The sequence below is a fragment of the Camellia sinensis genome, chromosome 4 (assembly GCF_055761805.1).
Source record: "Camellia sinensis isolate YWXY chromosome 4, ASM5576180v1, whole genome shotgun sequence".
NCBI classification, from domain to species: Eukaryota; Viridiplantae; Streptophyta; class Magnoliopsida; order Ericales; family Theaceae; genus Camellia; species Camellia sinensis.
This window is the reverse complement of record NC_138964.1, coordinates 117,389,075-117,461,163: the sequence shown is the minus strand read 5'-3', so window position 1 is coordinate 117,461,163 and position 72,089 is coordinate 117,389,075. Positions and strand designations below refer to the sequence as shown.

Genomic DNA, 72,089 nt, shown 5'->3' with positions numbered 1-72,089 from the left:
AGAGAGAGAGACAATGAGAGAATAGTGATCCGCAAAAGCTGATCTTAAAGGCGCTTCAATGACGAAGTAGCAAGGAAATAAATTAGAGAAAATATCATTTGGCCTCCAAATTTTCATCTATTTTTTAATTTACTGTTAGATTTTGATTAATATTAATTTCATATTTAAATTTTTTAAATATTGATCAATTTAATTTCTGTGATTACATTTCATTTATAATTAGATGAAATGTGCTGATGTAAGAGGTAAATTAATTTTTAAAATGTAGTTTGGCGATAAAATAAAATTTTAAATAAATTTTAATATTACATCAGCACATTCCGTTTAATTGTAGATAAAATAGAATGGTATGAGCTAAATAGATCAAAATTAAAATATAAAATTGATATTAATCAAAATTAACTGTCATCAAAATTAAAAATCAAATTACAATATATAAAAAAATTTAAGAGGCAAAATAATAGTTCCTTAATAAGTTGATAGAAGGACCAAATCGTTCATCATGCTATTTTTTTTACAATGCTCCATTCTTTCCGTCATGTACACACTTTGTCAAAGTTTGTGATTGCATTAAGATATAGGCCTAATTGATGTAGTTATTGTAACCTATATTATAATAAATTATAGTTTTTTTTTTTTTTTTTTTTTTTTTTTGTAGATTATAGTTTTTTTTTTATAGGTAAAGTACAATGAAATTTATTTATAATATAAATTGTGCTATATAGTTTAAAAAATTACAAACTATTTTCTTGTTAAAACATTTTATTCAACAGAAATAACTAAATAAAATAAAATTTTAAACTGTTCTCCTATAAAATATTGAGTCTCCGTTTAGAATGTGTGTTGACTTTTTAACTATTTAGTTATGACTTTTTAGCCTTTTTAGTTCGTGACTTTTTGACTTTTTAGCTTTTTAGCTTTTGTAATTTGAAATTTTTTTACGTTTTTGACTTTTGTGAATAAAAAAATGAAATGATTATGATTTGAATGTGACATTTTGTCTTATTAATTTTTTAACCTATTTTGCCTTTTTGTCACTATTTTTGCCCAAACCATGTATGCCAAAAGCCTAAAATTACTTGAATTATTAATTAAAATAAATTTATAATATCATTAAAACTATTAATTAAACCAATAATTTATTAATAAAGGGAATCATTTGTTTTGAAATTAAAAATTTCAGGAGGGGAGATGTCATTTTCAAAATTACAAAGAGTAATTCATATTTTAAATAAAAGATATATTTGTAATTTTTTCTATTTATTTATTATTATTTTATTTTTTTTGGTCTTTATAAACATAAATTATAGATTGCAACACCACTTTTAAACGGAAATTCCATGCCTGTGGAAGTTTTAAAAAATAATTATAATTAACTGATAAATTTTAAAAATATTAATAATTAAAATTATAAAATTTTTTTGTAAATATGTAATAAGTTTTAAAAATTATCACTAAATGGTAATTTTCTTAACTTTTAATATACTTGCACCATTTGTTCGATTATAAGGGTTGATTTGGAAAGTAATTTTGTTTATTTTTTTAGTAAAATATAAGATGAAAAAAAGTTGAAATATTCTGGAATTATTACTAACAGACATGTTAAAAATAGAAAGAAAGACCAAAAAAAAATCTTTTAACTTTTTTGTATGATTTTTTGACATTTTTAATAGTTTTTAAATTTTTTAACTAATTTGGTCACATCTCAAATGTAGATTGAATTTGAAAAACAAAAATACTAAAAATGATCCTTGAAAAAGTAATTAAAAAAATATAAATAAAAAAAATTGTATTGAATTGTGTTAAAAAAATTCAGATTATAAATATTTTGATAATTTACACTTTTTATTTCCCGCTCTTAGAGATAATAGGACTTTATATATTTAAGGGTAAATTACAAATATACCTTTTGAGATTTACTTAAAATACGAATTATTCATTGTCATTTGAAAAATTACAAATACCTCATTGGTAGATTTTTTTTATTTAACAGAATTAATTAAAAAAATAAAATTCCTAACTGTTCTCCTATATAATAATAAAATTACTTGAATTATTGATTGAAATAAATTTATGATATCATTAAAAACTGTTAATTGAGTTCATAATTTATTAATAAAAGTAGTTATTTGTTATAAAATTAGAAACTTTAAAAGGGCAAAATGTAATTTTTAGAAACACAAAGAATAATTTATATTTTAAGGAAATCTCAAATGTCGTTTGGAAAAATGCTATTTTAAAATATGAGGCCAAAAAAATTAATCAACTGGTTTGGTTTGGAATTTCAGGATTTACTTTTCAGAAAATTGAATTTTTTTATTTTTCGTATATTTTTATTTTTACTGAATTTTTTTTAATATTCTAAGCAATTTTTTTAATTTTTAGATACACTTAAAAAGTACAATATTTGTGAAAAAATCTTTAGAAAATTTACTAAATACAAAAACTATAAAAAATAAAAACGAGACTTTAGTACATATTTCGTATTCTTGTGTATTTATTGATTTTTTTTTAAAAAATTACAAATATTTTATTTTTTAGATACATCTAAGTAAGGTGCATCTAAAAAAGTTTTAAAAAAAAATTTAAAATTTTAAAATTTTAAAAATATTCACTAAAAAAAACACGAAAAATAAAAAACTCAATTTCCAGAAAATTAAATCCAAAAAATTGAAATCAAACACGCTGATTATGTTTGGAATGACTTTTTGATTTTTTACGAAAAGATACGTAAAAAGTAAGAGAAAAAATTCTTTAACTTTTTTATATAAATTATTAGTTTTTTAATTTTTTAGTAACTTTTTAATTTTTAAGTTAAAATATTGAGTTGTCAAACGATGACTTATCCCATATTTAAATTGCTTGGTACTCGAAGGCCACGTTTGTTATTCGTCTATGAGAATGAAATTGGATTAATGCTGATATGGGCAAATCTTGTTTGGTAAGGACAAAAATACATGGAATTAGTGAGGTCATGTTTCCTTGTTGGAATGATTAGATTATGTGGGATTAATAATACTGTAAAATTAAATTATAAAATTATTAATGTGGCGGTATTAGATTAAAAATATAAGATAAATTGTATTTGTTAGTATACTAATGTGGTAATATTAATTTATTGGAATTAAATATATGAAATTACATAAAAACACTCAATATATAGAATGTAACTTTCACTTTGCTTGTTTTTGGTTTTCCAAAACACTTTTCAGAAAATTTTACTTTCTTATTTTTTGTGCTTTTTTTGTTTTTTACTGAATTTTTAAATATTTTAAGCAATTTTTTTAATTTTTAGACACATAAAAAGTATAATTTTTGTTAAAAAAATCTTTTAAGAATTCACTAAATACCAAAAATACTAAAATAATATGATAATTCAGTATATTTTTCATATTTTTATGCATATATTAATTTTTTAAAATATTTTTTTCACAATTTTTTTATTTTTTAGATACATCTACGTAAGGTGCATATAAAAGAGTAAAAAAAAAATGTTTAAACTTTTTAAAATATTCACTAAAAACAAAAATATACGAAATACAAAAAATTTAATTTTTAAAAAACTTAATCCAAAAAACTCAAACCAAACACACACTTTGTTATTTTTGTGAAGTATGGGGCACAATAGTTATTTTATCTCCAATCTATAGAATTGGATTAGCAGTAAGGAAATTCTATTTACACAACATTATTTGTCTCACTGCATACCATTTGGTTATCATTTACTCAATTCACACCATACACAAGTGAATATATTAATTTTGTCTCAATACACACCACAAAGTTTCATGTAGTACCAAATTACTATCATCTTCTCTGACAAACCCAACCCTAGCCCTAAATAGTGCCATAGTCGGCCACTACCTCTTCTAGTTATTGCTTCCTTTCATCGTTACTTTCTCCACCTCTTTCTTCTTCTAAGCAAATGGATAAGAAAAACCTAGATCTAGGTTTGCAATGCTAATAGAGAAAGTTATAGAGTAGCGATTGTGAAGGGGTTTCTATGAAACGTGGCAGCAATAGCGATCGAAGAGGGCAATGTGAGTTGCAAGAGAAGAAGAAGAAGAAGAATGGGTGAGAGAGAAAAAAAAAATATATATATATATATATATAAAGAGAGAGAGAGAGAGAGAGAGAGAGAAAGAGAGAAAGAGAGAGAGAGTGGAGAGAGCAATGGAAAGAAAAAAAGAAGAACAAGAAGAAGAAAATAAAGAACAAAAAGGAAAATAAGAAGCACATGGACTAGAGAGGAAGGAGAAAGCATCAGAGGTTTGGGAAAGGCAGTGGTAGAGGCGGAGGCGGAGGCGGAGTGAGTAGTAGGTTGTGATCGCTAGAAACGTTAGGGCTACAATTTTGTTCAAAAGTATAATTTAATTGAGGGATTATAATAAAAAAATAAAAGATAACGGATATTGAAAAAGAAGTCAGATGCCTTCTAATCTAAAATTTGGATTAGTGAGTACTATTTGGGCCTATGCGACTTAACATGGGCCCCGTCTCGGTTCTGTCTCGATTATTTGAATCGTTCATTTTGTTTGACACTTTGTATATTTCATTTACACAAAAACTTAAATCGATCAGATAATCATAACCTATTCAATTTAATGTGTATATCACCAAAAAATGGATGACAATTGTATTTTTAAAAATAAACCATATATTTTTTTGGTGACATACCTAATAAATTGAACAAGTTATAATTATCATATCAATTTAATTTTTTTGCAGATGAAATACACGAGGTGCTTGACAAAACAAACTGTTCAAACCATCGAAACTGGGCTTGTGTTAGGCATCACGGGCCCAAACAATGCCTAAGGGTATGCGTGGTGCAGTTCGGGTGATTTAAAAGTAAAATTATAAATCAAATGACAAATTGGTAGATTGACAAATAATTAAATTGCGGTTTGAGCAGTTTAGGACGAATTGATGGATTGCCTAATATTTTTAACTAAATATCAAGCATTTGCATAATATATAACACTAATTTACATAATATTTTTCATATATATAATACAAACTAATTTTACATAATATTTTTTATATATATAACTATTAATTTGTAATAAATTTTACTTCTTAAATGTCTCTTGCACTCACTTTTATTTTGATATTTTGTTAGAGACTAAAACTTATACATGTATTAATTATAGTGAAACGGAGTGGAATTGAACGGCTTCAAAAGTGAATTATAAATTTTAAAATTTAATCCGTAATTAACGAATATAGACAGACTAGTGCAGACCAGTACTATTTTAAGGAGTTAAACGATATTTTGTACAAATTCTGCAGCACCCTCGAAACTAAATTTTAGACTAAAAGAAGTCTGCCTCCATTAAAAGACATAGTGGTAAGTAAATTTACCCTAGCAACATCAGCTCCCATAGAAATGCTAATACTTAGGTATCCATAATCACATAACATTTTACACCCGTTCCCACACACACACACACGCACACGCACACACGCACACAAAAATATCTTACACAACCAAACATGTTTCTGACGGAGCTCGCATTTATGGGGCCGACATAAATGGTAATCCATTCTCATAGCTTGGGGAATAAACAAACATGTCTGAAAATCACCATTTTGTAGACAACCAAACCCCGATAAGAACAAAATTCTAGATTCCATATGATATAATTCCTTCTTAGATAGAAAAATAAAAATATATATATATATATGATTTTTTTTTCCCCAAAAATGTAATAAAAATGAAAATTTTGTTTGAGTATATTTTGGATCATGAATTTGTTAAAAAAAAATTGGAGGAAAACTAAAAGAAATAATAAAAAAATAAAAATTAAATTAAAGAAACTATGTCCTTTTTCTTCCAGTTTTCTTTATTTTGATATATTCAAATCTTCATTTGCCTAAAACTATAAAGTCAATTTTTTTTTTTTGACTTTTGTTTTTTTTGTTTTTTTGGAGATTCAACTTTGCGTCAAAAAATTTTAGTTTTAGGTCCATCTAGAGGACTCAAAAAAAAAATTGAGGTAATTTAGAAAAAAAAAAAAAAGTTAAATTTTATCAAAAAAGTTAAAAAGAAAATTTTAAGTTTTTAAAACTTTAAGATCGTTTTATCGAGACGGGTCTAAACATTAAATCAATTTGACATAATATTTTTAAAAAATTATTAAAGACAATAATAAACCAAAACAAGTAAAAAAAAAAAAAGAGATAACTTTTCTAACTTTAAAATAAATTTATAAAATAGCTTAAAAGTCAAAAAATAATTATAAAAAAATTAATTTTTCTCTTTATCTTTTTTACACATCTTTTATAAATATCCGAAAGATTAATAAAGAAACTTATTTCCAAAACAATCCACAATTGTCATTGTATTATTCAAAAAAAAAAAGGAGGAAGTTCTACAACTATTGGATAGGGGTCATGGATTAAAACAAATATAGTATTAAACAAGTTTTAAATTTGTAGTCAGAATAAAAATTTTGAAGAATTTAGGGTATATTTCGAATATCATAAAAATAGGAGAGGTTTCGACGAATATACATGAAGAGGATAAGGTTGTTTTTTCAAAATGTCCACCCAATCACGGATCCCCATGTCATTGCCATAACTTTCCACGTCCATACCGGGTGGACAACGCGTTCCTGTTTCGCGAACACGTCTATAAACTGTTTCTCAAGCTTAATCACCGTTAAAGAATATATCAACGGTGGTAGATCACAGTAGTTCTGTAGCTGGATAATCATAAAGCAAAGCGCGTGTCGCATTCGATAATATCCCCACGGGTAATAAAATCTTGCCGACACCCCCCGATTTATATCCCCCCTTCAATTATTATATAATCATATTACATATATCAATTAGTATATTTATTAAAATATTAATATTAATTATGATATTATTATTAATCTCACTTATTATATAAATTATAAATATTAAAAATATTTTAAATTATTCTATATTATCAATTAATACATATAATATTATACTTATTTAAAATATCACTATTTATCCTCGTTCTAGATTGCTTAATAGCAATCACTATTTTTCTTACTTTATAAATTTATGTAACACGTCCTTTCGTTAATCAATGTTTATTGACTTAACACACATCATTAATCAATGTTTATTGACTTGACAAACAATGATGATAATAGAAAAAATAAGGCATACCATACCAACTTTGTCCTTACAAGTTTTTTCTCTTCCCTTTACTTTTTGATTTTATTTTGATAATTTATGTAGTTTATATTTTAAAATTTATTTAATATATTATTTATGTAAAAAATTAAGTCAATCAGATAAAAAAATTATGTATTCAGATTAATTTTGTATGAATTATTTATTTTCTCAGCATTTATTTTTTTCATATAAAACTAATCTGAACATATGATTGCAGTTATCTGATCGACTTGATTTTTTTTTTTTCTTTTCGCCGAAACCACCTCTGCCATCTCTTGCCGTCCCTACTCCCTTCACCACCCTTTTCTCTACAACCCACTAGTGATCTCGTTGCTAACTCATCTCCTTACCTCATCTTCATTCTTTTCTTTCTCTTCCATTTTTTTTTCTTTATTCATCTACTTCCTAAACTTTGGATCTAAGGGTTTTCAAAATTTTCGAATTTGAAACCCTAGATCTAAAATTTAGGAAGGAGGAAAAAGAATAAAAAGAGTGAAGGGCGTTTGTGATAGGAAATGGGTGGGGTTGGAGCAATGTTCATGAATGGAGGGTTGGGCTGGAGATTCATAGCGAAATGGGGGTCATGATGACGAAGGATGAGGAGGAGTTAATTGTGTCAAAGAATGTAGAAGATGAGAAAGAGTTTCCAGTGACAATGGGAAGATATAGAAACATCAACAATGGGAAGAGGAAATGGTAGTGGAGGTAACGACGATAAAAGAAGGCAATGGTGACGGAGGTAACAACTGTAGGAGGAGGTGGTGACAGTGATAGAAAGAGTAAGTGGTGGTGATGGTAGCGAGAGGAGCATGTGGTGGTAGCAATAATGAGAGGAACATGTGGCAGTGGTTATTGTAAAGAATGGCTGGAACTGCTAGTTAGCGCTGAGGTGTATATAGCGATCCCGGTTGTCTCTTTACTGTTCTGTTGTATTCCGGACTCGGTTCCGTGCAGTTGGTAGTTGTATCTATCTTGTTGTCGTCCTTTAATTCCATTTGTTTGAGTTTTAGGATGTGTTGGGCATGTTTCGAACAGGTGGGTTGAACCTTGGTCTAAAATCTTGTTGCCAAGTTTTTGGTCGTTCCGCGAGCGGGCCTTGTTGCGCTCGAGTGGAGATTGCACACTCCCAGTTTTTCGTGTCCCTGTAAAACTTCTGCATGTGTGATTTTTACGCTCGAGCGGGTTTCTTTACGCTCGAGCGGTCGCGCTCGAGCGGGTACTCTGGCGCTCGAGCGGGTAGTACTTTTTGGTGTAAGTTTTGGGAGGGAGAAATCTACGCTCGAGCGGATGTACTTTATTCTTGTGTCTTGGCTCTCGAGTGGGCCTTCTTGCGCTCGAGCGTACCTAGTTTTTTGTTCTTGACGCTCGAGCGTTGTGTTATCCGCTTGAGCAGAAATGTCGTATATTAATTGGCAGCTGGGCATTTTAAAATCACTTTTTACATTCTCTCTCTCTCTCTTACTTTCTAAAAAGATATTTTGAGAGCTCCTCTCTCTAGAAACTCCCTTCTCTCTTAGGGTTTGATCTAGTTAGAGTGTCTTCCTATCCTCCGACCTTTGTAAAAAGTGTGTTGATCGTCGAGGGCTCCATTTTGATCTGTGGAACTTTGAGTTTGGAGCATTTTGGTTTTCTTTAACTTCCCCATTTGAGCTCTAACTTCGAGGTAGGGATATCCTACTCCTCTTTATGAGTTTTGTCTTTGAATTTTAGCATTTTGATATGTTGGGGGTTGTTGGGTAATTTTGAGAAAGTTTGGGCCTTTGTGTAATTTTACTAAAGATGGGGTTTTATTTATATTTAAACCTATATGCATGCTTGGCATAGAGAAATGATATAGATGATGAACTATGGATGAAAGTGGAACCTTGGGGTTGTTATGTTAATTATGGGAAGATGCCCTAATTAGTTGGATAAATTAATTTGTATAATTAATTTTGAGAAATGAGGAATTGAATTGAGAGTATTCAAATTGAAAAGATTATGGGATAAACGGGTGTAGTTGGATTCATTTAATCGCTCACCCAGATTGAATGTTGATAATATATCCATTTGGTGCATTTATTTCCTGTTTAGAAATAACTGCTTTGGGCTATCTGTGGAGGATAGTCTTGATTGTTGTAGACAATGCATGATGATTAGGCAAACTAAAACTAATCAATTAAGTATGCTGTTGAATATAGCGGTTAGAATAATACATCGACTGTATGTATTGATTGTTTGTGTATATGATCTATGTTTATATACATTGTGTGTGTGTAGGAGGAGATAGGGGATGTACTCCACGGTTTAGGGGAAGATAGGAGATGGACCTCTAAGCCGGATTGTGTATGACATTGATACAGCACTACCATGTGTATCAAGTGTTGATTATGGAAGTGTTTAAATTGATTTGATATAGCACCAAAATGTATATCGTTATCAATTGTGAGATATAGAAGTATTTCTATGTCATGTTGATACAGCATCAAAATGTGTATCGTTCGTATAGTATGGAAGTGGCTTATGTGTTATTGATACAGCATCAAAATATGTATCCACTATGAATTTCGAAAGTGTTTTAAGATGAGTCTTATTCTCATCAAGTTATTTGGCTAAGTTTTGAGCCTTGTTTTCAAACTCAAAGTTGAAAAAGAAATGAGAAATGAAATGTAACATGGACTTAAATGTCATGAAACCGAGATGTGATATAAGTGAGTGTATCGGTGTTGACCATCTATCAACTGCTAATCTTTTAGTCATTGTTCATAGCTGGTTTAGTGTATTCCTGCTGGGCTGTGGCTCACCCTTTATGGGACATCATTTTCAGGTAGAGGTAGCATGCCACCTCCAAGGACATAGCTTGGGAGGCTAGAGGCAGACAGACTGCTTTGTTATTTGCTTTCTTTTGATGTATTACATGTAAATTCAAGCCAAGGGCTTAATATGTATTGAGTTAGTACTCTTCTTTTTGTAACCAAGTGTTAACTTGGAAAGCTGTAAGCCCGTAGGACATTTACTTTTGTTGTTAACATGTAATACTTTTGTAAGAACTACTCTAATTAATGGAAAGATGGTTGGTTTCTTTTATATAATGCATGTCTAAAGTGATGGGTCCTATGTATTATTTTGAGGGCGTTACAACTTGGTATCAGAGCGTACCGGGTTCGAATACTTTGGGTACTTGGGAAGTGATTAGTATCACAATGGGTTTGTCTCGCTTGTTAGAGACTTATGTGCGACATTATGTGTTTATTTGATAACATGTTTATGTGACTACTTGGGTATGAGATTTAGTTTCTAGGATGTTGATTGGATCCTTGGGTTTCTGTGAGTCTTGTTGGAAAAGTACTTGATCAATGTTGTTTCTAACTGGAACTCTAGTAACGCCTCAGGACTATTATTATCCGGAGATGAAATTCGTAAGTGCTTATGTATTTATGTGCTTACGTGGAGTGAATTATAGTTGTCCATGTATTAGGACGCGAGTGTTTAGTTTTGGCACATTTATGAATGTGCTAACGCTCTTCATTACCTTTATTAGGATGTCAGGACGAGGACGTGGCAGACGTGGTAGGCAGGAGATGCCTTTACCAGATGATATTCCGGCACAGCAAGAGGGGGTTGGTCAGGCCAATGTGGCCGAGCCAGCAGGTTAGGAGGCTATGGGCGCTTTAGCCCGAGGAATAGCCGATGCTTTGAGGGAGTCTATGGGAATTCTCAGAGCTGAGAATCCAGTTCAGGCTCCGGTTCAGGCTCCAGTTTAGGCCCAGGCTGTTGAGGCAGGGCCTTCCTTCTTGAAAAGAGAGTTTTTTCGGTCCAACCCGGACGAGTTTATTGGGGATCTGAATGAGCCACTGAAGGCTGACGAGTGGTTAGAGCAAATGAGTAAGACGTTTGAGATAATTGGCATCGAGGAAGGAGCGTTGAAAGTGACCTTGGCATCCTTCCAGCTTAAAGGAGGTGCGGGTCAGTGGTGGAAATACATGAGAGGCCGTATTGCTGGCACGTGGGAGGCTTTTGTGGAGGCTTTTCAGGAGAAGTATTTATCTCCAGCAGTCAGGGAGAAGTTGAGAGACTAGTTCTATCAGCTTTTGCAGTTGAGTTCTTTAGTAGCCGAGTATGAAGCTGCTTTCACTAGCTTGTCCAGGTTTGCACCTGAACTTGTGGCGTCCGAGGAACGCCACTGTATTGAGTTCGAGAAGAGGTTGAGGCGCGGCCTCAAGATGAGAGTAGGAGGTTCGATGATCCGAGATTATGGGCACTTGGTTGATGCTACAGCCCATATGGAGATCATGATGCAGGAAGAGAAGGGACACAGAGGCTCCAAGAGGAGCCAAGATGGTCAGGGTGATGGCAGGAGACAGAGGGGTGCTAACCTTCAACAGTCTCAGGGTGGTGTTGCTAGGTTGACCTTTCCAGTGCTGAGTACAGGCTTGGGGAGAGGTAATCAGGGGGAGTTCACCTGTTACAAGTGTGGTCAGTTGGGCCACAAGGCTTCAGTTTGCCCACAGAGGGGAGGAGGTCAGAGAGCTGCTTCATCTTCAGCTAGACCGCAGAACCAAAGTCAGGGCAGGGATCAACCCTTATCTTGTTATCATTGTAGTCAGCCTGGGCACCTGAAGAGGTTTTGCCCACAGTTGAGTGTCACTTCGGGCGCGTCTGGTTCTAGGCAGACACAAGGTTTTCAGCCAACTCAGTCTGTGCAGGCCTCGAGGGCCAATCCGGGAGCTTCATCGTCCTAGTCAATGCAGCAGTCGTTTGCTCTTAGGGGTGAGCAGTTGGATCAGGGGCCTTCAGGGCGCGTGTATGCTGTTACCGCGCAGGACCTAGTACCGGCTCCATCAGTAGTGAGAGGTACCTTTCTGTTTTGTAACTCGGTTGCTAGTGTATTGATTGATACGGGTGCATCTCATTCTTTTGTATCTGCTGCATTTGCATCTGTTTTGGAATTGGAGTTGGCACAGTTAGCATCTCCTATATGTGTAGTATCACCTGTTGGTGGTGAGTTGATCTTGAAACAAGGTGTTAGAGGTTGTGATATAGAGGTCGCCGACCATAGGCTTCATTTTCCTTTTGTTGTCATGCCCATGAAAGGTTTTGATGTTATTTTGGGTATGGACTGGCTATCGTCATACCGGGCTGTTATTGATTGCTACCGCCAGAGGGTCACAGTTTGTACCTTGAGCGGGGAGTGTTTCCATTTCTTGGGGGATCAGGTTGGTAGTGTGTTGCCACCAATGTATGATCCGCGAGGGCGGAATAAGCTTAGTGGTCTACTTGCTAGCTTTATGAGTGGTGAGTGTGATGAGACCCAAATTGTATTGCTGAGGGTGGTTTGTGAGTATTCAGATGTTTTTCCCGAGGATCTCGTTAGTTTGCCACCTCACCGAGAGATAGAGTTCTCTATTGGTTTAGTGCCCGGCACAACGCCGATTTCTATGGCACCTTATCGTTTTGCCCCAACCGAGTTGAGTGAGTTGAAGATTCAGCTCCAGGAATTGCTAGATAAGGGTTTTGTTCGCCCTAGTGTTTCACTGTGGGAAGCATCGGCCCTCTTTGCTAAAAAGAAAGGTGGTGCCTTGAGACTATATATAGACTACGGGAAGTTGAATCCGGCTACGGTCAAGAATAAGTACCCTATGCCCCATATAGATGATCTGTTTGACCAGTTGAAGGATTCCCGTTGTTTCTCTAAGATAGACTTGAGATCGGGTTACCACCAGTTGAGGGTCAAGGAGGAGGATATTTCGAAGATGGCATTCCGTATGCGGTATGGCCATTATGAGTTTTTGGTGATGCCATTCGGGCTTACCAATGCACCGGCAGTCTTTATGGACTTGATGAACCAGATCTTCCGGGAATTCTTGGATCAATTTGTAATCGTTTTCGTGGACGACATTCTTATCTATTCGCCTTTTGATGAGGAGCACGAGGAACACTTGAGAGTGGTGCTTGAGTTGCTTAGAGCCCATAGGCTGTATGCCAAGTTTTGGAAGTGTGAGTTCTGGCTAGGAGAGGTCAAATTCTTAGGCCATGTGGTATACGGGAAATGGGTGTTTGTTGATACATCCAAGGTAGAGGCAGTGCAAGATTGGGCACAGCCTAAGAGTGTGTTTGAGATCCGCAGTTTTCTGGGATTAGCTGGGTATTATTGTCGATTTGTGAAAGATTTCTCCAGGCTAGCTTTGTCGTTGACTAGATTGACGCGAAAATGGGTCAAGTTTGTGCGGAGTGAGACTTGAGAAAAATCGTTCCAAGAGTTAAAGGTTAGATTGACCACCGCTCCGGTTTTGATTATTTCGGAGAGAGGGTTGGGTTATGCGATTTACTGTGATGCCTCACGAGAGGGTTTGGGTTGTGTGTTGATGCAAGAGGGGAAAGTGGTTGCCTATGGCTCACGTCAGTTGAAAATACACGAGAATAATTACTCTACACATGACCTAGAGCTAGCAGCAGTGATCTTTGCCTTGAAGATTTGGAGGCACTACCTTTATGGTGAGAGGTTCGAGGTGTTCTCGGACCACAAGAGTTTGAAGTATCTGTTTACACAGAGAGACTTGAATTTGAGGTAGAGGAGATGGATAGAGTTCATTGAGGACTATGATTTTGAGTTGCACTATCACCCGGGAAAGGCCAATGTTGTGGCCGATGCCCTTAGTAGGAAATCCATTAGTGATGTAGCTTGTATAGCCATCCGGGAATGGGAGATATTGGGTGCACTTGGCGAGTTTGATTTGCTTCTGGGCGGTTGGTGCCTTGTTTTCTGTTGTTGCGCAGCCTATACTTGTAACACGAGTGTTAGAGACACAGAGAGTTGACCTTGAGGTAGAGTCCCTCCGAGAGAAGATCTCTAGTGGGAAAGTTGAGAAGGGTTTGACGGTGTATCCCAACCAGAGTGTGAGATACCGAGACCGTTTGTTTGTGCCGGAGTCTTGCCGAGAGGAAGTACTCCAAGAGTTCCATCATTCACGCCTTGTGGTGCATTCGGGAGGTACTAAGATGTATCGGGATTTGGGTCGCCAGTTTTGGTGGCGGGGTATGAAGAGGGATGTGGCTGTTTTCGTATCGAAGTGCCTTACTTGCCAGCAAGTGAAGGCCGAGCATCAGAGGCCAGCGGGTTTGTTGCAACCCTTACCTATTGTCGAATGGAAGTGGGAGCATGTCACTATGGACTACGTTGTAGGTCTTCTGAGGACTCAGCGGGGTAGTGATGCCATTTGGGTGGTTGTAGACCGGTTGACTAAGTCAGCGCACTTCATTCCTATGCACGTAAGAGATTCGGTAGATCATCTCGTCGACTTGTATATTCGGGACATAGTGAGATTGCACGGGGTCCCAGTGACGATCGTCTCAGATAGAGATCCTCGTTTTACTGCTAGGTTGTGGCAGAGTTTGCAGAGTGCCTTGGGCACTAAGTTGACCTTTAGTACGGCTTATCATCCTCAAACTGACGGGCAGTCCGAGCGTACTATTCAGATCCTTGAAGATATGCTTCGAGGTTGTGTCCTTGACTTTAGTGGGACGTGGAGAGAGGCACTTGCCCTTGGTGGAGTTTGCCTACAACAACAGTTTTCAGTCTAGCATCGATATGGCACCGTTTGAGGCCTTGTATGGCTGACCGTGTAGGTCTCCAGTGTGTTGGGCCGAGGTGGGTGATGTACCTTTGTTGGGTTCGGCGTTGGTTAGAGAGACGACGGAGAAAATTGAGCTTATCCGTAGGAGGCTTGTTACAGCCCAGAGTCGCTAAAAGAATTATGCCGACCGTAGAAGGAGGCCTTTGGCGTTTGAGGTAGGTGATCATGTCTTCTTGAAAATATCACCTAGGCGAGGTTTGATGAGGTTTGAAAAGAGTGGGAAGTTATCCCCTCGGTTTATCGGTCCCTTTGAGATCCTTGAGAGGATTGGGGAGGTCGCTTATCGTTTAGCTTTACCACCGCAGTTGTCCAGAGTGCATGACGTGTTTCATGTGAGTATGCTTCGGAAGTATGCTTCGGAAGTACGAGCCGGATCCGTCCCATGTGTTAGATTGGACCGACTTAGAGGTAGATGAGGATGCCTCGTATGAGGAGAGACTAGTTCGGGTCTTGGATAGGCGGGATCAAGTCCTGCGTGGCAAGACCACTCCTTTGGTAAAGGTTTTGTGGAAACATCATGGAGTGGAGGAAGCCACTTGAGAACGTGAGTTGGAAGTCCGTGAGAAATATCCGGACTTGTTTGTTGATGTGTAACCATGCATTGGTAATTTTCTAATATCGTTGAACTTTAAGAGCATTATATATGTCTTAAGTTGTAAAACATTGTGAATGTTTTGGTTAATGGAAGTTTGTTTTAACAATGCGTATGTTAAGTATATTGTGGAAATGCAAGCATGATATTAATGCTACACATGTTAAGAAATTGTGGGAAACAGGTTGAAACTGGTAATTTTCAAAGGAATGCCTGTTGATAATGCAGGCTGTTATGTATAATGTGAAATGCCTCTTGAAAGAGATGGGATTGACCAGTAATGGGTTGGATTGTTTAATATTATGTTGTAACATTGTTGAGAATGGAGAAAACCTGTTTTTGAAAAACTTGTGTTTAATTTCGGAGACGAAATTCTTTAAGGGGGGGAGGTTATAGCGATCCCGGTTGTCCCTTTACTGTTCTGTTGTATTCCGGACTCGGTTCCGTGGAGTTGGTAGTTGTATCTATCTTGTTGTCGTCCTTTAATTCCATTTGTTTGAGTTTTAGGATGTGTTGGGCATGTTTCGAACAGGTGGGTTGAACGTTGGTCTAAAATCTTGTTGCTAGGTTTTTGGTCGTTCCGCTCGAGCGGGCCTTGTTGTGCTCGAGCGGAGATTGCACACTCCCAGTTTTTCGTGTCCCTGCAAAACTTCTGCATGTGTGATTTTTACGCTCGAGCGGGTTTTTTTACGCTCGAGCGGTCGCGCTCGAGCGGGTACTCTGGCGCTCGAGCGGGTAGTACTTTTTGGTGTAAGTTCTGAGAGAGGGAAATCTATGCTCGAGCGGACTGGTTTTCGCGCTCGAGCGGATGTACTTTATTCTTGTGTCTTGGCGCTCGAGTGGGCCTTCTTGCGCTTGAGCGTACCTAGTTTTTTGTTCTTGACGCTCGAGCGTTATGTTCTTCGCTCGAGCGGGAATGTCGTATATCAGTTGGTAGCTGGGCATTTTAAAATCACTTTTTACATTCTCTCTCTCTCTCTTACTTTCTAAAAAGATATTTTGAGAGCTCCTCTCTCTAGAAACTCCCTTCTCTCTAGGGTTTGATCTAGTTAGAGTGTCTCCCTATCCACCGGCCTTTGTAAAAAGTGTGCTGATCGTCGAGGGCTCTATTTTGATCCGTGGATCTTTGAGTTTGGAGCATTTTGGTTTTCTTTAACTTCCCCATTTGAGCTCTAACTTGGAGGTAGGGATATCCTACTCCTCTTTATGAGCTTTGTGTTTGAATTTTAGCATTTTGATATGTTGGGGGTTGTTGGGTAATTTTGAGAAAGTTTGGGCCTTTGTGTAATTTTACAAAAGATGGGGTTTTATTTATATTTAAACCTATATGCATGCTTGGCATAGAGAAATGATATAGATGATGAACTATGGATGAAAGTGGAACCTTGGGGTTGTTATGTTAATTATGGGAAGATGCCCTATTAGTTGGATAAATTAATTTGTATAATTAATTTTGAGAAATGAGGAATTGAATTGAGAGTATTCAAATTGAAAAGATTATGGGATAAACGGGTGTAGTTGGATTCATTTAATCGCTCACCCAGATTGAATGTTGATAATATATCCATTTGGTGCATTTATTTCCTGTTTAGAAATAACTGCTTTGGGCTATCGGTGGAGGATAGTTTTGATTGTTGTAGACAATGCATGATGATTAGGCAAACTAAAACAAATCAATTGAGCATGCTGTTGAATATAGCGGTTGAAATAATACATCGACTGTATGTATTGATTATTTGTGTATATGATCTATGTTTATATACATTGTGTGTGTGTGGGAGGAGATATGGGGATGTACTCCACGGTTTAGGGGAAGATAGGGGATGGACCTCTAAGCCGGATTGTATGTGGCATTGATACAACACTACCATGTGTATCAAGTGTTGATTATGGAAGTGTTTAAATTGATTTTATATAGCACTAAAATGTATATCGTTATCAATTGTGAGATATAGAAATATTTCTATGTTATGTTGATACAGCATCAAAATGTGTACCGTTCGTATAGTATGGAAGTGGCTTATGTGTTATTGATACAGCATCAAAATGTGTATCCACCATGAATTTCGAAAGTGTTTTAAGACGAGTCTTATTCTCATCAAGTTATTTGGCTAAGTTTTGAGCCTTGTTTTCAAACTCAAAGTTGAAAAAGAAATGAGAAATGAAATGTAACATGGACTTAAATGTCATGAAACCGGGATGTGATATAAGTGAGTGCATCGGTGTTGACCATCTATCAACTGCTAATCTTTTAGTCATTGTTCATAGCTGGTTTAGTGTATTTCTGCTGGGCTGTGGCTCACCCTTTATGGGACATCATTTTCAGGTAGAGGTAGCATGCCACCTCCAAGGACATAGCTTGGGAGGCTAGAGGCAGACAGACTGTTTTGTTATTTGCTTTCTTTTGATGTATTACATGTAAATTCAAGCCAAGGGCTTAATATGTATTGAGTTAGTACTTTTCTTTTTGTAACCAAGTGTTAACTTGGAAAGCTGTAAGCCCGTAGGGCATTTACTTTTGTTGTTAACATGTAATACTTTTGTAAGAATTACTCAGATTAATGGAAAGATGGTTGGTTTTTTTGTATCAATGCATGTCTAAAGAGATGGGTTTTATGTATTTTTTTTGAGGGCGTTACAGTGTAGCTGAACAACATCTGACCGGAGCTAACGGTTGACCAAAGTTGGTGTTTATTTGTGGCCTTTTTGGTAATTTTGTACAAGAATGAAATGGTATTATTATTATTTTTTTTGAAAAAAATTGGGGTGTCTAACCAATTTTTTGAGATGCATTTAAAGCTACCATTTCATTTCTTCATAATAGTGTAATTTATCCCAATTTTACTCTTCTCACTTAGTATGAACAACAATTTTAATTTACTTAAAAAATTATTACTTGTTAATTATAACAATTATGGATATTATATTAAAGAAAATCATAAACAAAAATCAAATCAAATGAATTACGTTATAAAATTTATCATTTTTCATTATTTCAAATTATGATTTTTTTTTTTAAATGAACAATCCAAAAAAAATCAATTTTATTAAAATTCTTTCAGTAGTATTATATAATATAATACCATGACAAATTCATATATTTCTGACTGTGTGAGATAATTGATGAATCTTGTACCTATGCTTTCGTTTATGAAAATTTATTTAATTTCAATAATTAAAAATATTCTTAATTACAAAAATTTTAATAAATTAAAATTATTTATGAATTTTTTGTTTATAGTTTAATGAAAATAATTGGAATAAAATAAATTATTATGGAGAGCTAAATTCTTTGGGAATAATATATATATATATATATATATATATATATAAAAGACTTAATAGCCCGTATTGAAACTTGATAAGACTTAAACTAATTTTTAAACAAAATATGGTAATTTTCGCTAATTAATATCCACCTGAAGGGTAAAGGTGAAAGAAAGTGTAGAATAAATGTATTTTGATACATCCTATTTAAAATATGATTGAATTATTCAGGTTAGACTTCTCTCCAGTCTATTGCGGGCCTATCAACAGTTTTGTTTTGATGATCCAAACCGTTCAATATGCAGAACTCGTCAATTACTTTGTTCTTCAAAAAAATCACGTTAATCGGATATCGATACCTACTTGATTGGATCAAATTTCTGTCAAAAGTAAAAATAATTTCAAATTAAATTGTTGACAAAAATCTGATTCGATCAAGTAACTATCGATATCTAATCAACGTGATTTTTTATAACGATCAAATACTCGATGAACTCTACACATTGAATGGTTTTGATTATTGAAATAAGATTCATGGAGGGCCTCATGAGCCTAATAGTACTATCTAGTAGTAGACTGGAGACATGTCACGCCCCACATCTTATTACTCGAATAACATTATCAAATCCCTTATATTAATTCCATTTAGTTGAGGATAAACAATATCATTATCTCACAACAACAATGATGATATAAATATGACAAGGTATTATGCCCTTAGGCTTACATTGAATAACAATAAATACAGCAAAAGGGATTTACCCTTGTACAACACATGGCACTCGACCTATAAATAAAGGGCCCCATGGCCAACAATTAAAAGACTTCAAGTCATAGCTGATCCCTCCAGTCTTGTACCTGAAAAAGTTAATCAACACGTGGGATAAGCACTAAGCCCAGTAGAGATTTCGAAGATTCTAACCAATCACAACATATAGATAAAAATGATCATGAATGCATCAGGACATACCATATAAGTAGTGTGGCATTTTCTTATACAAAATATACTCATATAACTGAGTTTTTCTAGAAAATTTTCCTCTTGACACAATCCTGTATAAAATGATTTCTTTTATTTCTCATTTCCATCCATTCTTCCAACGGAAGATATTTTAAAGACCTCATTCTTTCCGTGATAAAACTTATCATGTTAACATAAAAGGACCTCACTTAAACAACCGCTCCTGAGAAAACACTTCCATAGGCAAATCATGATTCCTATCCTATTTCTCTATGCACCACAAGCATTTCTGTCCCAACATATACATATATCTACAACCTTCCCTGACCATAAGCCGAGTAATGCATACTACCAATCTCATCCCCATAATATGAAAATTGACAATGTTCACATACATACATATGTCTAAGACGAGATAACAGGAGTAATACATACTACCAATTCCATCTCCACTGGCCTACAGCATGGTTGTCAGATCCAACAATACCAATATCACATTACACTTTACCGTCCTCACCCGGAATGAGGTGGTCCTCAAGTCATACTTTACCAGGCACGAACTGGAAGGGACGAAGAACCTATCATAACGTGCCACGTTTTGCCGGCTATAATACGGAGGGAAGCGGACTCCCTTTTCACACTTTATCGGGTGCAAACCGAAAGGGACGGGGAAACCTCTGTCAAGGCGCCACGCATTGTCAGCTACAATATGGTGGGAAACGGACCTGTAAGCAACATCACATCAAAAGCATGACGAGTTACTCGACAGAATACTACACGGGTGTAATACATATACCTAGTTCAATGATCACCATACTAATAATCACAATCAAGTATAGTCACTCTAACTAGCACCAATAATACTAGGTGTAATACATACTCCTAGTCCGATCATCAACACAACAATGAATTATCAATTAATTACATTAACTATTTTCTAATTAAAATACGCCGTGAACTACCGTTCCAATAAGTTTTCCCTTCTTTGAAACATCTCAATAACACATCATGTGGTATTAGACATCACGACCACAACTATTCAACAATAGTCTCTCAACAGAGACAACACTTACAAACGTTGCAACTACCCCTTTAACCACATGGTCCGTGACTTAACAATGGAATTGTCTATTCACAATGTTCCTTTATCAAAGAAAACATAACGTGTTGCATCGCATAACCCATCATACACTAATAGTCATAGACCATCTCTAGCAACAAATAATACCATCCTCCACCGATGGCCAAGGACAAAACTCTAGACGTCAATCACGTAATCTGAAATATAAATACACCCTTAGGAAATTCCACCTTCTCATTCATCTCAAACACTCATGTTTTTATAAAAGAGGCAATTAATTCCATTTTGTTTTGAAAAGATAGCCCTTCCCTTCCCAACACACGTAACCATGGACAAATCCACTATCACTAACCCAAAAATCCCAAATTTGGTAAACAACCAAAACATAACCCCAATTTCCATTTAACATTAAATTACTCCTTGACATTTCAAAGTAACAAACGGTATACCAAACCTTCTTAGTTCACATCTGTTACCCAAAAGACAACCTAAGAGGGGGGGTGAATTAGGTCTTTACAAATAAAAATAATAATACCCTAATAAAAATTATGACTAGCACAATAGATAAATATAGTTAATGAAATAAAAATAATTAAAACAAGTGTTCTAACAACTATGTCAGTTAATGATTTTAGCACAGTGAAAATGTGAAATATAGCTATGGCAATTTAAATAAGATAAAGAGATAAGGGAGAGAGAGGCAAACAAATTTATAATGGTCTGGCTTCAACTCGGTTAACGTCAACTCCTTAAGCTTCACTTGATATTTTTCACTATATTCTAGCTTCATAGGGTGCTAGCAACCTTTTCACAGATGGAGCAATCCTCCACAGATTTTACACAGACTTTCTAAGTCAAGAACACTGAGTGTACTTCATTCTTACAAGGTTGAAAAGAAGGTGTTTTTGCTTTCATAGAAAGTTACAAGAATTATCTCTCAAAGATAGATATAAAAATGAAGCTCTGGTTTTTCTGTAAACCTCACACAAGAAAGATGGCTTCAAGCTATACGTCTCAGTGTATAATTTCTGAAAGAGGATGTAAACAAAATTGAAGAACACTTCTCAGAGAATTTTTCAGAGAATAGATGTAAGTGATTATAGATCAAAGAATATTTTTTGATTTTTTTTGTAACTTGTTTACATTAGAGGTTTTGGTATATATAATGAAACTTATAGCTGTTTATAGCCGTTGTACTCCATCATTACTAATTTGAATATCTTCCACTCCATCATTACTAATTTGAATATCTTTCACTTGAACCTTTTGGCCTGCTGCTGTGCTGGGCTGTTTGAACCTTTGTTTTGGGCTATTTGAACCTCTGGTTTGGGCATTATTTTTGGGTTGAAATGAACTCCTGATTTAAGCAAATATTAAATACATTCAAACAATATTTAGGATAAAAGTTTAGGTGAGAAATAATGGGACAAAATAAGTTTTGATTCTATTTGTCTCTTTCAAATAAATTAAAACATAATTTAAATAAATCATCAAAATAAATTTTGGATTCTATTAAAACATAATTAAATAAATCATCAAAAGAAATTTTGGATTCTATTTTTCTTTTTCAAATAAATTAAAACTAAATAAATCATCAAAATAAATTTTGGATTCTATTTTTTTCTTTCAAATAAATTAAAACATAATTAAATAAATCATCAAAATAAATTTTGGATTCCATTTTTCTCTTTCAAATAAATCAAAACATAATTAAATAAATCATCAAAATCAATAAATCTAACAATCTCCCCTTTTTTGATGATGACACACAATGATATTTTGATTTGATTTGGGAGTAAGAAAAGCTCCCCCTCAAGTCATGCTCCATGAATTCATTTCTAAATACATAGGTTAGCACATGTGTAATAAATAAGCTTTAATTAGAGACATGATATGAGACTAAGATATCAAACTATAAATGCATAACATCATAACAAAATAATACCATAATACATAACATCATATAATTTTCTCCCCCTGTGACATTATCAAAAGAAAATCATGGGTCAGAAACTGGAGGAGGAGAAGGAAAATGATAGTGATAAATGACATCTATACAATTCAAAACATATATATACATATATATACGACTCGCGCGTCTTTCTCTTTTCTATCGAAAATCGCGTCGGACACGCATGCTCACTTTTGCGTCAGCCGACCGACAAAAGCGAGACAGGTCAATAAACAGCCTCGGCTCTCTCTCCCTCTTGTCTTCTTCTCCTCCGTCTTCTTCTTAATCACTCTCTTCCCCTTCTGCTTTCTCATTCGCTTCCATCTCTTTCTTCTTCTATGGGAGAGAGATAGAACAGGGAGGCTGAGTAGAGCAGAAAGGCTACCCAAAATGACCCTCTGTAGACACCCCATTTTTGACCGTCCTCAAGACTTGGACGTCACCATTTGAACACCCGGTGATCATCCATGTTTGTGTTCGTTTGGAGTTCCCGGAGGTCTCGGCTACGCGCCTTGCCTCAAGATCTCCGAACTCAACTGTTTAGTGTCTGGTTTTGCACCAAACACTTGTGTTTTGCCTTGGAGGGGCAGAGAATGCCTTGTGAGGCATCCCCCACACATCACCGGCCATGGCCAGAGGCCACCGGCTGGTGTTTTGTTGCCATCGGCAATGTATATTGCCGGTCGGCATTATTTGTTGCCGGTCGGCAGTCCATTTTGTCAAGATGGCAATTTTGAGCAGCCGACTACTGTTCATCTGCTTTTGCAGATATTTTAATACAGCTGTATGGCATTTTGTTCCCCTCCATACACGTACCTTGTAAGCTTTACAAGATTGGCTCCTCTATAAGAGGAGCTCCCCTCTCCCTTGCTTAGGGTTAGACATTTTAGAGAGAAAAGACATTGTTAGAAGCTCTGGTTCTAGGGTTAGAACTTATGCATATTCTATCTCTATATCTCTCCCTCCCTTGAGTGTTCTAGGTGTATTTGTTCATAGTATTACACACAAACACCCACCATTGCACCTTCCCTTGACTATTAAGGTTCTAAGGGATTGTTTTCAGAGTTTTGGAGCTGGTTTGGAGCTTAAGGAGCTGCTGGAGCTTCATTTGTGAAAGAGGTCTTCAAGGGTAACAATCTTGCCCTTTTATTCTCCATTCTTGCATACTATTTTTGCCTATCTTAGAACTGTTTTTGAGCTTAGTGTATAATATAAAAAAGTTTTTTTTTTTGGGCCCTCTAAATAGTTTGTTTAGAGTGTTTTGTGGTTTGGAGGTGTTTGACCCCTCTTAGGCCTTGAGAGGCCCCATTTTGTGCTATTTTGAGTGAGCTTGGTGTTTGGGCCTCCTCACCACTGAAATCTTGAAGGATTTCAGAGGTGAGGATGGTGCCTTGAGGTCCTAGGGAGGAGAGGGCCACCCCCTCTCCTTGTTGTCCTTAAAAAGGACCATTTTTGGTCTCTTGAGGGAGCACCTAGCTAAGCTTTATGTTGACCATGCCTTAGCTGATTTTTGTGCTTATTATGTCATAATATGCCTCTGTTTTTAGTTGGTTTTGGTACACTATGCATGCTTAGCATACCTACCTTGTAATGCCATGTTTAGGCCTTAATATGCCTTAGGTTGTAAACCATTGTTCAAGCATATTTTAGGCTTAGCTTTGTGAAGCTTTTGTGCTTATTTTGCCATGTTTGAGGTCTGTCCTTAGTCATTTTGGTCGGCGATGACATGTTTAGTATAGTCCCTTTGCATTTTGGCTTGTTGGCCTTGAGTATGTGAAGGTATAGCATGCATTACTTGCTTTGTTTTAATGATTTGGCACCATTTATAACATCATTTCAGTCCCCTTAGCATGCTTGTATGTTTGCTTTGGATGCCTCTTTGAAGCTTTGAAAGCTTGTCTTGCATGCTCCATATTTTGGTCATTGTGCATGCTTTTGAATTCAAGCCATTTAGATGCCATCTAAGTGGTCTTTTGGGCTTTGTTTTATGTGCTAAAACTCTTTTTTTGGTCATTTAGGTCTTACCATGTGTGGTCATATCAAGTGTAGTTCAATACTTCATTAGCTTGCCTTGAATGCTTGGGCCACTTGTTGCATGTTTAGCCTATCTTGTTTGCTTGGTTTGGCACCATGTTCTTGCATGATTTTCAATGCCTACCTTGCATGCCATTAGTCCATGTTAGGCCTCTTTCAAGTGTGCTTGAGAGTTCCCCTTTTGTACTTGAGTGTTTAGGCCTTAATGTGTGCATGTGTGTATATGTGTTTGGTCCTCATTTCATAGCACTTATGGCCACTGTTTTGGGCCTGATTAGAGCTGCCTAAATCATGCTTAAGTCCATCCTTTGCTTGCTTGCATGCTTACCTTGCATGTTTGTTTGCATGCTTGCATGTACATCTTGCATTCCCATGTTGCACCCTTAGCTTGCATGCCTAGGTTGCATTGCATCTAGCATGCATGTCTTGTTCCTTGATCCAGTGATAGGAATTGGGCTTTAGTTTGTTGGTTTGCATTGCATTTGACATCAAAGTGTGCACACTTGGTCCCTTGGGCCATCACGCATGGAAATGCGCGATTGATGGTCCAAGAGCCAAGGACCATGTCCCTTTGAGTCATACACATGATAAGGGATAGGATTGGTGCATACATTGCTTGAATTGCATTGCCATGCTATGCCTTGCCCTCTGTTGCTATCAATTGCAGATTCTGCAGGAACTTTCTGCCGACCGGCGGTGTTCAGTGCCGACCGGCAATGCTTCCTAGGCCGATAGCTTCATCAACAGCCGGTGATCACATACCACTGCCGGTGGCCATTCTATTCAGCCGGTGGTGTCTCCCAATGTCCAGGGAAGCAATCCTGAGACTTTGGCAGCCTTTAAAGGAGTATAGCAGGGAAAACAGAGGCAGCTTGCGCATGGCAGTGCACTTCCGAGCAGGACCGAGCACGCGCGCATTGAGCCCTCTTCTCGAGGCCCCTGTTATTGCTTTTCTTATGCTTAGTTAGTTTGTTAACTAATTAGGTAATTTGTAATAATTAATTAGCCAGGATAGTTAATTCATTATTCGAATTGTATTATTCTTTTGGTCCCTCCGAGTGAGGGCAATTGTGTAATAAGTGTGGGTGAGTGTGTGTATGTCTTCCAACCCCACGTCTTTCTTCCCTTTTATTTACCCACTTATGATGGTAGACTAGGGCATGTTTAAATTAGCATACCTTATGCTATGCATGCGTGCATTCATACATTTGTCTTGCATGCACCGGGCTCGATACATCATGCTAACTGCATTTGTACTTCAATTCCAAATTGAATACGTGTATCAACTGATTGTATTTCACATGCCATGTTTAGGTTAGCCGAGCCTACTCTAAATTGCATCCTGTATGTGTTGCATTAGTCAATTTGACATGACCTAGGACCATGAATGTTGGCTAACTAGTTTATTGTTTTGGCACAGAATATGATGTAAGTATTTTATGCTTTAGCATACTGCATGCGTGTGAATGCTATTATGACAACATGCTTACCATGTGGCTAGATGCTTATGTGATAAACTGTTTGAATGCCTGTGGGTGAAGGTTGGATTGTCTGAGTTGGAAACACTCGTTGAAATCCGTGTTTTAGCCTACTTGCGGGTAGCAAATTCCAAAACATTTTTCCAAAACGAACGGATATGCAATGCTTATTTCCAAATTAGGCAATCTAGTCTATACTTGTTTGCTGTGCGCATAACATAGTAATTCTAGGCTAATAATTGGTTTAAGAACACATAACGTTTTCAAAAACGGATACCATGGTTAGTAGAGGCCGATCTTCGGATCGGGCGAGAGGGGGTGCTCATAGCTAACCTTCCCCAATCGTACCCAAGTTCCCGAGCCGAGGCAACTTTGGTGATGACGGACACGTGGCCTTTAGCACCGAGTCAGGGTTTCCTAAATTCCCCCATTTTAAAATATTTAGGTGGCGACTCTTTATCTAGCAAAGCAGTCCATGTTTGGCACTTCTTTTTCTAAAAATCTGTTTTCTCAAAACGATTTGCCGGATTTGGACTCTTTGGTTCAGATTAAGAACCGTGACACAAATCGAGTTCGAACTGTAGCGGGGCCCCACGTGGGCGCGTCTACAGTTTCTGGCGACTCTGCTGGGGATTTAGAGAGCTTGACTCGAACTCGTGATATCCTGTTTTGATTTCATTTATGTGTCACTTTGCATTGCATGTGCATTGGTGCGCCTAGGACACCGTGTTTGCCATCTGCCATTCCTGAACGGTTTGCCGGAGGCTTGTCTTGTCAAGGCATGACCATAAAGCTGACTGGTTATGGGCTCTGACAGTATGGGAACACAAACCCCGGTTCTACCGGGGCACCCTTTTCGACCATTTGACCTAGTGCATATTCGAATCCATAGTGACCATTCCAAGCTAGGACAAGTTGCTTACCCGGTTATAGGTTGTTTGAAACTGCTGCGTGCATAGTGGAACGCTAGCTCCTGACGAAATAGGACAGGGAAACCCTACCCCAACATAGGGGTGTTTTGGCTCTCTTTACTTGCTATGTGATTTTAGAGTGTATCTCTACAGGAAAGTACATATCAGTTTGCAAGATTGAGTGCTAGACCTGAGGGCATCAGTATCAGTTTATGAGAATCAGTTATCTGCGGGTATCAAGTTCAGTTTTGGGAACAGTGATTCTAGGGAACAGTGATCAGTAGTAGAGTGCAGTTGTTTGGCTACACCTGTGCTTGATCCGTTTGGGCTGAAATGCTGTTTGTTTTTCCTTTCAGTTCAGAGTGTCCGGAGAATTGATACAGAATAGCTAGTGTTCCCCCTTGCTGAGGCAGGACTTATGATGACACAGAATTCAGAAGAGATCGTGGTTATGATAGCTGCATTAGATCAAGGGATCACTCTGCAAAGTGAGACCAACATTGATATGTCACATCCACCCAGGTTGCCTGTTGCGCACCCGGTCTGGGCCCCCCAGCTATACCAGGCTCGCGAGCTTACTACATTTGAACTAATGGGGATGATAGGTGATCTCCAGAGGTCTGTGGCGGATCTCTCCTACGGAATGTCAGCTTCACCTCCAGCCGCACCATATGCCGGGAGTTTTGTACCCCAGGAGCCCCCGCTGTTGGGGCGAATTGTGATTGAACTTAGCCAACCGGAGATGGCCTCCAGCTATGGTAATGACATATCAACATCAACCCAAACCCTCGACCAGGCTGAGGCCAGAGGCAAGAACAAAATGAAGGCAGATGCCGATCCCATTGAACAACTGCTGCGGGCAGTCGAGGCTTTGAAAGCCGGGGGGATGAATAAGCAACAGATATCCGCAATTGTGGCAAAAACTGTGGAGAATGCTTTCCCCACTCCACCTGAGGGTAGTTCAAGTCAGTCAGAAAATCGGGATAGGCCCCGTCATGCCAGAACAGTTCCTCCTATTCCCAGCCCTGCACCTGGGAAAGATCAGAAAGCCAAGGCAGTGCCCGTCGACCCTTTTGCTAGTGCATCTAGTAATAACGCTCAGACTTCAAAATATCTGCCCCGAGGGCGTAGGGTTTTTCATGCTCTCTACATGCCTCTGTCTAAGGCACTTCAGATCCTTGCCGAGAGGGGACACCTTAAACCCTTGGAGCCTCGGCCTCTCCCGAAGAATCTCCCTGCTACGCATGATGCTGCCCAGTACTGCGCATACCACCAGCAGACAGGCCATGCAACCGACAATTGTTTCCCCCTCCGTCATGAGGTGCAAGATTTGATTGACAACGAGGTTATCCTCCCGCCCACCTCAGCCAAGTCCGTTACCACCCAGTTATTGGATTTTGAGGACGCAGATACTGCAAGTATGTAATCCGAAAGTGAACCACCTGCGGGCGGCATTCAGTATGTTTTGGATGTGGCGTCTGGTACGCATTTTTGAGCATCTGCGAACGCTAGCTTTGTAAATTCTGGCTCGGGTATCGAGTCAGCCTTTTGTTTTGAGTCTGTCTCTTTGTCTTGAGTCAGTCTTTTTGCTTAAGGGTCTGTCTTATTGTAGCAAGTCAGTCCCCTTTGTATAGAATACCAGGTGATTCCGGGGTTGTTGCCTCGAACACCGTTTTGTCTTGTAATTATCTGTTTTTGTTTTTGCGTCTGTTTCAGCCGAGGAGCCAGTTACATTCGAGAAACCTGAATGAAACAGCTGCGGCTATCATGTTTCTGTGCTTATTGTTTGTTTTGGGCTAGTTGTGCCAGGGGTTTTGAATGGAACGGTCCTGCATTCTACCTGCTCTTCTGTGCCTTGAGAATTATCGCATTGACCTAAGTTCTCCAAAACTTTTTTTAAAAACATTGTGATAAAAACAAAGAGGAAGGAATTCCTCCGGTTTTGCAAAAATTTGATCAATTGAGAGAAAGAGAAGCATGCTAAGCCCTTAATGAATAAAACCATGCTTGTCAGCGTGAGTACTGGAAAGGACCCTGGCTTGATCCAGATTGGTTCCACACTACCTTCGGCGCGAGCGATTTGTCGCTTTCTTAAAAACTTTCAAAAATAAATGTTTTGCGCGGCCCTGTGAAGACCTGTGTGGAATTGCTCTTGAGATCGCGCAGCCTAGGACCGCTCCCAGCCTCAAGATTCGACCTGTTTGTTTTGAACCACGAACTCATCCGGAACATTCAACGGTCAACTGTCGGAGGAGGCCCGCGTAGCCAGTTCTGAAGCAGCCCTCGAGCAAGAGGCACCGAAGTCGAATCAAAAAGATTAAATCTCACCAGAAGAAGCTCGTGGAGCAGCCGTGATGGATTCTCCTACAAATCATTGCAACAGCCGTTCTCCTAGATATAGAGAGGCTTCAACTTCAAAAACCATTTGGCATGGACTTGTTATGCTTTTACCCTTTGAGAGGCTCGCTAGGCCGAAAACCCGGAAGGGCGACCCAGGAAAAAGTTAGAGCAAGAGAAAAATACAAAAAGGCAAAAAAAATACAAAAAAGAAAAAAAAAGAAAAGAAAAAAAATGCGAAAAAGAAAAGAAAAAGAAATGAACAGAAAAAAAAAGAAAATAAAAAGAAGCTCGCAAGGTCGAAAACCCGCATCGGGCACCTTGGCAAAAGTTAGAGCCTAAGAAAGTGAAGGTTAAAATACCCGAGTGTACCTTAACCGGAACTACGTAAGGCTTGATTCCCATGTTTGGGATACGTAGGCAACTTCATTTTGAAGTCCAGCCCCCAACGCTTTCATAGCATCTCAGTCCATACAATGGTTTCGATTTCATCCCAAAGTCCAGTCGCCAACACTTTCAAAGTGATGTGTCCATATATTGATTTTGACCATCTTCGTCTTCTCGGTGTCCGAGGGAGTTCGGTCGTGATCATCACTAGTGAGAACTGTTTACAATATGCTGCGGCATCATCCAAACAAGGGGCAACTTTCCGTTGCCGTGAGCCGCCGTTCAAACCAGGGGCAACTTTTCGTTGCCGTGCAGCATTCTTCAAGACAGGGGGCAATTTTCCATTGCCTCCGATCCGAGGTTGCGCATCTCCAAGAGTAAGTTCCATGCTCGGTGAGCATTGACTGTTTGCAAAATAGTTTTTGAAAATTTTTATTGAGGTTGACTATTTTCTCGAAAACTATTCCATTTTCCAAAACTGGACCATTTTCTTGGACCCAAAAAGGAAAATTTTCAGTGCTTACAGCCTGACTTGCATGGTTTTCAAATCAAAAATCGAACGAGTACGTTAATCCGACCCTCATCTTGATCAAAACTGTTTTAGTAGAAAGCAAAAAACAAAAAATGGTCAAAATGATGAACTAGGGGCACAGTTGAGTCAGGTGTTCTGTCTTTCCGCCCCGTCGTCAACATACTTGCCAGGAGGGCACTCTACCCACCAGAAGAAATAGCTGTGAGCTAACGGCATCGGGCACGAACCCGCAACTTCCTATTCACTCATTAATCACCTTGGGGAGGGACGAAAAAAGAGAGAATAAAGAATAGAGAGATGTAAGTTGAGAGAAAAAGCGAGCCAAAGGGTTTTGAGAGAAAAACCGAGCTTGAGTGCCAGAGTGATGTGAGAATCACAAATGAGAAAAGGGTGGGAAACAATACCCAGAGAAACTAGCTCCTCGTGATTTGAGGTCCCCCGTTTTCATTAACGCGTCTGTATGTCGTGTCTTTTGTTTTGTTTACCTCAACCTTTGTTTTAGGTCTCTCCCGAGCGTGTCTCGTTGTGTTTAGGTCGTGTACCCTTTTGTTTGAGTCCTTTCCGTTGTGTTCAGTTGTAGGCTCGATACCCCGGTTGAAAACCCTTATTTAATTTAAAAAATTAGTCGTTTATGCTCAGAGTGCTGTGCCATTCTCTACATCTGTGCGAAGCCAAAGAAAAATTTTCGGGGCATCTGAGCGTGCTTCAACTTCAACTGGTTCCATCTTTGTGTTCCGTCTCGTCAGATTGGGCTGTTTGCTCAGGATTTGCTGCGTGCAGAATGAACCGAGTATGGGGTTAGGGGCTGTATGCAGACTAATCCCCAACAGAGTATGGGCTGCGCGTTCAGTTTGAGTAGTGTGTTGCCTGGGCTATTTTGCTATGAGGCCGTTTGATTATCTGATTATTACAATGCAAGTGTTCAATTTTTCAGACAACAGGTCAATTCCATTTACATTGAGGTGTAACATGATGTGATGCGATGTAATACATGAGATATGTAAATGTAACACTTTTTAAACAATTTTTTTTTTTGTTCATTTCATTATCTTTTTTTAAGTACATAGCTTTGAAAACAAAAATCTGCCTGCGGCAGTACAGGGTAATCTAACTACCAGCAAAGAAAAAGAAAAAAGTACAAAAAAAAAAAAAAAAACACAGCAATCTGGGTCATCATCAGTAGTCTCGGGCCCGGGGATCTGCCCTCGCCCTCTTCCTGGACGAAGGTCCAGGGGCATCGTCATCAGCATCGCCGTCTGAGCCTGAGTTTGAGTCATCTCCAGCCTCCTCAGATGACCCGGCCTCTGCCTCTGCCTCTGCCTCGGACTCATCATCGTCATCACCATCATCATCAGGGGTCGGCGCCCGAGAACTACTCCCGACATGAGTACGCCCTCCTCTGGTATGGGAACGTGCAGTGTCTCCCCGCCCTCCTCGAGCAAGAATAGAAGGCCCAGCTGGAGCACCACCCACCGGAGGAATCTGGAAGGGAGGCTGAAAAGCATAAAAAGGTAAACACATCAGAATGCCGTAAGCAGTTTATTAGTGCAGGGTGCAGTGTATAAGTACAGTGTGTGAACGCCGTGAGCAGTTTATCAGTGCAGAATGCAGTGTACGAATACAGTGTGTGGATGCTGTGAGCAGTTTATCAGTGCAAAATGCAGTGTATGGGTATGGTGTGTGGACGCTGTAAGCAGTTTATCAAGTGCAAAACGCAGTGTATAAATGCAGTGTATGCAGTGTATCAGATGCTGTGAGATCAGTGTGTTAGGTGTTGTGTCATGCATCAGATTACGCGAATCAGCTTATGAATGGTTTGAGACTATCGCCAGAAGGGCATACCGGAATACTATAAAGGGCCAGGAGGTCAAAGGTCCGCTGTAGCATCCCCATCATGGAGGCATTCAACTCTACGGACTGCCGGGTGTACTCGGATGACGCCTGCAAGAGTATAAGATACATCAGTGTTCTGCAGAATATCAAATAAACTGAAATGAAATGCCAATGCAAGATGCAAAATGAAGTAATACATACCGGAGGCAAGTCGGGGATACCGGCTAACTCATGATCAGCCGGGGGCAGAGCAAAGGGGATCTGGTAGGTCGCCCTATCCTGCCCTCTATATGACAGTACAGTAGGCAGGGCGGGCCAGCCAGGCCCCCGTCCCCCCCGAGCTCCGCTCCTGCCATGCACTTGAGCCCTCCTCGATGTGCCTGCTCCAGCCCCAGCTCCCGCTCCAGCTACTGGCGCCGCTGGCCTCTCCCCCTCAGCCCGACGACCACCGCTCAAGGGTCGCATAATGTAGGTCCGGACGTACTTTGCGTAGTCGCCCTCGCCTCTGTGACGCTCTGCTCCCCAGCCAACGATATAGTCCCTCATCTCCTGGGCAGCGAACCTCTCTGTATGCCTCATATGTGCAGGAGGAGGACCCGGCACTATCTGCTCCGGTAAACCCAGGGTCTGACGCAAGAAACGCTCGCCCAGGTACCAAGCCCGGCAGACCGGGCCCTCCAATAGGATCCGACAACGGGCAATCTCCCCTGCGCCCTCATAGTGATCCCTCACCACGGCCGGCAACGGAGCCTAGGGCTGCTAGGTGATCTGAAAATGAAATGCAGTTTATTATCTATCTGTTGTTGAAAACATATGGTGCTAAGCGAAGCCTAAGCAAATTCTAAGGTTGAACATACCTCCGCGGCGGTGATGGTGTCGAAGTATCGACGAAAGAAAATAAGAGACTCCTGTGGTCTTCGCACGCATCGCACATCAAAGCGATGAGAGAAGGGGACGCCGAGTGGGATCTCCTCATCGGGTACGGGAGCAAGCCTAGGAAAGTAGGCATACACCTACAACTGCAGAACAGATATAAGCATGACTATCAGATAAGGCAGAATACAGAATGAAGCAAAATAGCAGAACCGTGTGTTGTGTAGAGTGTACAGTGTATGCAGTATACAGTCAGTGTAAAGCAGAGTATATGTGTGCCGGGTGTGTAGTGTACAGTCAGTGCGGGGCAGTGTACAGTATATGTGCAGTGTACAGAATACAGAAAGCAGAAGGCAGGAATGTAAAATGGGAAGAAGACGTACCTCCCAAGCTCGCCAGTAGCCGCCAAGAAGCTGTCCGCTGAGGCGGGAAGAAGAGCTCATATAACCATACAATGTGGCCAAGCCTGCGCCACCCCAGTCATAACGGCAGATCCGCCTGACATCCACCAATGCGCTCAACAGGCATAGAGGCACAGTGTTCGCCCGGTCGGCGTAGAGATTCGTCCCGAAGAGGAGCATGATGAAGCCCCGTGCATACTGGTCCACCTCCTCTGGGGTCATCTGCGCCTCCTCCGCCAAGGCCGGCTGGACCCGAAAGTGGCTCTCGAACCAGGAATACCTGACGAACCTCGCTCGAGCGAGGGGAGGCTGAGTGCCGAGCAGGTACAGCTGGGCAGCGTCCCACTCATCCATATCCGTGTCGAAGGGGATCGGATCACCCCCTACCCCAATGCCAGTAAGCATCGAGAAGTCGTAAGGGGTCATCGTCATGTCCCCTGCGACGGAGAAATGGAAGGAGTTGCTGGTATCCCACCACCTCTCCGCTAGAGCAGCAAGCAGGGGCCTGCAGGTGGTCAGTCGAGAGAGCCCCCTGCAGAAGATGCCGAAGCCGGCCTCGTCGACGATGTCACGAACCGCGTCTGGCAGCTCTAGGTACCAGTCCCGGGCAACGGTGTTCCCATACCCGCGGATGGTATGGGAATCCCCCTGTAATCGAAAACAACAATTGCGAGGCAATATTTAAAATGCAGTTCTAAGAAGCATACAATGAACTACAACGTGTGATGTGTCAGCGTGTTCGGGTGGTTCAGGGCAGATGTAGCATGCGTGCAAGTTTTAATAGATTCAAACAAATACCAGGTGCCGGTGTGCTTACAGTGAACTACAACGTGTGATGTGTCAGCATGTTCGAATGGTTCAGTGCAAACGTAGCATGCGTGCATGTTTTCAGACTCAAGCAGATACCGGGTACCAGTGTGTATGCAGTGAATATAGTGCGCGCCGTGTGTTTGGGTGATTCAGGGTCAGTGCAGTGTGTGTGTACGTGTAAGTTTCAAACAGATAACGGTTGTAAGTTTGTGTGCAATCAACTACAGTGTACAGTATATCGGTGCATCCGGACTAAGCAGTTAAAGAGCACAACCAGCTACGGCAATTTTGTATCCTACATTGAAGAAAGTAAAGCAGAGAAAAAAAGTTACCTCGGAAGCGCCAAAGGACAGGTGGGAGGTAGGCTCACGCAGTAGTAGCTCGGGTGGCACGCGCCTATCAAAGCTCCTGAACTGGCGTAGTCCGTCAGGAAGCATCACGTGAACCGCGGGCCTGTAGGTCTCCGGGTCGAACGGCCGGACGCGGAGTGGCAAGGGCTCGGCCTCAGGATCCATCTCGTGCTCTGGAGGGATCCCGCCCTGTGGAAGGTCGTCCGCCATCTCGAAGAAAATGTGAAAATGGCCGGAAAACGGAAAACCGGGCAATAATGCGAAAAGTCAACAAAAAGTCAAACCCTGAGAGGGTCGAAAAGGGCCGGAGTGTGGAAAAGGTATAGAGATCGAGAGAAACTCGAGGGAAATAAGCCCCGAGTGGTGGAAATCAAAAAACAAACTTCGAAACGAAGTTTCGTTCGGTTAAAAATGTTCGAAACGCGAAGGAGATCGCGAATCGAACAACGAAATGAGATCTAGAACGCAAGAAAATGAGGAGATCGAAGGACGAAAACACTCTAGAGAGAGAGAGAGGCAATTTTCGAGTAAGAGGATGTGAGAAATATAGGGCTAGAGGCCCTATATTTAAAGACCCGCGGCCGAAATGTCAAAACTGCCCCGAACAGGGAGTTTTTGCCGGTCGGCGACACTCTTTGCCGGTCGGCAATATATTGTGCCAATGGAATTTTTATGAAGGCCGATGGACGGCTGGTGATGCATTCTCATGGCCGGTGGGCATCTGGTGGCCTCCTACAATGGTTTTTGATCCTCCTACATCGTTGTTTGGGTTATATGTATGGTTTAGGGCCTTCAGTGATCAAAACAGTGCAAAACAGTGCATTTCCGACGCTCAATCGGCCTCTGTTTCGACCTCGGATCGTGTCTTCTGTGCGTGGCACTCGAATTCTTGCAAGGTGTATCCTTTTCCTACCCTTTTCGCTTTTACAAAACTCAAAAGTTACCCCATGCGTACCGCATATCAATCGCACTGTCTTGTGCGCTCGCGTTTTCTGAAACGCATCGCGTGGTTTCGCGCATCTCATTGCATTTTGCATGTTTGTTCAATTTCATTACCTGCGTAGACCGCATGTTTGTTCAATTTCATTACCTGCGTAGACCGCATGTTTGTTCAATTTCATTACCTACGTAGACCGCATGTTTTGCTTGCGTAGACCGCATGTTTGTTCAATTTCATTACCTGCGTAGACCGCATGTTTGTTCAATTTCATTACCTGCGTAGATCGCATGTTTTGCTTGCGTAGACCGCATGCTTGTTCAAATTTCATTACCTGCGTAGACCGCATGTTTTGCTTGCGTAGACCGCATGATTGTTCAATTTCATTACCTGCGTAGACCGCATGTTTTGCTTGCGTAGACCGCATGTTTGTTCAAATTTCATTACTTGCGTAGACCGCATGTTTTGCTTGCGTAGACCGCATTCCCTTGTTCGAATTCATTACCTGCGTAGACCGCATGTTTGCACTCAATCACGTTACTTGCGTAGACCGCATGTTTTCCTTGTGTAGACCGCATGCTCTACTTGCGTAGACTGCACGTTTGAAACCAATTTCATTGCTTGCGTAGACCGCATGCTTATGATCAATTTCGTTGCCTGCGTAGACCGCGTGCTCCACTTACATCATTGTGCCTTCACAGCATTGTTATGCTTCCCACTTGCTTTGCGTTGTCACGCATTTTCAAGTACATTATTGTGCACGTTGTTAATCACATTGTACCTGTTAAGTTTGTTTTCTTTGCAGGCACGATATTGTATGTACGGTTTATTTAAGGCTGGTGCAACCAGACGAACCGCACAGGTATATACACGGTCTAGGAGACCCTAAATCCTCTGAATGTGCAAGTCTTTCGGTGTTTGTCATGCCCGAATGACTTTTGATAAGTTGCATCATATTTGTATTTGAAGCCGCACGTCATTGCGCATTTCAAGTCCACTTGCATTATTAGTTCGTTTGCATTGTCATGTACCTTAAAAGCCGCGTGTTGTCGCGCACTTCGAAATCATGCATCATCATACATTTGCATTTCAAAAATAAAAACAAAACAAAAAATAGTTACATTGTCATGCATTATTGTAAATAGTTGTATCATTGTAATATAGTGTATATTGCATTGTAGCTTGCATGCATTCACTGCATTACTTCCATCTATGGCTCACGCCTTTCCATGTTGAGTTTGGTCTGGTATGTGCCCATACTTTTCACGTCGAAACATAGTTCAGTGGACCGTTCTATGTTAGACGAGGCTTGTACGTGTACATGCCTTTCCTAGGCAAGATTTGGTTGGCCCGCAGGCCCTATCCATTATATTGCATTCCCATTCCATTGCATATTTGTAGATATTGCATTGTAATTTGCATGCATTCACTGCATCACTTCCATCTATGGCTCGCGCCTTTCTATGATTGAGCTTGGTCCGGTATGTGCCCATACTTCTCATGTTGAAGCATAGTTCAGTGGACCGTTCTATGTTAGGCATGGCTTGTACGTGTACATGCCTTTCCTAGGCAAAGATTTGGTTTGGCCTGCGTGCCTTATCCATCGTATCTTTTCCATCCCAGTGCACATTGCACTGTAGCTTGCATGCATTCATTGCATCACCTCCGCCTATGGCTTGCGCCTTTCCATGTTGAGCTTGGTCTGGTATGTGCCCATACTTCTCGTGTCGAAACATAGTTCAGTAGACCGTTTTATGTTAAACATGGCTTGTATGCGTACATGCCTTGCCTAGGCAAGATTTGGTTTGGCCCGCGTGCCATATCCATTGCCATTTCCCCAGCATTTTCATTATATATTACATTGTAGTGTAATTTTTGCATCCAGCATTAGGATCGTAGTCCTTTCCTCAGCGGGTCGTTTCCCCACTTATGTCATCCCCCCCCAATACTTGTTCTTGTGTCCGTCTACGTTACTCATAGTTCAGTTGACCGTTCTATGGTAGACAGACTTGTTACCTCCATCAATCTATCTGACATAGGTGTGGTTTCGAACCACTCATGATTGGATCATGATTCAATTGCTTTGCATATAGTTTGCATTGTTTCAATTACATCGCATCCTCATTTGTATTGTTTATACATAGTTTTGTATATATTGCATATCATCTTGCATTCATTTTGCATGTTATGCATGTTGCTAATAACATCATACCTGTTGAGTTGTTTTCTTTACAGGCACGATATTGTATGTACGGTTCATTTGAGGCTGGTGCAACCAGACAAGCCGCACAGGTATTGTATACTCCGAGTGAGACGTATCGAGAATTGCATAATTCTCTTACATCCTTTCTGCATTGTAGTGTAGTTTGGTGTATGCTAGCTTAAAACTGTGGCATGTGGATCATGATTCTCTTACATCCTTTCACAGTCATAACAAAACTTTTTAAGTAGAAATCGACATTCCAAGCTCGCCACGAATAAAATTGAAGCGATCCTCGCTTAGGGGTTTTGTGAAAATATCCGCCAATTGCTTGTCGGTGTTTACAAATTCAAGTACAATATCCCATTTTTGAACATGATCTCTTAAAAAATGATGTCGAATTTCAATATGTTTTGTTCGTGAGTGTTGAACTGGATTTTTGCTTAAATTGATGGCACTAGTATTATCACATTTAATAGGGATATGATCATAATGCAAATCAAAATTCTCCAATTGTTGTTTCATCCAAAGTATTTGGGCACAACAACTTCCGGAAGCTATATATTTAGCTTCGGTCGTTGATAAAGCAACATAATTTTACTTTTTGCTAAACCAAGATACTAATGAGTTACTAGGAAAGTGACAAGTCCCACTGGTGCTTTTTCTATCAAGTTTGCATTCGGCAAAGTCGGCATCCAAGTAACTAATTAAATCAAATGCAACACCTCTAGGATAAAACTGTCCCAAATTTTGAGTGCCAACAAGATATCTAAAAATTCTTTTAGCAGCACTAAGATGTGATTCCTTAGGATTTGATTGATATCTAGCACACATACAAACACTAAACATAATATCGGGTCTACTTGCGGTTAAATAAAGAAGTGAGCTGATCATACCTCGATATTTTGTTTGATTAATGGACTTACTTTTTTTCATCCTTGTCTAACTTAATGGATGTGCTCATAGGAGTTCCAGCTATTTTTGAGTCAAACATACCAAATTTTTTGAGTAGTTCTTTTGTGTACTTAGCTTGGTTGATAATTAATAAAAATTTATTCCTTACATTGTTTGATTTGAAACCCAAGGAAATAATTTAGCTCCCCCATCATGCTCATCTCAAACTCACCTTGCATACACTTAGCAAATTCCTTATACAAGGTTTCATTAGTAGCACCAAATATAATGTTATCCACATATATTTGCACAATAAGTAAATCATTATTTTTAGTTTTAACAAAAAGTGTTGTGTCAATCGTTCCTCTAGAAAAATTATTTTCAATCAAAAATTTACTTAATCGTTTATACCATGCACGAGGTGCTTGTTTCAAACCATATAAAGTTTTTAATAGTTTAAAAACATGATTTGGAAAAACATGATTTTCAAATCCTGGAGGTTGTTTAACATAAACTTCCTCATTTATAAAACCATTAAGAAAGACACTTTTTACATCCATATGATAAAGTTTGAAATCTCTAAAACATACAAATGCAAGTAATATGCGAATGGCTTCTAATCTAGCAACCAGAGCAAAGCTTTCATTGAAATCAATACCTTCTTCTTAATTGTATCCTTGTGTAACAAGTCTAGCCTTGTTTTTTATAATTGTTGTAACGCCCCAAATTTCTAGCCCAAATGATAATGCAACAATCATGGCTCTCTTAAAGGAAAACCAAATATAACTCCCCATACTTGCATTACATAATAATAACAGTTTCTCATGCGATATTGCATTGATTCAACAACAAGTAAATAACCAAATAAGCACCCCAAGGGTTTACAATCTTCCAAGGCTTAAGCTCGGTACACAAAATGGTTATTCAAACCCACACATACATAGCCTTTGGCTTACAAATAAGATCACATCAAATGAGAACTTTAGTGCTCTCAACACACACATTTCCATGCCTTTAATGAAGCAGATTCACCATGTCTTTTTCTGCACAAAAATCGGGTAGGGTGAGCATAAAGCCTAGTAGGAAATCTATAACAAAGTATATACATTTTATGCAAGTCTCAAGAGATGAATGCACATGTCATGCCATGCCTTTTTGAAAATAAAACACATCTTCATTGTTTGAAAACCATTATGCTCAATGATGTTATGCAACTTCAACTATTCAAAATTTATCAATTTAATTAAAGGGGGCGGTAAATACAACTCTGGTAATCCTTAGGTTGGTGTCTGCAAGTAGATTATACGAGTACTACCAATTGTCATTTTTACCGGTATTAACTGGAAGGCTCGACATCTATCCGTGCGACTTTCTGGTCTTTCACCAAGGACACTCATGCCAACTTAAACAATTTCATCTACACCACCTATCAAGACTTACCACCGTATTTACCCCAAAACCATTTCATGAAAATCCATTTCCCAACATTATTTTCTCAATGCAAATTTTCAAAGCTTAACATAGTCCAATGAATTGAAATGCCAATGTATTCTTAATAATGCAATGCAACATTACTTCCATATTCAATTGTTCCACACAATATACCATTGTGATCAAAATTCTCAATCCTCTTTTCAATACAATTCCACAAGATGAATATATATATATATACACTTTTATATCCAATTCATTCAAGAGAATAACGTAATTCCCACAAGCAATCTCAACAATTTAGTAAATTCAAGACTAAATCAACATTTTGACAACAATTTCCAAAATAAACAACATTTCTCATTTTTTTTCACAAAATTCGTCATTTATATATAAATAAACAATTTTCAAAACATCCATTTATTATGACAACATCTTCTAAGGATTTTCAGCATCTTTCAAAGAAAAGACCCAATTTTTACGTTTTCTCACCAAAATCATTCATCTCCAAGATATTTAGAAGAATCTCTCCAAATCATCTTTCTTCAATCAATATGGTTCAAAACCTTCAATTTCTATTTTAAAAGGAAAAGAAATTAAACCCTCTTGCAAAATCACTCATCTTCTTGAAATCAACAATCAATTCTCAAAGCTAATCAAAGGATGATTTCGAAAATCATCTAGATCTTGCAAAAACATATATATAACTCTAAGAAAATCTCTACCTCAAGTTTTGAAGAAGAAATGAGATGAAACCTCCAAAATCAACGGTGTCGAAACTTGATCTTCACCGCACACAGCGAAGCCCTCGAGATGATAATTAACTTTGGTGAAGAACTTAGATCTAAATCCCAATGGGTTTGGAGAAATCAAAGAGAGAAGATGACTTCTAGAGAGAGAAGCTCCCGATCTAGAATTCTGGAGAGTTTTAGAGAGAGAGAGAGAGAGGATTGAAAAAAGTGATATGAAATATCAGATTCATGAACTGATATAACATGGTCCACTCGAGCGTGGAATGCCCTGTTCGAGCATCAAATACACTAACCCAATACTTTTGCAGACAAGTCAAACTTCTGAAACCAAACATTCTCTGCTCGAGCGCATAAACGGCCGCTCGAGCGGACAAGCAACTTCGAATGCATTTTTCATTTTTGTTTTGGGGGCGTTGCCCCTCAACCCCGCTAGGGCGCTGCCCTAGGACCCGCCAAGGGGCGTTGCCCCTAGACCCCCGCAAGCTGACCGAGCAGCTCGACCCCCGATCAGCTCAGTCAAAGTGGCAAATCACGAAAGAAGGATCGAAACTGGGATCACTACAATTGTGCCAGATTCATCGAGCTTGTTTCGAAAGATCCATTTGGTACTGATAATGTTATGATCTTTAGGTTTTGGCACAAGTTCCCACACTTTGTTTCTCTCAAATTGGTTAAGTTCTTCATGCATAGCTATCATCCAATGTTCATCGAATTTGGCTTTTTGAAAGTTTTTAGGCTCAATCTGAGAGAGAAAAGCCAAGTTACTACAAATGTTTCTAAGTGAAGAGCGAGTTTCGATACCTTTTGTAAGGTTACCTAAGATTAAATCTTTAGGGTGATTATGAACAAACTTTCATTCTCTTGGCAAATCATCATTGTTTCCTCCTTCTTCTCGAGGTGGGAGAATAGGTTGTTCAATCTCTTTATTCAACTTATATGGTTGGTTCTCTTCTTTATAGATACTTGAATCTTCCACATTTGGTTCCAAATCTATATTATCACTAACAATTTGCTTTTGAGCAGAGATGTTAGTTTCATCAAATGCCACATGTATAGATGCTTCCACAACAAGAGTTCTTTTATTAAAAACACGATAAGCTTTGCTAGTTAAGGAATAGCCAAGAAAAATTGCTTCATCAGATTTTGAATCAAATTTACCTAAGTTATCCTTACCATTATTATGCACAAAACATTTACAATAAAAAACATGCAAGTGACTAATGTTGGACTTTCTATCATGCCAAAGTTCATAAGGAGTCTTTTTGAGAATAGGTCTAATTAATGCACGATTTAAAATATAGCATGCGGTGTGAACGGCTTCGGTCCAAAAATATTTAGGAAGATTATTTTCGCAAAGTATTGTTCTACTCATCTCTTCTAAAGTTCTATTCTTCCTTTCTACTACACCGTTTTGTTGAGGGGTTCTAGGTACTAAAAAATTATGTCCAATACCATGCTCATCACAAAACAATTCAAATTTCTCATTTTCAAGTTTTCTACCATGGTCGGTTCAAATATTTGTAATAAGAAAGCCTTTTTCATTTTGAATTCTACGACAGAGTTTTGTGAAAGAAGAAAAAGTTTCATCTTTGTGTGTTAAAAACATAACCCATGTAAATCTTGAATAATCATCAACAATAACAAGACAATAATGTTGATCACCTAGACTGGATGTCCTTGAGGGACCAAATAAATCCATATGCAGTAGTTGTAAAGGTCTAGTTGTGGAAATGTGATATTTGATTTAAACGATGTTTTAGTTTGTTTTCCTTATTGACAAGCACTACAAAGATGATCTTTTTCAAATTTAATTTTTGAAAGTCCAATGACTAAATCCTTTCTCAAAAGTTTAGCAATTAAATCCATATAAGCATGACCAAGTCTTCTATGCCATAACCAACTATTTTCATTATTAACATATAGACATTTAACATTACTAGCATAGAGATCATTGAGATGAAAAACATAAACATTATTGTAACGATTACCAACGAATAAAGCTTTATGATCATTTGTGCTTTCAATTGTGCAATGTGATTTATCAAAAATAACTCGATTACCTTTATCACATAATTGACTAATACTAAGTAGATTATGCTTAAGTCCATCAACAAGTAAAACATTTTCAATAGAATGGTTAAGAGAAATACTGATGCTACCAATACCGATAATTTTTCCTTTCTTGTTGTCTCCAAAAGTAACAAAGCCTCAATCTTTGGATGACAGTGTAGTAAAGAAGGATTTATCTCCGGTCATGTGTCTGGAACATCCACTATCAAGGTACCACTTCCCTTATTTAGCTTTGGACTTAAAGCAAACCTACAAGATGACAAACAAGTGTTGGTTTTTGGTACCCATAGTTTCTTGGGTCCTTCTCGGTTAGTTTTGTTAGATCCCTTAACAATCCAAATCTTTTTAATTCTCATGTTTATATTATTTTTGAATGGACAAGAAGATATATAATGGCCTTTCTTTCTACAATAATAACAAGTAATATGAGGGTGAATCATGAGAGGTGCCTTTTCAAAAATTGTATTGAGATTCTTTTGTTTTTAATAGGGTCATATCCAATGCCCGCTTTATCGAAAACACATCTTTGATTTTCAAGAAGCATGTTGAGATTATTTCTACTTTTTACAAAATTTTCAAGTATTTTTGTTAAATCATCAATATTGTTTTTTTTAAAGTAGTTTTCTCATTAGAGATAGTATCAAAATCATTTTTCAAAACAATTTTTTCTTTCTTTAATTATTCTACATTAATAGATAAAGATGTAACAGATTTCTTCAACACTTTGTTTTTGGTACAAACTTTTCTAAATTCATCTTGTAGTTCATGGAATGCACTTTCAAGTTCTTCATAAAGAGTAGTTACCTCATCTTGAGTAGAGTCTTCATCTCCAAGAGCCATAAGACATAAGTTGGCTATTTCATTTTCAATTTCATTACTTGAGCTTTCATCTTCACTTTCTCCCCAAGCTGCTACCATGGCCTTTTTGTTTCTTTGTAGTCTTTTCCATGATTCTTCAATTTTGGACAACCCATCTTCATATGTCTAGGATTTTTGCACTCATAGCAAATAATAGGCTCTTTCTTGTTATCTTTGTTGTACTCTTTCTTGAAAGGTCTTCTTCCTCCATCATTGTTTTTCTTGAAGGGCTTTTTGAGATTTCTACTAAACATGGCATAGCTTTCATCCTCACTGGAGTTTTTATGTTCTTCTTCATTTGATGACACTTTGAATGCAATTCCACTTTTCTTTTTGTTTTCAACATCCTCATGTCCTTTCATGGTGATCTCATGAGGCATAAGGGAACCCATAAGCTCATACAATCCAAGTGTGGAGAGATTTTTGGCTTCTATAATGGCCGTGACCTTTGCTTCCCAATTCTTTGGTAAACACCTAAGAATTTTTCTCACCAACTCACTGCTAGTATAAGTTTTGCGAAGAGATTTCAAAGAGTTTACAATTTCAGTAAATCTAGTAAACATATTTGAAATAGATTCATCAGAGTTCATTTTAAACAATTCATAACTATGAACAAGCATATCAATATGAGATTCCTTCACTTGGTTTGTACCTTCATATGTTACCTCAAGTTTGTCCCAAATTTCTTTTACTAAATCACAACTTGAAATTCTATTATACTCCTTAGAGTCTAATCCACAAACAAGGGTGAGTTTGGTTTTAGCATTGACTTGTAATAATTTATGATCCCTCTCATCACATTCATCTTCAGTTTTAGGTACACTAATATTGTCTGCTAATTTGGTAGGAATTTTTGAACCTTTGGTGACAATAATTCACTTGGCATAATCAGTGGCTTGTAGGCATAGGATCATCTTATCCTTTCAATGACTATAGTTGTTTCCGTCAAACAATGGTGACCTATTTGTGGCTTGTCCTTCAGTTAAGGTTGCCATGGATCGAAACTCCCAGATGGTTAAATCTACAACAAGAGTCTAGGCTCTGATACCAATTGTTACCCAAAAGACAACCTAAGAGGAGGGGTGAATTAGGTCTTTACAAATAAAAATAATAATACCTTAATAAAAATTATGACTAGCACAATAGATAAATATAGTTAATGAAATAAAAATAATTAAAGCAGGTGTTCTAACAACTATGTCAGTTAATGATTTTAACACAGTGAAAATGTGAAATATAGCTATGGCAATTTAAATAAAATAAAGAGATAAGGGAGAGAGAGGCAAACAAATTTATAGTGGTTTGGCTTCAACTCGGCTTACGTTCACTTCTCAAGCTTCACTTGAGATTTTTCACTATACTCTAGCTTCACAAGGTGCTAGAAATCTTTTCACAAATAGAGCAATCCTCCACAGATTTTACATAGATTTTCTAAGTCAAGAACACTGAATGTACTACACTCTTACAAGGTTGAAAAGAAGGTGATTTTGCTTTCATAGAAAGCTACAAGAATTATCTCTCAAAGATAGATATAAAAATGAAGCTCTGGTTTTTTTTGTAAACCTCACACAGGAAATATGGGCTTAAAACTATACATCTCAGTGTATAATTTCTGAAAGCGGATGTAAACAAAAATTAAAGAACACTTATCAGAGAATTTTTCAGAGAATAGATGTGAGTGATTATAGATCAAAGAATATTTTCTGATTTTTTTTGTAACTTGTTTACATTAGAGGCTTTGGTATATATAATGAAACTTATAGTCGTTTATAGTCGTTCTACTCCATCATTACTAATTTGAATATCTTCCACTTGAACCTTTTGGCCTACTGCTGTGCTGGGCTGTTTGAACCTTTGTTTTGGGATATTTGAACCTCTAGTTTGGGCATTATTTTTGGGTTGAAATGAACTGCTAATTTAAACAAATATTAAATACATTCAAACAATATTTAGGATAAAAGTTTCGGTGAGAAATAATGGGACAAAATAAATTTTGATTATATTTGTCTCTTTCAAATAAATTAAAACATAATTTAAATAAATCATCAAAATAAATTTTGGATTCTATTAAAACATAATTAAATAAATCATCAAAAGAAATTTTGGATTCTATTTTTCTTTTTCAAATAAATTAAAATTAAATAAATCATCAAAATAAATTTTGAATTCTATTTTTCTCTTTCAAATAAATTAAAACATAATTAAATAAATCATCAAAATAAATTTTGAATTTTATTTCAAATAAATTAAAACATAATTAAATAAATCGTCAAAATAAATAAGTCTAACAATATCCTACACATGATTTGTAACCCACAATCAATTATACACAAACCTACAAACTCACCATTTTAAACCCAAATCCACTCATATGCTTTTTAACAAAATCAACCACCAACTATGCTTTTAAATGTAATGAGAATACCACAAGTCTATCTATAAAGAGGTATTGAAGAGAAGCTCAAGAATCCCTACCTCTTGAAGCGAAGAGGAGAAAAAATGAAAACTCAACGGCGACGAAAACATGGTCCGCTCAGATCAAAAGGAAGCCCTTGTGATCCTCTGCGTTTTGATCTATAGGACTAGGGGTAGAAAATGGGTGTAACTAGATGAAACCTAAGCTTTTAAGCCCAAGAAACCCTAAAAATGGCGAAAAGGAAGAGGACTTTTCCAACGTGTTGCGACCTTTTAAAGACGTACAATACGCTTGAGCGGAAGAATTGACGCTCGAGCATCAGACACAAAGTTTTGTTCCGCTCGAGCGCAGAATACACACATCCAGTTTTATGCAGACAACAGACAACTCGCTCAAGCGCAAGAAAGACAACTCGAGCGCCAACCCGCTCGAGCGTGAAAAATACTCCTCTAGTACTTTTGCAGACGCGCCAAGTACTGAGGGTTTGCAACTTCTGCTCGAGCGGAGAACTAAAAATCTGGGCAACACAAGTTTTGAAAACCCAACAACTAACCTGTTCCCAATGCAACCAAGACGCTCCAAGAACTAGTCCTAACAAGCCAAGAGAAGGAACAAGACATGAACTACCAAAAAAGGCAAAGAAACCCGGATCCAAAACATCAACGGGTCGGATTTAAACTAGGGTTGCTATAAGACAAGTTGCCCCGAATTATTCTAATAAAAAATTAATAAAATTTAATGCTTTTTCTTTAGAAATGGTAGGACTTATTGGTTAGTTTCCTAAAGATTAATAAGTTAGTGATATTGGCTAAAGCCCAAATGGTTGGGCTGCCCTCGTTGATGTTATAAAACAGCTGGACTTAGGTTCCGTTTGGTAGAGTTGTGGGAAAGTGATTATAGATTATAACTTAACAGATTATATATTATAAATTTAAACATAAGTTGTTAACCTGTTTGGTGTAATTGTAAGATTATAGATTTAATTAGTAGAGTAGTGTTTGATTAAATAAGTTGTAAAGTAACTTTTTACTGTCCTTTTTGCCCTTGTAAGATATAAAATTTGTAATTTTATTTATAATATATTTTTTTTGTTTTCTTTTTCTCCTTTTTTTTTCTTCTCTTCTTTCTTTGTGAACTTTGTTTAATTTATTAAAATTAAGATTCATGTTCTAATTTATATTAATGTTGTGATTTCATTGCATATTATTTTTTTATATATTTATTTTAATTATTTATATTTGCATTTCTTTTCTTTATTATTATTATTAATTGTGATTTTTGTTCATCAATTAGTATAAAAATTATCAATTTGTTCATCAATCATTAAAATTAGTATCAATTATTAATTATTATTATTATTATTAATTTGTTCATCAATTATTATTATTCATATTATTATTCATCTTAATTATTTTTGTTCATTACATATATTCATTAAAATTATTAGTATCAATTAGTATTAATTATTATATATATATATATATATATTTATTTTATATTGATGTTGGGTATAGGCTGGAGATGGAGCGCCATCGCCGGAGATGACCTAGCCACTATCGAAACAACGCCAGAGATGCACGAGCCGCAACTCGTCGCCGTCGATGACCTAGCCCTCTTCTCCTTCTCCCGAAACCCTAGACCTTACGGTCTACCAAAACCCTAGCGTGGTTATTCGACCAGATCGCGAAGAGATAGAGAGAGAGCTCTCGTTGATGCGATGGCGGTGGTTTTTCGATCGCGACGTTAGGGTTTTAGATCATGATGTTAGGGTTTCAGACCACACGAACCACAGAGAGAGAGAGAGAGAGAGAGAGAGAGAGAGAACCAGAAATCCCTCGTCGTCGCCGGAAATCGCCTCTATTCGCCGGAAATCACCTCTCTGGTTCGTGCGAGAGAGAGCAATGAGTGTGTTTTGGTTTATATACTTGGCACACTTGTAATAACTTGAAATTGGGAGGGGCATTTAAGTCATTTTGCCCCTCAAAGTGGCAACTGCCCGCTTAAGCTGTTTCGGAAAGCTTCTCCTCTCCCACTCAAAGAAAAAATTGATTTTTGACTTATAAAGCTATAATATATATTGGGGTCTTTTAGGAACAAAAATAAAAAACCAGTTTTTAGCTTTTTACTCATTTTGGGTCACATCACCTCTCACATTTTCTACTCACAAAAAGACAAAATAGGCTAAAAAAGTCAAAAAGTTAACTTTTTACCAACTTTCCAAAACACCACATTATTAAGTTGAACCAAATACACCAAAATAGCTTAAATTAAGCTAAAAGTAAAATAAACTGAAAATAATCCCTACCAAATAGGGCCTTAGTAGGTGTTTGGCAAATACTAAAAAGTACACTTTTTTTTTTAATATATACATATACTTATTTGGATCACATCAATCAACATCTCCTCTTTACTTTTCTACCCACTTTTTTTTTATAACTTTTCTACACATTTTTTTAAATATAAAAAGTCAAAAAATACACTTATTTAGAACATCCAATTGAAGTTAGCTCAATGTAATGCCTTTCTCTAGATATGTTTGAGGCTTGAGTCATACCAAATCACCCAAAAAATTTGTTTAATTGTGTTTTTACTTTCGTTTGGAATGTGGGTTGACTTTTTAGTTTTTTTAGTCTAGGGCTAAAAAACCTCGTTTGTGATAGATTTTTTTTAGATTTTTTTGACTTTTTTGAAAAAGAAAATGAAATGATTGTGATTTAGATGTGATATTTTGTCTTATTAACTTTTTATTTTATTTTGTCTTTTTGTGATTAAAATAGCCAAAAAAACTCATGCCATTTGTTTTTCTCATTTTAGAAAACAAAATAAAGAGAACTTCGAATATGTCTATTTTGAGAAATTATCCTGCCTTCGAGGAGTTCTAATTAAATTGTGTGTCTTTCCAATTCTATTAGATGTTTTATGTAATATATAGAAGAAAAAATAAGAAATAATAAGTTTGTAACTAATGAAATTACAAAGACATACCACATAAAATATGTGACGGATTTAGGAGTGTTTGAAAAATCGAATCACCTGTGAACCCGTCCGACCCATGTATGCCACGGACGGTTTCACACGCTGTAGACCGCCCAAACTCGCTCCGCGCGCGAGGGCGCGAATTGGGTTCTAGCTACTATAGTTTGGACTCCTGTCGCGGTTCTGAATCTAATCTCACAAAGTGCAATGTAAGACTGATAAATCACCAAAGAGTCCAAATCCGACAAATTGTTTTGAAAAATCGATTTTAATCAAAAACCGCCAAACATGGACTGCTTTGCCAGATTTTAGAGTCGCCACCTAAATATTTTGTTTTGAAAAATTTAGGAAATCCTGACTCGTGCCAAAGGCCACATGTCCATCATCACCAAAGTTACCTCGGCTCGGGAACTTAGGTACGAGAGGGGAAGGTCCTGAAATGAGCACCCCCGCTCGCCCGATCAAAGATCGGCCTTTACTAACATGATATGTTGTTTTTGAAAACACATGTGTTCTTATTCTGATTTATTATCTAGCTTACTATGTGATGCACATAGCATACAAGTATAGACTCAATCACTTAAGTTGGAACAACTCAACTCGTGTTTGCTTTCGAAAATGGTTTGAAGGTGCTACTCGCAAGTAGGCTAAAGCACGGATTTGCCACCCTCAAGTGGGCTTAAAAGAAACATGATGGTTTGCCACTCCGCAAAGTGGGCTTAAAACGCACATTTATCGAATTGTCCCAATTCAAGCAATAAAGCCTTCATCCACAGGCATTTATACAGTTATAGCAATTAAGCAAATAGCCTCATGGCAAGCATGCTATCATGGCAATCACTTACATACATGCAAGGATGCTAAAGCGTAAACATTGACAGTGTACTCCGAGCAAAAAAAAAACTAGTTAGAAATCATGCATGATCCTAACTATACAAGATGCCTAATGCAACACATGCAAAAATGCAACTAAATGGGCTCAACTATCTTAGATGGCATATGAATGTGACATTTGATACATGTATTCAAATAAGTATTGAAATATAATTCAGTTTGAATGATGCGTCGAGCCCGGTGCATGCAAGACAAATGAATGAATGCACTCATGCAAGCATAAGGTATTGTAATAACCCTCACCATTGATTACTAATAACCTTACTGATTACTGCTAAACTGAGACTAAACATGTTAATTGACTGACTGATTGAAATCCGAAACTGATTGATTGTCTGTTTCTGTTTAAGTGCATCTCTATCTGTTTGACTGTTAAACTATCTGTTCATGTTTTAGGTTTTAAATTGCAAATTGAAGGCCTTATCGGCGGCCAAATCTGAAATTGATTAGTGATATGTGTTAATCATAATTTATGTGATTTTATGGCATATTTATTTGAAATGGGATTTGGTATGATTAAATTAGATTAAAAAATGCTAAATTGCAATAGTTGGACTTATTTACCAAACTACCACTTAGTGGCCACTTTATACAAAACACATTTGAGCCCTATTACATTCAAACAAAACATTTCATCAGCCATCTTGGGTCTACAACCAACTAGAGAGAGAGGGAGAGGAGAAAACCTTGTTTTCATCTTGAACTTGCTTGGAGGCTTAGGGGATTTGGAAGATAATTGTAAAATTGAGCTTCTAGACTTGGAATTGGAGACTTAAGGTAGGGTAATTACCTTCTTGATTGTGTATTTAAGATAGTTCTTGCATGGTTCATGTTACATTCATGTTATATTGAAGAGTTGAGTCTTGAATTGGACCTAGCATGTTGAATTGTAGTATATATCATGCATGCATGTCTACATTGTTGCATTTTGAGGTTGATTACATGGAATTTGGTACATGCATGTTCATATTATTGTTGAGACTCATTTGAGCAAGTAATTGAAGCTTTGAATTGGTTTAAACTCATGCATGTCATGTTTGAATTATGCTCATGAAAATTGGTTTGAAATTGGATTTAATTGAACTACCTTTGGGCTTTGATTTCTCAAATTGATATTTGAAACATGTTATATTATGAGTTTTGAAGTGTTTTCCAGAAAACTAGCCCAAAAGGATCGAATTTGGTACATTGAAACTTGTTTTTGAGCTTGAGGTTTAAATTTGGAAATTCCAGATTTTGGACTCACGCTCGAGCGGAGTGACTGGCGTTCGAGCGTGAAATTCGTGCTCCCAGAACTTTGCATTGTTTTACAGTCCACTCGAGCGGAGGAATGTACGCTCGAGCAGCGGCTTGTGTCACACGCTCGAGCGGGTGTCGAGCGCCCATCGAGCGTGATTTTCACACATCCAGTACTTTTGCAATCCACTCGAGCGGGAAAGCTTACACTCGAGCGGAGACTTTTGTTTGCATGTCCGCTTGAGTGGGGTAAGTGACGCTCGAGCGGGACCTCTGTTTTCTAAAAATTTTGAAAATGTTTTTAATGTACATCTTTGCATCCTCATTCCATCTTAAGCATTCCAAGGCTTAGTTTATGGCATCTTAATGAGGATATTGATGTAGAACCACACCGAGTCAAACTAGGGATTAAGTTATTATTTCCTAACTGTGTAGCTTAGTGTGTGTTCACTCTGTAACTGTGTAGGGTTGGCATCCGAGGACGCGTACTAGCTTATCTGTAGCCTAGAACTCTGTGAGTAACAATATTGTAAAGATATGCTCGAAAATGAATATTTTCTGAATGATCAACTGAACTGTTTTCTGAACTATTTACTGTTAACTGAATGAATGTTTGTCCTCTATTCTGAACTGTATTGTGGCATTCTTAGCAACTACTGTTACTGTTACTGCTACTGTTACAAAGATCTCTGTCAGTTCCTATTTTGGAACTTCTGTTTACTGTTATGATGGCCATCATTGACTGTTTGATCTTTCAAGACCTACTGTTTACTATACTGTTCTGCTATTGGATGTACCACATATGACTGTCATGACTGAATGACTGATACACTGAATCAATTGACTGTTTTCAATACTGAAAGGACATTCATTCTTAACCTCTTTATGCATTATGTTATTCACTGGGCTTTAGCTCACTGCTCATATGTATATGTAGGTGTTCAAGCATCGGACCGTTGCTAGGAGCGTCAAGCTAAGCTCTGTTTTGTCAAAGCCAACCTTTGTGCCTCCCTTCGAGGTTCTTGATCTGTTCAAGCTGAGGCTGCTTGGGGAGTTTTAGATTTCTCCTTTTTGTTTATAATTTGTATAGACTAAGTGTTTATTGTATTGTACTGTTCTAATAGGGATTAAGTCCCTGTCCTGAATGATTGTATATATTGTACATACTGATTGTATATATATATGAAAAGTCTTTTTGCATACAGACTGTCACAGCTCATTGGACATATTTTAATTACGATTTTGGCTTCCGCCAGCCCTTGTACTCTGTATTACTGTATTACTGTTAAGTAGGCCTTTGGTAATCTCGGATTACTGGCCAGTTACGGTGCTAAACCCATAGGGACGGGTTTGGGTCGTGACGGAGTGGTATCAGAGCTATACTTAACCACGAGTTATACCGCACACACGTATCCAAATGAGCTATAGGATGTCCTAGAAAAGTGATTAGGGCATTACATGAGCATGATAAGTGTGTGTGGCTAAGACATGAATATAACTGTTAATGTGATAATCTGTCAAAGTATGTAACTGTCTATGTTTATAATTGTTATAACTACCTATAGTGAGATGGACAACGCAAGAAATGTTGATGAAACTGAATCCTCTGAGGCAAGTATGGCAAGGTTGGAGAGAATGGTGGAACTACTAACTGAAAGACTAGAGCAACAACAGAACCAACAACTCCCACCTCCTCCAGTACAGCTAGAGGCACCTGTTAATGATGACATAATAGCTCTGACACAGAAGTTTAGTAAGATGAAACCGCTATCCTTTTAGGGAGGCCTCGAACTACTAAAAGCTGAAGCTTGGGTTCTTGAACTGAAAAGTTATTTGAAGTTTTTCTATGTTCTGAAGCACACAAGGTGTTGCTAGCCACCTTTACTTTGCAAGAAGAAGCTAGAAGGTAGTGGATGCTTATCCGTGATGTCAACACTGTTATGACTTGGGCTCAATTTAAGGAGTTCTTCTTTGAAAAGTACTTCCCATAGTGCGTCAGGGACAAAAAAGTGACTGAGTTTGAATAACTAAAACAAGGCACCATGTCCGTGGCTGAGTATGAGACAAAGTTTACTGAAATTGCCCGATATGCACCACACATGGTGGACACTGACTACAAGAAGGCCAGGAAGTTTGAAGGCGGCCTCAATGTAGAAATACTGGACATAATTAATGTATTGAAACTGCTCAAATATGTAGATGTTCTTGACCGAGCAATCATGGATGAGTCAAACATCGAAGCTTTGAAATAGAGTGAAACACCCGCAACTGAGTGGTGTGGGAAGAAACGGGGTTTTAAATTCAAGAAAGGAAGAAACAACCCACTGAACAAAAAGCAAAACTTAGGGTCAACCACTAGTTCTAGTCAAGGGAACTGTTCTATACCGCCCTGCTCCGAATGTGGTAAGAACCATAAGGGGGTTTGTTATAAATTATCTGGTGCTTGTTATAGGTGTGGTAAGGTGGGCCACTTGGTCAAAGATTGCCCTTCCATTCCTCAGGGCAATAATAAAGCTGCACCAAGCACAGTAGCATCAAATGCTCCACCAAAACCCAACCCTAAAGCTACTGGGAAAGAGCCTATAAGGCAAAGCCGAGTGTTCGCACTCGTACCGAGAGACGTACAAAATACCGAGACCGTCGTGTCAGGTATACTCTCAATTTGTGCTCAAAATGCGTATGTTTTGATTGATTCAGGGTCTACACATTCATATGTATCGCATGCTTTTTCGTGAAAATTGAATAGACCACTGGAATCCATGAATTACTTGTTAGCTGTATCTTCACCTGTTGGGGGATCTATGACTTGTGCTTATATGTACCCTGCATGTGAAATTATCGTTGGAGAGGCACATTTGTATATTGATTTATTGCCATTGAATATTGACCATTTTGATGTAATATTGGGGATGGACTGGTTAACGAAATATCATGCTACCATAGAATGTGTAACGAAACAAGTAGTTTTTCGTCCACCCAGACTGCCTAAATTTGTGTTTAACGGAGTAGGAGTAATACCTCCCACATATCTGATTTCATCCATGAAAGCTTGTAAACTGATTAGAAAGGGGTGTAAAGGGTATCTATGTTCTGTATTGACCGTACCTACTGATGATAAAACTGATGTGAACAGTATTCCTATAGTCAGAGAATTCCCAGATGTTTTCCCAGATGATCTGCCAGGGTATTTGATTGACAGGGAGATTGAGTTCACCGTTGATGTGATTTCGGGTACACAGCCAGTATCTAAAGCTCCTTACCGAATGGCTCCGACTGAATTGAAAGAATCGAAAGTACAACTGCAAGAACTGTTAGATAAGAAGTTCATCAGGCCCAGTACTTCGCCGTAGGGTGCGCCGGTCTTATTTGTGAAAAAGAAGGATGGCTCACTGAGACTTTGTATTGACTACCGTGAACTGAATAAGGTAACTGTGAAAAATAAATATCCATTGCCGTGTATTGATGACTTATTTGATCAGTTACAGGGTGCTCAAGTGTTCTCTAAGATTGATCTCAGATCCGGATATCATCAGCTGAAAGTTAAACCAGGGGACATTGATAAAATTGCTTTTCGAACGAGGTATGGACATTACAAATTCCTAGTTATGCCTTTCGGAGTTACCAATGCACCTGCTGCATTTATGGACCTTATGAACAGAATTTTTAAACCATTCCTCGATGACTTTACTGTTGTATTTATAGACGACATTCTGATTTATTCTAAAAGTAGAGAAGAACATGAACATCATCTGAGACTTGCCTTACAGACCCTAAGAGAACAGAAACTGTATGCGAAATTGAGTAAATGTGAATTTTGGCTTGATCATGTTATGTTTTTGGGACATGTTATTAGTAGAGATGGCATTTCAGTTGACCCACATAAAGTTGAAGCCGTGGTAAATTGGCCTAGACCAACAAATGTTACAAAAGTCCGAAGCTTTTTGGGATTAGCCGGGTATTACAGAAGATTTGTCAAAGACTTCTCCAAAATTGCCTTACCACTGACACAGTTGACTTAGAAGGGGATATCATTTGACTGGACCGACCAAAGAGAATCAACATTCCAAGAGTTGAAAACTCGACTTGGGACTGCACTGGTTCTTACCCTACCTTCAGGTACGGATGGTTTTACCATTTTTAGTGATGCTTCTCATAAGGGTTTGGGAAGTGATTTAATGCAGAATGGGAGAGTTATTACCTATGCTTCCCGACAACTGAGACCGCATGAAAAGAGCTACCCGATCCATGATTTGGAACTTGCTGTAGTAGTGTTTGTACTGAAAATCTGGCATCACTACCTTTATGGGGCTACATGTGAGGTGTATATAAACCACAAGAGTTTGAAATACTTCTTCACACAGAAAGAACTGAATATGAGGCAGCGGAGATGGTTAGAACTGATAAAAGATTATGATCTACAGATTTTGTATCATCTGGGGAAAGCTAACACCGTTGCTGATGCGCTAAGTCAGAAATTGATTGGAAATTTAGCCTGTTTACTCACCAGACAGAAAGAGTTTCTTTGTGACCTTGAGAAATCTGAAATTGAGATTGTTTTGTGAGAACAAGGTGGAACAATAGCTGCTATTTCTGCTCAACCGGCACTGATTGATGAAATTAAAGAAAAACAGCAACAGGATGACTTCTTGAAGAAGATCATCGAAGAACGAGAATCCAAACCGAGGTCGGATTTCAAATTTGAGAATAATGTGTTGAAATTCCAAGGAAGACTGTGTGTACCGAATGATTCTGAACTGAAAAGGAGAGTTCTGCAAGAAGGCCATAAATCGAAACTGTCTATCCATCCAGGGAATACAAAAATGTACCAAGACTTGAAATTGAATTTCTGGTGGCCGGGAATGAAGAAAGAAATTGCTGATTTTGTATCAAAGTGTCTTCATTGCCAACAAGTCAAAGCTAAACATCAACGACCCGCAGGTTTACTGCAACCCTTACCGATACCGGAGTGGAAATGGGAACATATCACTATGGATTTTATTGTTGGTTTACCTCGCTCCAGTAAAGGTATGGATTCCATTTGGGTTATTGTTGATAGATTGACTAAATCTGCTCATTTCTTACCTGTCAAAACAATTTATAATGCAGACAAATTGGCTGTACTCTATATTGATGAAATTGTGAGATTGCATGGAGTACCTGTGTCAATTGTTTCTGATAGGGATTTGAAGTTTACATCGAGATTTTGACAAAGCTTACAGACAACATTGGGTACTGAACTGAGATTGAGTAGTGCATACCATCCTCAGACAGATGGCCAGTCAGAAAGGACCATCCAGACTCTGGAAGATTTGTTGAGAATGTGTGTCCTTGACTTTCAGGGAAATTGGGAAAGCCATTTACCGTTGGCTAAATTTGCCTACAATAACAGTTTTCATTCAAGCATTGGTATGGCGCCTTTCGAGGCATTGTATGGCAGAAAATGTCGATCTCCGATTTGCTGGGCAGGAGTTGGAGATGGGCCTTTGCTTGGGCCCGAGATTGTGTATGAAACTACAGAAAAAGTAAAACTGATCCAACAGAGACTGAAAACCGCACAGAGCCGACAAAAAAGTTATGCGAATGTCAGAAGGCGAGACAGAGAATATGAAGTAGGTGATCACGTTTTTGTGAAAGTGACACCAAGGAAAGGCCAGACTCGTTTTGGAGTCAATGGTAAGCTAGCGCCGAGATATGTCGGACCGTATGAGATTATTGAGAAAATCAATCCGATGGCGTATCAAGTAGCACTTCCTCCTGAAATGGAGCATATGCATAACGTCTTCCACATTTCTATGTTGAGGGATTACCTCCGGGATCCTTTCCATGTGATTGAGCCTACTCGTGTAGTGCTGAGTGATGACTACACCTACGAGGAACGGCCTATTCAGATTGTGAACAGACGGATTAAGAAGTTGAGAAACAAAGAGATCTCGTTAGTGAAAGTTGATTGGAAAAACCATGGTGGCGTGTATGCCACTTGGGAAAGGGAAGATGACATGGCCAAGAGATATCCTGAATTGTTCCCGCTGAATCCCGTTTTCTTCCAGAATGAAGGTAATTCGAGTTTGGAGGACCAAACTCTTTTTAAGGAGGGGAGACTGTAATAACCCTCGCCACTGATTACTGATAACCCTACTGATTACTGCTAAACTGAGACTAAACACGTTAATTGACTGACTGACTGAAATCTGGAACTGATTGATTGTCTGTTTCTGTTTAAGTGCATCTCTATCTGTTTGACTGTTAAACTATCTATTCATGTTTTATATTTTAAACTGCAAATTGAAGGCCTTATTGACAGCCAAATCTGAAATTGATTAGTGATATGTGTTGATCATAATTTATGCGATTTTATGACATATTTATTTGAAATGGGATTTGGTATGATTAAATTAGATTAAAAAATGCTAAATTGCAATAGTTGGACTTATTTACCAAACTACCACTTAGTGGCCACTTTATACTAAACACATTTGAGCCCTATTACATTCAAACAAAACATTTCATCAACCATCTTGGGTCTACAATCGACTAGAGAGAGAGGGAGAGGAGAAAACCTTGTTTTCATCTTGAACTTGCTTGGAGGCTTAGGGGATTTGGAAGATAATTATAAAATTGAGCTTCTAGACTTGGAATTGGAGACTTAAGGTAGGGTAATTACCTTCTTGATTGTGTATTTAAGATAGTTCTTGCATGGTTCATGTTACATTCATGTTATATTGAAGAGTTGAGTCTTGAATTGGACCTAGCATGTTGAATTGTAGCATATATCATGCATGCATGTCTACATTGTTGCATTTTGAGGTTGATTACATGGAATTTAGCACATGCATGTTCATATTATTGTTATAGTCCATGTTTTCATCTTGTTTTTGGAAGTTGAGACTCATTTGAGCAAGTAATTGAAGCTTTGAATTGGTTTAAACTCATGCATATCATGTTTGAGTTATGTTCATGAAAATTGGTTTGAAATTGGATTTAATTCAACTACCTTTGGGCTTTGATTTCTCAAATTGATCTTTGAAACATGTTATATTATGAGTTTTGAAGTGTTTTCCAGAAAACTAGCCCAAAAGGATCGAATTTGGTACATTGAAACTTGTTTTTGAGCTTGAGGTTCAAATCTGAAAATTCCAGATTTTGGACTCACGTTCGAGCGGAGTGACTGGCGCTCAAGCGTGAAATTCGTGCTCCCAGCACTTCGCATTGTTTTACAGTCCGCTCGAGCAGAGGAATGTACGCTCGAGCAGCGGCTTGTGTCACACGCTCGAGCGGGTGTCGAGCGCCCATCGAGCGTGATTTTCCCACATCCAGTACTTTTGCAATCCGCTCGAGCGGGAAAGCTTACGCTCGAGCGGAGACTTTTGTTTGCATGTCCGCTCGAGCGGGGTAAGTGACGCTCAAGCGGGACCTCTGTTTTCTGAAAATTTTGAAAATGTTTTTAATGTACATCTTTGTATCCTCATTCCATCCTAGGCATTCCTAGGCCTAGTTTAAGGCATCTTAATGAGGATACTGATGTAGAACCACACCGAGTCAAACTAGGGATTAAGTTTTTATTTCCCAACTGTGTAGCTTAGTGTGTGTTCACTCTGTAACTGTGTAGGGTTAGCATCCGAGGACGCGTACTAGCTTATCTGTAGCCCAGAACTCTATGACTAACAATGTTGTTAAGATATGCTCGAAAATGAATATTTTCTGAATGATCAACTGAACTGTTTACTGTTAACTGAATGAATATTTGTCCTCTATTCTGAACTGTATTGTGGCATCCTTAGCAACTACTGTTACTGTTACTGCTACTGTTACAGAGATCTCTGTCAGTTCCTATTTTGGAACTTCTGTTTACTGTTATGATGGCCATCGTTGACTATTCGGTCTTTCAAGACCTACTGTTTACTGTACTGTTCTGCTATTGGATGTACCACATATGACTGTCATGACTGAATGACTGATACACTGAATCAAATGACCGTTTTCAATACTGAAAGGACATTCATTCTTAACCTCTTTACGCATTATGTTATTCACTGGGCTTTAGCTCACTGCTCATATATATATGTAGGTGTTCAGGCACCGGACCGTTGCTAGGAGCGTCAAGCTAAGCTCTGTTTTGTCAAAGCCAGCCTTTGTGCCTCCCTTCAAGGTTCCTGATCTGTTCAAGCTGAGGGTGCTTGGGGAGTTTTAGATTTTCCTTTTTTGTTTATAATCTATATAGACTGAGTGTTTACTGTACTGTACTGTTCTAATAGGGATTAAGTCCCTGTCCTGAATGATTGTATATATTGTACATACTGATTGTATATATATATATGAAAAGTCTTTTTGCATACAGACTGTCACAGCTCATTGGACATATTTTAATTACTGTTTTGGCTTTCGCCAACCCCTATACTCTGTGTTATTGTATTACTGTTAAGCAGGCCTTCGGTAATCTCGGATTACTGGCCGGTTACGGTGCTAAACCCATAGGGGCGGGTTTGGGTCGTGACAGGTATGCTAATTGAAATATGCCCTAATCTAACCACTGAAAGCGGGTAAATAAAAGGGTGAAAGACGTAAGGTTGGAAGACATTCACACATACACGCACACTTATTACAACATTTGCCCTCTCGACGGAGGGTCCAAATAAAAGAGAGCTAACTAGCTATGCTAATTAAGCTAACTATTATAAATCAACTAATTAACTAACTTAGCTAATTAATTATTACAAATCGAATTGAATCAACTAACTATTCTAAGTTAATTAAGTACAAACCAAATTAATTAATTAAACACTTAACTAATTAATTTCAAAATAACTAAGTTAATGAACTAGTTTAGCTAAGCAATTTAAACAAATGGCCTCGGGAAGCGAGGGGATGCATGCTCGGTTAGCTTCGCTCAGAAATCCATTACCGTGCCTCTAATTGCCTCTGTTTGCATTTGATTTGATCTTTGAAAATTGCACAATCTCCATAATGCTTTTTCTCCAACACAGGGACCCTCTGGTAGGCTGCCGACCAGAAAAGGGGGCGGTAGACCCGAAAAACTGGTCGGCCGACCACTCCTACTGGTCAGTCGACTACTTCTTGTGGTCGGTCGACCGGCATGATTTGCCAAACTCCAGTTTTGCTGCAACAGAGAACAACAAGAGGCATAGTAGTGTATTTGCAAGATATGTGTGCACAACCACCCTCCCTATTATTTCTCAAGTTCAAGGGAGTGTTGTTCTCGACTCTCAGGCTGCCAACCAAGCATCGCAATACACGATGGCTGAGAAACCAAGATTGCACAAGTCAATGAATGCACAAATAACACATAAGAGCCTCCACCTCTATCATGCATGATCAAGAGGGTCGGCGACCAAGAAATGCTACACGTTTTATCACTTTGAGTATGAAACGTGCCACATTCCTCGTGTTTGGATTAACGTCTGATCCAAACACATGCAATACAACTCAAGCATGTTATCTTGACATGTTTTGCTTGGTCTCATTTTGTTTACACATTTTAAGCTTACCAATTAATCCTTTAATTGATTTGTCCAAATGTGATTGTCCTCTAATGAGAAAGATGGTCTAAACCATAAGCTTCTTGAGCATGAAAGAAGCATCATGCCATTGGTTAGTAAAAACCCTCAAGAGAAGGCTAAAACCATTAGGCATGAATGCCTCAATTTCGTGCTCAAACCAACAAAGGGCTTAAGACCACTTTCAAAAGTGATATAACAATGAAAGATGGGATGCAATGGCATATATTTCAGCACTGAAATAGGATGCTAAATGAAATCAAAGCATGAAAATGATGCATGCAAAGCATACTCAGAGTCGAAAGCATTGAAGCTAGCAAAGAGCATAACACTAGAGGCATACAATACATAGCACAAATGACCAAACCAACCCCGGACAGAGGTTAAACATGCCAAAATAGAGGCCTAATCATGCTGAAATGGGAGCTCAAAATGCTAAAAGAACATGCACATATGTTGGACTATGAGCAAGGCATGATACACAACCCTCAAAAGCTATGAAGAAGTGAAGTGTATGAGAGTGTGACTACACTATATACACTGAAATTACATGCCAAATGGTGCCATACCATGCAAACACACAACATGTTAAAGGCTCCAAAACTCAAAGCTAGCCAAGGTACACTACAACCATATTAAGCAATGCTCAAATGACCTTAACCATTCAAAACAGATCTAAGGCAGGTCAAAATAGTGGCAGAAACATGCTAGACTTGTAGCATAGATGGCAAGAAAAATAAGCTCATGTATTGGCTCACAAACAAAGCATAATGCTCAACTTTTCAAAAGCATTGAAAGAGTGATTTAAGTGGAAGTATGGAAAAGATATAAGCTCTAAAATTACCTACCAAATGATTCCATATCACACAAACATCACCAATAAGGCATGCTAGGGGTCTCCAAACACAAGGCTAGCAAAGCCAATTACACTATAGCCCTGCAAGGCAAGCCATACATGACCAAGAACACTTGGAATAGAGTTTAAGCATGCTAAATCAAGGCCAAAAGCATGCTGAAATAGAGCTAAAGCAAGCTAGAATTAGAGGCATAAAGCATGATGTATGTTAAGCCTATAAAGGGGGATTGCACTACAAGTACAAAAACCAAGCAAGAGGCGACCCCATCAACTAAAATCAAAGTTAAAGCATGGCAAATAATAGCTAAAAACATGCTTGAAATAAGCAAATTCAAGGCACAAAGACATGCTACTTTGCAAGGCCACAAGTAGGATTACACTACAAGTGCAATAAGCATGCAAGAGGTAACCAAGAAAGCCAAAAAAAGAGTTATGGCAGGTCTGAAAAGTCAAAAAGATGAGCCTAAACAAAGCCACAAAGAAGTAAAACACATGCTCATTTGGTTGGCCATCAACACATGCAAACAAGAGAAGAGGAAGGGGGACCACCCCCACCTATTTGGGACCTCAAAACATGGTTTTTATCACTAAAAAACCTTTGAGTTTTAATGGTAAAAAGGCCCAAAAAGTTGGATTTGAAGGTGGTGAGAAATTGCACAAAAGACCTCACAAGCCAAGGAACAAAAAGGAAGAACAACCCCCTAGCCAAACAAGGCACAAACCAACACTTTTAGGACTGAAAAATAGAGAAAAAACAGAGGTTTTTGTAGTACAACACCACCCCAAAAACAACCCCAAAGTAGTCGAAAAAGATGGCAAAACAATAGTGCACAAAGAGCTTGAAAGGTTAGACTTTTACCTCTTGAAGCATAGCTGCAAGAACAGCCCCAATTCTGAGCTAAAATCACATTTTGGAGCTCAAACAAAGACCCAAAGAATCTCAGCCCAATGGTGGTCAAGTTTGGTTAAGGAAGTGTATGCAAATATGTAAGGAATTCTCACTTTCAAGCCTAAAACAAGAGGAGAGAGAGAGAATTCTAGAAAAAGAGAAGAATTTGCTCACAAATCGTCTAGAGAGAGAGGATTTTTAGAGAGAGAGGCTCCCAAAATTCCTAAGCCTTCAAAAAAAATGTTCTAACCCTTGCAAAATGGGAGAATGCCTCATATATAGCAATATACAAGAGTTTGGTTGAAATATCTGATTATGGAATAGGTGGCACAACCTGGAAACAGTTGGAAGGGAAAGATCTTCAAAATATCTGAGTTTGGGACCTTAGTGGTCGGTCAGCCACATTTTCTGGTCGACCAACCACTTTTCTAGTCTACAGCCCATTTTTCTGGTCGACAGGAAAAATTTTGCTTTCCAGGTCCAACTTCAAATAGGCATATCTCCTTCATCTGGACTCATTTTTAGGTCATTCTTGTGTCTAAATTGAAGCCTCAAAAGTAAAATTTCCAATGGTGGCAGCCTTGCATAAAAATTCCAACTATGAAAAAAGGTATGCCTGTTTTGATGAAGCTGCTCAGTTTCGATCCTACTCGGATTTATGCCAAACTTCTCCTCAACTAGTTTTCTTCTCTCCTCTCTCATTTTCTTCAACTCCAAATCCCTAAACAAGGTGTTTTGAAAGATTTTTCAAAGATTTCATCTCTCTTTCATTCATTTTCACTTTGTCCTCACTCGGTTTACCGAAAAGCGGAACATTTAACGAAATGCGAGCCTCGGAACATCGTAGGAACTTTATTTCAAAACTATTTTGAAAGAGAGGGTTTTAAGGTCTAAAAACCATTCAAAATAGCTTTGGTCCAAAATGAGGTGTAAGGTTAGGATTTGACTCTCCTCTTGCCGAAGGAATTGAACCTTTGCACTGCATAACTTTCACCACCAAGTAAGCAATTAGTGACGCCTTAGTCTTAAGGGCGGTAAAAAATGGGGTGTATACACACGCATTTTCAGTCGGCTGCGTGCGATTGTATTATCTTAAAAAATTGGAATTTCGGTTAAACATCGGATTGAATAAAAAAAAAATTGACTTAACCTGATACGATCTACTTAGGGTTCGTTTGGGAAGTGGGTTGGCTTTTTCGATTTTTTGGCTATTTTAGCCTGGGGCTAAAAAGCCTGGTTTTGAAAGGACTTTTAACTTTTTTGGCTTTTTTGACTTTTTTGTGAAAGAAAGAATGTAATGATTATGGGTTAGATTTTGTTTTATTAAGCTAAAAACTCTATTTTATTTTTTATGACTAAAATAGTCAAAAAAAGCTTAGCTTTTAGCTTCCCAAACGAAGCCTTACATATATTATTTAAACAAGCTAAAGGCATTTTGCCAATCCTTTTCTTTCCAATTTATTTATTTATTTATTTATTTTTTTTTTTTTTTTTTTTACATTTTCCAAGTCTCTTTGTGTGACAACTCACCCTTATCAATCAATCAATTGTAACATTTTTCTTAGGGATGGCAATTTGAACCCAGCCCGATGGGGACCCGACCCCTTGATCTCGAATTGAATGGTTATTCCCCGTAAAATACCCCCGACGGGCCGGGGATGGTAATAAAAAATAAATCCCCGATAAAATTCGGGCCGGGGCCGGGGACGGGGATATATGTTTCAGTCCCGGACACGGCTCGCCCCCGGCCCTAAGCCCTGCCCCGTTTGTCCCATGAATGATATATATATATATATATATTATATGTACTTTTTTGATTCAATGGTTCTCATCTCTATCTTTAATTCATTTAGATCTACTCTCTCTCTCTCCATTCCTCACAATGCCACCTCCTCCTCCGTGGATCACATCACCATCGATCTTTCCTCTAGCCCCATGTACTCCGACCTCGACATCTCTTCTCACTCCCCCGAACCCCTCCAACATTCCAAAACATTTAACCTCGATTTGGCCGGCCCTAGGGTTTTCTTTTGCGCCGACTCGGCCGTTGATCTCATGCTGAAAGAGCACCGAACAACGTTGTCGTCGCCGTCGCCGAGCGCCACCTCCTCCTCCGAGCACCACCTCCTCCTCCTTCGGTGTTTGTTCCCTCCGCCACGACTCTCTCTCTCTCTCTCTTTCTCTCTCTACTCAGATCTCTCTCCTCTTTGTGAATCTGTGATGTTGATGATGTTGGAATCTGTGATGTTGATAATGTTGTTGTTGATGTTGTTGTTGATCATTGATGTTGTTAACTTCTTGTTTGCTGCTGTTTGGGTTTGATTTTTTTTTTTTGGTCCGAGGAATTTTCGGGGTCGGGGAAACCCGATCCTCGTTAGGGGGAGGGGACGGGGATGGTGATAGGTCCCCGTCGGGGATCGGGGTCAGGGATGGGGAAAATTTTACCATCGGGGTTCGGGGACGGGGAGTGTAATCCCCGGGCCTGCCCCGTTGCCATTCCTACTTTTTCTTCTCTTACAAGTCGAGATATACAACCAATATCTATTATAAAAAAAAAAAACAAAATCTGAAACTATTTATTCTCTGAGATACTTATCTTTCCAAAGGCATATTTATTTTTCGATAGTGTTACATGTATTAATTAATATATACATTAGTATATCAATTAGTGTTATATTATTATTATTATTGATTATATTTATTATACAAATTATAAATACCTAAAATTTCTAAAATTATGCCACATTATCTGATAGTATACTAGTAAGCACATTAATTGGTACATATAGCATTATTCTTTATTTTCTTAGGATTCGTTTGGAATGCTTGTTGGCTTTTTGGCTCTTGTAGCTTGGGGCTAAAAAAACTTCATTTGGGGATAGGCTTTTTAGTTTTTTTTTTTTTTTTTTTTTTAATTTTTATTTACGAGAGAAAAAATGAAATGATTATAGTTTGGATGTGACATCTTATATTATTCGGCTAAAAAGCCTATTTTGTCTTTTTGTGACTATTTTAGCCAAAAAGCCCCATCTATCTATCTATCTATCTATTATATAAAGAAAAGGGGGTTTTTAACCCACAAGCCTTGTGGGAGCTCCAATATCTTAATCTTAATTTTTTAATTTTTTGATTTAAAAAAAAAAAAAAACTCAGCACTTATTGACTTCTCCTAAATCTTTTCGACTTCTTCCATACACACCATTTTTAATTTCTCCCATACCTATTTAATTATTTTAGAAATAATAATTATCCCTTAATTATGGATTTCAAATGGAAAGATAATAAAAATATTTCATAATCTCTTCATCATAATCTTTCTCATCAATTTCCAAAAGAAAATATTAAAACTTGTTATCCTTCTCTCTCCCTAAAAAACATCAGATAATAATTTTCATGAGAGTTGTGAGTGCCTATCTATATCTTATATATTATATTATAACATAACCAAAAAAAAAATTTAAAAATCAGATATACATACAGATAAAATTAATAAATATGATTTTTATTTATTCAGTTAAAATCTTTTTTTTTTTTTGCCTCTCAATATCCGATTTTAAAATGTTAAAAATATTTAAAGTCTATCTAAACAATCATACTTTAAATTAATAAAACTTACATATCTATCACATATCTAACTCACATCATAACTGACATAAATAATAATAATTAAAAGTAAATAGAAACCATAGATACATTAAATAAAAAAAAAATAGAAACCCACAACTCTATCTTAAATAAATTAAACCACACAAAAATAAAGAAGATAATAATTTAGATATGGATCTTAAAAAAACAATATGACAATATCTAAATTTGAATTATGATTTAATAATATAATTACCTATTTTTTTTATGTATATCTATCAAAATTTTAAATTACATAATGGAACAAATTAATTAATTTTCAATTCTTATTTAAAGAATAATCTGATTAGTCATCCCAACTCCTAGATTTCGTGGCCACTGGCGGAGGAGTTGACGGATTAGGCAAGGCGAGGTCTAAGTTGTTGGGGGTAATATCTTACCGCTCCATAAATTTATTTGTTTTTTAATTTTATTTTTTTCCTGTGTGATTCTATTTCCCTGTTGTTGATTTGGTTTTGGTTTTGGTTTTGGTGAGACTTATGTGTTTATTTACAAGTTTACATGGTGGAAAAAAATTATTGGTGATGTTGGTTGCAATCGAAGTATCTATACCCATTCCGTGCTAAGGATTTTGATAGAATTTTATTTTTTTCAATGAAAACCATAAAATTGAAATAAAAAAATGGGTATCAATTTTTTTATTTGTTATTGTCATTTTATTTTATAGAAAATGTGAAAATTTATAAAGTTTCATATTTGATTTTTAGGCAGATCGATAGAGACTTTATTTAACTTAGGTTGATCTAGGCCAAAGGCAGACCTACGTCAAGATGCATATGTAGTTAAGGGACACTTATAGTTGTACACAGAATCTCTAATTCAAATTGAAATGTACAATGATCTGGTAGATTGGGTTTTCTAGGTTTTTTGAATCCGGGTCCTCGGCCGCCCTACCCGGCAGCCCCCCAAAACGACGTCGTTTTGGGGGTTTTTTGAATTTTTTTTTTCTTTTCTTCTTCTTCGTTCTGGATTTCTCTCTTTCTTCTTCCTTCTTCGCAGAACCAGAGCAGAGGGGAGGAGAGGGGAGGGGAGGGGAAGAAGAGAGAGAGGAAGGAGAGGGGAGGGTCGCCGTCGCAGGTCGTCCGATCGTCGCCTTGCCTCGCCTCTGCCGTCGCAAGTCGTCCAGCTGTCCGATCGTCGCCTCGCCTCCGCCTCCTCCTCCTCCTCCTTCTCCCCCGGTGATTATGGCCCCCTCCAGTCCGGCCCACCGGCGGCTCCCCTCCCCTCCCCCTCTCTCTCTTCTTCCCCTCCCCTCCCCTCTGGTTCGTTCGAACGAACGAGGAAGAAGAAAGAAAAAAAAAATCAAAAAAACCCCCAAAACGACGTCGTTTTGGAGGGCTGCTGGGACGGCTGCCGAGAAGGGCGGCAGAGAATCCGGACTCAGGTTTTTTAGCTATAGGCCTAGCAAAAGAAAAATTGGGATAGGATCCTATAGGATCTCCCCCCTTTAAAATCGGACATGAAAGTTTCCTTTCATCCGGCTCAAGCAGATACACCAAATAAAAATAAAGAGGGGAGTTCTCACTTTCTATATCACCATTATAGAAAATGTGAAAATTTATTAGGAATTCAAGATTGTACCATAACATTAGATTTTTGTATAACTAGGTAAATTTAAAACTTTTAAATATCATTGTGTTTTTTTTTTTTTTTAATTTTATCATTTTCTATCCTATACCCTTACTGTTATTTGTTAGTTTGTTAATCATAATTCAATTAATTGAAAATGAAAGCTTAGTATAATTTTTCATATATATTAATTAATTTATTACCGCTATATTTGTATATAATAACATAATATATAGGGATAATCTCTAAATATAATTTCTATTTTTTTATGTGATTAAAATAGTCCATCTTAAAATATTATATAGAGGAGTTAAATGGCTTCTTTTATTCCCAAAAAATCCAATCTATTTTTTTTTTTATACTTTTTAATTTTTTAAATTAAAATATCAGTTGTTTATATCCACAAAATAAAATTGATAAACACATATCCAAAAGCTACACATTTTTTTTCTTTTTCTTTTCTTTTTTTCTTTTTTTCTTTTTTTTAATAGGTGGGATATTTACAAATGAAAAATGTTTGACACCTCAAAAAACTTTCACTTTTTTAACCAATCACATACTCAAACTTTCATTATTTCAAGATGTTATTTCATTATAATTCCAAATAAGAGAATCTTCAACCCTTAATATTTTTTTATCAAATTATAATTTGATAAAAATTTAAAAAGATTAAGCGTTAAAAAGTATTGTTTTTCCCATCAAAATTGATGAAAAGAAAAAAAATTGGGATAAGAATAAAAGTTCTTTTAAAAATTGATAAAAATTTAATGGAAAAGTTAAAGTAATTCATATCAAGTCAAATTTTCTATTCAAATTTACAATCAAATTAAATAAAAAAAATTAAAAAAATGATGAAAGGTTAGAAATATTTTAAAACATTTTTATTCTTAAAGACTAGAAATCCCTATGCATATTATATTCATATTGTATTTTTAGTTATGAAATTAAAACCAAAAGAAATGTAACTTAAATTATTGGATTAATAGTTGAAATATCATATTAATTATTATTAAATATCACTTCACTTCACATTTAATAATAAAATTGTATGTTTGTCTTAATTATAACTTTTAAATTTGTATATTTTCATAACAAGAAGAGGTATATCATAACTCATGTAATCTCATTTAATTAGGTTTAACTTTTTTTTATTACAAATTATCAAAATTGTACTAAATAGATTTATATATTTTTTTAATTTCTTTAAACTAATAATTTAAAAAGTTATAAACATAAAAATTAACTTATAAATTTCATATATACCACAAAACAAAATATTAAATTACTTCAGCATATTTATAATGATTTTTTTTTTTTTAATTTATAAAGTCCACTGCATAGTACGGGTTACCACTAGTTTTAACTTGTGCCAAACAAAGGCTCAATAAAAATTTATTCCTCAATTCGAATGTTGTAACACTTGTATCTTTTAATCTATTGGACGGTGTATTTAACTCCTTTATTTTTTTTTTTGGGAGTATTTGGAGTTGTTGTATCTTGGTTTTGGAGGAGTACAATTCGATTTAAACATGTTGGGATTATTCATTCATGGTTGTTTGTGTTGAAAAGTTCTTTGGAAATTTGGAAAATTTGTTCTGGAGTCGACTCTTGCCTTCCTGGGGGTCAACACCACCTTATTGTCTTGCTCTTAGTGCCTTTACTGGTTTTTGGGTCGACACCTGAGTCCCTAGGGTCGACCCTTCCCTTGCTGCGTTGTTATGTGTTGCATTATGAAATAAAGGATAGGAGTGATCATGGTCTGGATTGGACCAGATTGGACCAGATTGGGATAAAACCAAGACCAATCCGTTATCTACGGTTCTTGAAAAATTAGAACCAATCCAATCCGTTTAAATCATGAAACCAATCCGAACCAATCCATTTAAACACGGATTGAATCAGTTTAGGACCACAGATTCAAATAATTAAATAACAAAAAAATGTATATAACGCTTTAATTTCATAAAAACAAAAATATAGCACTACATTAGTTCCACAATAGCAATATGTCTTTCTATAATAGCGATATACTATTGTAGAATTTAAACAACCATAAGAAAACTAGTTTCACCATAAATATGTAGACCATTACAAATTAAAACTAAAAACTAGCAAACAAAAGTAATAAAAGAAGATACTATGTGGGTTTAGGTTTTATATAGAATAAGAGAAGATACTATGCGTATAGCGATCCCGATTCTTCCTCTCTTTATTTACTGTATTCCAGACTCAGTTCTGTGGATGTGTTATTGTCTCATTCTCATTTCCATCCTTTACTCTTTGTATTTGAGTCTTGGGTTGTGTTGGGCAGGTTTGAAACAGGTTGGTTGTGCTTTGAAACCAAAAGTTGATGCCCAGAATTTGGCCTTTACGCTCGAGCGGGGCCTTTGTTGTTGTTTCTCCGCTCGAGCGGGCGTTTTGACGCTCGAGCGTGAATTTTCATCTCCTAGTATTATTTCTCTGCAGGTCTTCGGACACTCGAGCGGGAGTTTTGACGCTCGAGCGTGACCCTTTGATTTTGTTCCTCCGCTTGAGCGGGGCGTTTGACGTTCGAGCGGGGACCATCACTTGCAAAACTTCTGCAGGTATGCAATCGACGCTTGAGCGGCGCTTTTCACGCTCGAGTGTGAGTCTGTGTCTGACGCTCGAGCAGGGGTTTCCACGCTCGAGCGGGGAGACCTTTATATCAGTCCGAGTTTCACCTTTTTGGATCACTTTTTGATTTCCTTTCTCTCTCTTACTTTTCGAAAACCACCATTGGAAACCACCTCACTTTAAAACTCTACCTTCTCTTTATGGTTTGATCTAGTAGGAGTAACATTCTACCCTTTGGCCTTTGTAAAAAGTGTTGAGTTTGTCGAGGGCTACATTTTGATCCGAAAATTTCTTGATTTGGAGCACTTCGGGATTTCTTCATCTTCTTCCTTTCAGCTCCAAATTTGAGGTAGGGATTCCTACTCATCTTTATGATCTTTAACCTAAATGTAGGGCTTTTTGTATAATGGTTTGGTTTAGGAAGTTAGGGTTTGTAATGTGTTATATTGGAAAGTAGGGTTTTGTTCTTTTGATTCAAACTTATGTGTTTTGGGTCTAAAAAGGAGGTTATTGATGTTGTTGGTAATATTTGAACCTTTGGGTCAATATTGAGAAAAATGGGGAGAATGCCATGTTTGGGTATATTTGGGTCAGTAGTGTAATTAATGACAATTATTTTGGAAATAATGAAATTGGCTCATTATGAGATAGAATGGTGGAGTTGGATTTATTAATCGCTCATTTTAAAAATGTTGGAATTATATATCTGTTGAGGTATTTATTATCTGTTTAGAAATAACTGCTTTGGGCTATCGGTGGAGGATAGTCTTGACTGTTGTAGAGAATGCGTAATGATTAGGTGAACTAAAACTAATCAATTGAATATGTCATCGAATATGACGGTTGGAATAATACATCAAATTTATGTATTGAATGGTTATATATATGATATGTGTTTATATATATTGTATTGTGTGAGAGGAGATAGGGGATATACTCCACAGTTTAGGGAAAGATAGGGAATGGACTCCTAAACTGGGTATTGTTTGGGAGGAGATAGGGGATGGACTCTATCGATACAGCAAATATGTGTGTCTACTGAAGTATTGATACAGTAAATCTGTGTATCATATATGAAGTACGGAAGTGTTTTATTTGAGATTGATACAACAATTATGTGCATCTTATGTGAAGTATGAAGTGTTTAATTTGAGTGGTTACCTCAATTGAAATGGAAGTACTATTGATATGAGATGCAATCTCATTTAAATTGTTTGGCCAGGTTCTGAGCCATAGTTATGAATTGAGAAATTGGATAAGAATTGGAAAGTGGAATGAAACACGGACACAATTGTCATGTAATTGAAATGGGTTATGAATTGAATTATGTGAGTTAAACATTTATCAAATGCTAATGTTTTAGTTATTGCTCATATTATGTTTAGCATATCTCTACTGGGCTTTGGCTCACCCTATATGGGATATCATTTTCAGGTTCAGGTAGCATGCCACCTCCGAGGTCATAGCTTGGATAGTCGTGGGAGTTGAAAACTCTTTTGTTTATTTTTCTGTATTACATGTATATCAAGCCAAGGGCTTATTTTGTGTAGAGTTAGTACTCTCCTTTTTGTAACCAAGTGTTGGCTTGAAAAGTTGTAAGCTCGTGGGGCATTTACTTTTGTTGTCAACATGTAATACTTTTGGACTAACCACTCTGATGAATAGAAATATATTTATTTCTCCTACATTTATGGATGTCGTGAATGCATGATTTATGGGTTTATTTTGAGGGCGTTACAATGCGATGGGGTGTATAATAAAAATATAGATTATTTGTATATAGTCCGAATCGG

At 37.6% G+C, this 72,089-nt stretch overlaps 1 protein-coding gene across 3 annotated transcripts in view; it reads right to left on the bottom strand.

Moving 5' to 3' along the window:
* The window catches only part of LOC114274759 (phospholipase D alpha 1), a 6,376-nt gene extending 6,155 nt beyond the window's left edge, over positions 1-221 (bottom strand). Inside the window, exon 1 of one of the 3 annotated variants that reach the window (XM_028216730.2) lies at positions 1-221. This exon is cut by the window's left edge and continues 115 nt beyond it. The gene's annotated coding sequence lies outside the window, so the exon portion shown is untranslated. The other 2 variants (XM_082866075.1, XM_082866074.1) reach the window with 2 other exon arrangements.
* Positions 222-72,089: the final 71,868 nt, after the last annotated feature.